Below are 72089 nucleotides of genomic sequence, written 5' to 3' on the forward strand. Positions count from 1 at the left end.
GCCCTAGGCATGCCCAGATTCGGGACGATAGGGTTTGTGTGGTTAATTTTACAATAACACACACACACACACACACACACACACACACACACACACACACACACACACACACACACACACACACACACACACACACCTGGCACATGTTTTGTGGAGGCCGGCGGGCAGGACCCCCTCCAGCAGCAGGGAGCAGCCCCCGTTCCAGGGGTCCTCGGGGCAGCCTCGGCTCCTCAGCCAGCCCCCTCCCTCCAGAGGGTGGTTGTAGTAGAGCGGCTGGAGCTCCTGGGCACTGAGGTTGAACCAGCTCTGCCCTACCTCCCGCTGCAAGACACACACGAGCATGGGGGAATTTTATTCAGTATGTTAAAGGTGATACACCATGCATTTAAAAAGCATTTATGTCATATTGTTTATGTCCCAAAAACGTTTTTTTGAATGACGTCACAATCGGCAGATGACGTCACAATCGGCAGCAAATCTGGACAGCCTGTTTTGAGAACCCGTGGGATACTTTTAACCTTCGCCTTCTCAAAACCAGAGAAAGACACAACGGTCAGAAATGGGACTTTGTGAGGATAGAAGGTGCTAGTGGGACCCCAAAAAAAGGTTTTAAAATAGGAAAAGTGAAATTCCATGGTGTATCACCTTTAAGGGAAATTATCTTTCATATTTGATGGAGGAACCGGGAGTAGGGTAACTGCTTTTTTTTCTCTCTCTCTCTACGGTCGTTTGTCTGGCCTTGTGGCATAGGAGTCTGGATGTTGATGTGTTGTATGTGCTCTCTGTATCATAGTTATTTTATATTCTTATGTGTTGTGTTGATGTCAGGTGTTTTTCTTTTTTGTGTTTTCTTTTTGTATATTGTATGCTTTTTTGTTTTGTCTGAATTTTGATTGTGGTCTTTTATTGTATTGTATATGTGGTTTTGTGTGTCTTTAAAGAAAAAAAAACTAAATAAACATATTATTAAAAAAAAAAAAAACACACACACACACACATGAGCAACAACTAATAGTCTTCAACGTTTTCAGGCCGAGGAGGACCCCTTAGTTGAGAGAGAGATGAAGAAGGGACCCCCACAACCCATAGATACCATGCTGTGGTTTCGTCGTTTGACAGCACAAGCGTCAGTGTGTTTTGGGTTCGTGTAAATTTGTGTTTCCAGATACCGTCAATACTTGATAAACCTGACCTTTCACTCTGTACATAGTCTACTCTTTTTCCCCTCTACACAAAAACTCTTTGCCAAAAATAGCCGATCTAAGCTCACAACGCCTCGCGCTGTGAGGCGTTGTGAGCTTGTAGATCGGCTAGTTTTGGCTAAAGTTCTCCGAATATGGACACTAGGGTTCTAGTGGTTAATAGAGGAAAAGAGGGAAGAAAAGCTTCTATCACACAAAGATTTGGAGGACCCCCTGTGGTAACTCTGAGGACCCCCTAGTTGTTACACGTCGCTCCAATGAACTGCAGCGGCGGATGAGGTATCTAGCGTTTTATATCTACTAGCCCTTACCCGTTCAAAGATATGAGCTCCAAAATGATGTGCAGTGTGTGGGTTATGGGATGTGCACTGTGCATGAGGGATGGAAAGTAACTTTAACTGGTGCTTGCATGATGTACTGTAGGAGCATCAATGTAAGAAACCCGTTTCGTTTAATGGCTACAGAGATACTGTCCCAACCACCCGCCCACGCACACACACACACACACACACACACACACACACACACACACACACACAAACACACACACACACACACACACACACACACACAGAGAGAGAGAGCTGGTTAAACATGTTGCCTCGCCAACATGAAACGCCACTTAACAGCCTCATTAGCATAATTTATGCGAACCACACCCACACACATTTCCAAACCATGCACCGCCCCCAATTTTCATACGTCGACTAAGCTCCTCCCCTTCATTTACATACGGTCGTCTGCATTATTTACGCGCTGGAAAACCCACCTTAACGCCCTCATTAGCATAATGTATGCGAGCATAATGTATGCAAACCACGCCCACACGCATTTCCAAACCATGCCCCGCCCCCAATTTGCATATGTCGACTAAGCTCCTCCCCTTCATTTACATACGGTCGTCTGCATTTTTTACGCGCTGGGAAACGCCACTTAACAGCCTCATTAGCATAATTTATGCGAACCACACCCACACACATTTCCAAACCATGCACCGCCCCCAATTTTCATACGTCGACTAAGCTCCTCCCCTTCATTTACATACGTACGGTCGTCTGCATTTTTTACGCGCTGGAAAACCCACCTTAACGCCCTCATTAGCATAATGTATGCGAGCATAATCTATGCAAACCACGCCCACACGCATTTCCAAACCATGCCCCGCCCCCAATTTGCATATGTCGACTAAGCTCCTCCCCTTCATTTACATACGGTCGTCTGCATTTTTTTACGCGCTGGGAAACGCCACTTAACAGCCTCATTAGCATAATTTATGCGAACCACGCCCACACGCATTTCCAAACCATGCCCCGCCCCCAATTTAAATATGTCGACTAAGCTCCTCCCCTTCATTTACATACGGTCGTCTGCATTTTTTACGCGCTGGGAAACGCCACTTAACAGCCTCATTAGCATAATTTATGCGAACCACACCCACACACATTTCCAAACCATGCACCGCCCCCAATTTTCATACGTCGACTAAGCTCCTCCCCTTCATTTACATACGGTCGTCTGCATTATTTACGCGCTGGAAAACCCACCTTAACGCCCTCATTAGCATAATGTATGCGAGCATAATGTATGCAAACCACGCCCACACGCATTTCCAAACCATGCCCCGCCCCCAATTTGCATATGTCGACTAAGCTCCTCCCCTTCATTTACATACGGTCGTCTGCATTTTTTACGCGCTGGGAAACGCCACTTAACAGCCTCATTAGCATAATTTATGCGAACCACACCCACACACATTTCCAAACCATGCACCGCCCCCAATTTTCATACGTCGACTAAGCTCCTCCCCTTCATTTACATACATACGGTCGTCTGCATTTTTTACGCGCTGGAAAACCCACCTTAACGCCCTCATTAGCATAATGTATGCGAGCATAATCTATGCAAACCACGCCCACACGCATTTCCAAACCATGCCCCGCCCCCAATTTGCATATGTCGACTAAGCTCCTCCCCTTCATTTACATACGGTCGTCTGCATTTTTTACGCGCTGGGAAACGCCACTTAACAGCCTCATTAGCATAATTTATGCGAACCACACCCACACACATTTCCAAACCATGCACCGCCCCCAATTTTCATACGTCGACTAAGCTCCTCCCCTTCATTTACATACGGCCGTCTGCATTTTTTACGCGCTGGAAAACCCACCTTAACGCCCTCATTAGCATAATGTATGCGAGCATAATGTATGCAAACCACGCCCACACGCATTTCCAAACCATGCCCCGCCCCCAATTTGCATATGTCGACTAAGCTCCTCCCCTTCATTTACATACGGTCGTCTGCATTTTTTACGCGCTGGGAAACGCCACTTAACAGCCTCATTAGCATAATTTATGCGAACCACACCCACACACATTTCCAAACCATGCACCGCCCCCAATTTTCATACGTCGACTAAGCTCCTCCCCTTCATTTACATACGGCCGTCTGCATTTTTTACGCGCTGGAAAACCCACCTTAACGCCCTCATTAGCATAATGTATGCGAGCATAATCTATGCAAACCACGCCCACACGCATTTCCAAACCATGCCCCGCCCCCAATTTGCATATGTCGACTAAGCTCCTCCCCTTCATTTACATACGGTCGTCTGCATTTTTTTACGCGCTGGAAAACCCACCTTAACGCCCTCATTAGCATAATGTATGCGAGCATAATCTATGCAAACCACACCCACACACATTTCCAAACCATGCACCGCCCCCAATTTTCATACGTCGACTAAGCTCCTCCCCTTCATTTACATACGGTCGTCTGCATTTTTTACGCGCTGGGGAACCTACCTTAACACCCTCATTAGCATAATGTATGCGAGCATAATGTATGCGAACCACACCCAAACGCATTTCCAAACCATGCCCGCCCCCAATTTGCATACTTCGACTAAGCTCCTCCCCTTCATTTACATACGGCCGTCTGCATTTTTTACGCGCTGGGAAACCTACCTTAACACCCTCATTAGCATAATGTATGCGAGCATAATGTATGCGAACCACACCCAAACGCATTTCCAAACCATGCCCGCCCCCAATTTGCATACTTCGACTAAGCTCCTCCCCTTCATTTACATACGGCCGTCTGCATTTTTTACGCACTGGGAAACGCCACTTAACAGCCTCATTTACATAATTAATGCAGCCTCATTTACATAATTAATGCAGACCACGCCCCAACCTCATTTGCATAATTAATGCAGACCACGCCCCCCAATTTAAATAATTACGCTAATTAGCTCCGCCCCCTGCATTCGCGTGTAATTAGCAACAAGACGCGCGCGTCAAATGCATGTTGTGCAGTCTCATTTACATAATTAATGCAGACCACGCCCCAACCTCATTTGCATAATTAATGCCGACCACGCCCCCCACTTTGAATAATTAGGCTAATTAGCTCCGCCCCCTGCATTCGCGTGTAATTAGCAACAAGACGCGCGCGTCAAATGCATGTTGTGCAGTCTCATTTACATAATTAATGCAGACCACGCCCCAACCTCATTTGCATAATTAATGCCGACCACGCCCCCCACTTTGAATAATTAGGCTAATTAGCTCCGCCCCCTGCATTCGTGTGTAATTAGCAACAAGACGCGCGCGTCAAATGCATGTTGTGCAGTCTCATTAACATAATTAACGCAGACCACTACTTTTCCTTTTTTTGCTCATTAACATAATTAACGCAGACCACGCCCCTCATTAACATAATTAACGCAGACCACGCCCCCAACCTCATTAACATAATTATTTATTTATTTATTGAAGGAAGGAAGGAAGGAAGGAAGGAAGGAAGGAAGGAAGGAAGGAAAGAAAGAAAGAAAGAAAGAAAGAAAGAAAGAAAGAAAGAAAGAAAGAAAGAAAGAAAGAAAGAAAGAAATTGCCTACATTTACGGGGTTCTTAACAAGGAGGCAATTAATTAATTAATTAATGAATGAATGAATGAATGAATGAATTAATTAATTAATTGAGGCACGCACGCACGCACCACGCCCACACGCCCACACGCATTTCCAAACCATGCCCTGCCCCCCCCATTTGCATAAGTCGGCTTAATTTACATAATTAATTTGTGCGACGCCCACAAAACTCATTACGTTAGGCCCACTCGTTAAGTCAGACTCCTCCCTCTTGTTGAAACCACGCCCACTCGTTAATAGCAGATCTACAAGCTCACAATGCGTCTTGATGCGACGCGTTGTGAGCTTGTAGTTGAAACCACGCCCACTTGTTAAGTTCGACTCCACCCCTTGTATTTGCGTGTAATTAGCACGTCAGCGCGGTGACGAGAACGCTTGTCATGCGGCCTCATTTACAGGAAGGAAGGAAGGAAGGAAGGAAGGAAGGAAGGAAGGAAGGAAGGAAAGAAAGAAAGAAAGAAAGAAAGAAAGAAAGAATTTGCCTAAATGTGTGGGGTTCTTAACGAGGAGGCAGTAATTACGCACGCATGCATGCATGCATGCACACACACTTTCTTTTTTTATTTATTTATTTATTTATTTATTTATTTATTCATGTGTTCGTTCATTCATTATTTATTTATTTATTTATTTATTTAAATAAATACTCTGTTGCTAGTATCCACAACTTTCCAACATCCCATAATGCATTGCGCAGAAGTTGGATGGAGCTTCCGTGAGCTTGTATGTGTTATTTAATACCAGTAACACGAGAAGCCAGACAGCGAGTTTGGAGACGGTAGCACGCTGCAAAGCGGAGTTATGGCTCTTTAAAGCCTAGCCGATCGATAGGCAGACGCCTGGGGGGGGGGGGGGGGGGGGGGGTCGGAGTCCAGGGGCGGAAATAAATAAATAATTAATTACATAAATAATCAGTCTCGGAAACAGTCGGGAAATAAATAAATAAATAATCAGTCTCGGAAACATAGTCGGGAAGTAAATAAATAAATAGATAAATAAATAATTAAACCAGTAAGACTCCCTAATATATACTGACTGCGTAGCGATTTGCGTGATTTTAGGGCAAAATCTGTAGGAGTAGTGTCCAAAAATGGGTTTTAAAAAATCGGCCTGAAGGTGGCGCTAAATGGGACAGATCCATGTTGATGACATGAGTGTAGAACAAGTGTGTACCGATTTGTGTGATTTTAGGCCAAGATTTGTAGGAGCAGTGTCCAGAAAGAGTTTCGGCCACATGGTGGCGCTAGAAGAGGAGGGCCATGTGAGAATCGATGGGTGGAGGGCAAGGACTGTCTGTGCAAAATTTGGCACGGATCGGGTCAGCGGTTGCGGAGATATGAGCAGGGCAAAAGTGTGACGGACAGACAGACACCTGGTCGAGGTTTCGATAGTAACTGCGACCTGACGGTCGCAATTTATCAGTCAGTGGCGGCGCAGTTGGGCCTGGTGTGGAGACAGGGAAATAATTCATTCAATAAATGAATAAAGCTCCTTTTAGTTGAGCTTGTACCAGTGAACTGTACTGTCATGAAACTTGTCATAAAGTCTTCAATCAATCACTCGATAAAGGGATCAATACTGCATTAGATAAATAACCCACATTTACCCAAAACAGCTGATCCACAAGCCCACATGCAGCCTTGTAGATCGGCTGTTTTTATTGTTTTAGTTTTTAAATTGTTTCCCCCTTTTTTCCCCCTGACTTAGTCTTTTCTAGGATCACCTTTTAGTTGAGCTTGTACCAGTGAACTGTACTGTCAATGACACTGTATACCTATGACAGTCCTATATCAATAATTAGTTCATTCGTGAATGACTTCCCTGTGGAAATAAGCCAAAAACATTACTAGGATCTCCTTTTAGTTGAGCTTGTACCAAATCATGTTTATTACGTATCTATCTATCTATCTTCCTAAGTCACATGCATTCACATTGCACTGAACGAACGCACGCACACTGCGCAGGTCAGCTCAGCAGCTGGCTTTTTTTTTTCTTTTTTTTTTTTGTAAAGCTCCAGCCAGAGTCAGGCGCCGAGGTGGGGGGACGGCACCAAGCCGGACTTGCGAGCCCAGGCAGCGGCCGAAGGCCGCTGCCCCCCCCAACCCCCTGGAAGTTCGGTAGACTGCATGCCTCTAGAACCTATCAGTAGGTCCCCATCCATAGACGGCGCTGTAGCCAAGGAATTCTCCCCCAGTCACTCACCTGACACACCAGGAAGTGCAGTGCACCAGTCTGTGTTGGAGAAGAACATGCATGTTGCACTGCTGCTGCTGCCTCAAGGTAGAAAGGAATCACTCATCTATATACAGTACGTGTGTTCACAGGGTTAAACTGCTTCACGTTGTCACAGTAATCATTGCTATAGAGTGTTTGTTCAGTAACAGTGTTAAACGGCTCTATATTGTGACAGGAATCGTTCCCACCGAGTCTTTGTTCACTAACAGTGTTACAGTGTGATATGAAAGAATCCACATGAGGGCAGTGTTTCCATTCTCAACTCACTGAGTTGAACAGAGGGCGGAACCCAATGCAATAACAAGTCCTATTATTTAGAAAGGAGTCACGTCAATGTCAGCATTTTTTTTCCCTCTCTTTTTGCCAACATTTTTTAAATCATTTTTTTAAATCATTTCACAATGTAAAAACAAAAATCCTTTTGAGAAAAATGTAATGACCTATACACAGTATCTATAGGCTGTGTCTGTGTATATTCTGAGTGTATTATGTATTTTCAAAGCGAACGTTTGTAACTCAAATTTTGCTTCTGGGTGGTCCCTGGAACTAGATATTTTGAAATGGGGGTCCGTGGCCAAATAAATATCATTTTGGGGGTCCTTCACATGAAATGGTTTGAGCACCACTGACATAGTAGTCTCTCAAGAACAGACTAACTGAGCTCCAGTTAAGTGAAAAGGACCTTTTCTTTGACGATGGCTGGCCAGATTGCTGACATAGAAACATAGGGTTTTTCAAAAGATCTTAGAATGATACAAAAGACACTTATAGAATCGGGTCAAAAAATTCTAATTTTCACGATTTTTCAAAAATAGCAGATCTACAAGCTCACAACGTGTCGTGACGCGATGTAAATCGGCTATTTTTTGGCAAAGACATTTGATAGAGTGAAAAAAAGATGTATCAAGTACATATATTATAAGTACCTTTTACCAATTATAGAGGGTTCAAGTGGTACCGGATATACAGCTCGGCTAATAAAAGGTGAATTGATCCCAGTGCATGACAGAGGAAGATAAATGTAATCGCCACGATACGATTATCGTGAGTGTTTTTGATCACGATAAACGGTGATATCGCGTAACGTACCATCCCTATTACCAAGTATGCTTCTGTGTACTTAAAAGTACTTCAAACTTATGCCACATCCCACTTATGACATTATATAATTGGACCAAAGGCATTGACATGACCATGACTATCACTCTTAATCCAGGGATGCCACAGTCCAAGGGTGCCTCAGAATAATCTGATAACATTTGGAATTCATCAGTATCACTTCACTATGCTTAGTAAAACAGACCTGATTTGCACTGTACTTGATGAGTTATTTTTCCATCTGCGGTCAACACTCTTCATCAAAAATGGCAGATCTACAAGCTCACGATGCCTTGTGAGCTTGTAGACCTACTATTCTTTGGTGAACCTTCCCACCCAGAATAGTGATGCTGGGGTTCAAGTGGTTAAACGTCAAGTCTAAAGTTATTTTCAGTCAGTTTTGAATGGAAACGGATATTTCTCCAATTAAGATTCTAAAAAAAGGGGTTGCCCCGAGTCAAAAAAAAAAGTTTGAAAACCCCTGTTTTAATCAGGATGCAATAGAGTAGAACAGTGGTTCTCAAAATGGATTCCAGGGACTCTGTGGGTTCCTTTTTAAGGGGGGTCTAAATTGACCCATGCAAGTCTTTAACTCTGACGGTGTACAAATGGAACCAAATGAACCCATTAGGGTTCATAACGGGTTCATTTGGTTCCATTTGTACACTGTCAGAGTTAAAGGGGAGACCTTGAAATTTGAATGTTTGAGAAACACCAGAGTATGCGTTGAATGCACTGTGACACTCCCTCTATGCTCTCAGGTCAGGAGCTGTGGGTCAAGCGGCTGAAGTGGGCGGGGCTACCAGCCTTTAGCAAGCTGAGATGGACGGCTCTGGATGACCCCGCCTCCCCGGGCCTGACCGGAGCCTTCTGCAAGACCTACCACAACTTCTCCTTCTACTGGATCCTCAAAGCAGGACACATGGTAAACCATAGATTCTGTACTAGTAAGACTCCTCAGGGCAACATGCCAACAAGCCAAGAATTGGCACAACCTCCTATTACCCCTGTACTTCCCCTAACAGATTAACTTGAACATCATTTTTCAAAGGGCCCTGTGTGCCATTTAGATCAAAAAGATTTTGAAAAGATGTCAAAATGACCTGAGATCAGAGAGATGCTTTTCTCTGTGTGTTGGCTCCCTCGTGTGGCTGCTTGAGAAAATGCTCATTCTAGCTGGTGGACACTTTTCTTTTGTATTCATTCAGCTCTAGCTCTGGAACCATGTCCGATTGACAAAATTATTTTTGAATGAGGGGGGCCTCATTCAACAGTAAAGAAAAACATACAAAATCTTGGCACATGGACCTTGGAGCCATTTTTGCTTCTGGCACGGATAGAGTTAATATAGAAAAAAAGAAACCTTCACATTTTGTTCATGTTGAAAAAATGGCACATTAGATGTGTTTACTGCACCAATCATCCAGATTTGGTTAACGTTTTTTGCTGATTTGCTTTTGACAGATACCGTCAGACCAGGGACCCATGGCTTTACAGATGCTGAGGATGGTGACCCAGCGGGTCTGAGTATCTCACGTCCCCCGGATGGCAGCTGGAATGCCTTGACAATCACAAATGGACACGTTATCAGCACTCCGATCAACCAAATTGTCACGTTTAATCGCATCTTTTTAAATCGTTGCTGTTTGAACAATAAAGTCATTTCTTTTTTGTAAATGCTGCTGGCCTTTTTTGTTTGAGATAAAATGCATATTCGTGCTCATTGTAAAAGAAGTTGACAGGGAATTTTGTCAGGAAATGATGACAATATGGAGCAATATAGTAAGCCTTCATCAATGTCTTCTTTATGGCAGGGGTCCCCCGATGATTAGCTTAATGTGCAATATTGTTTTCTCACTCGACGGTAAACAAACATACAGTATAGGTGTATACTATACAGGGTATCTGCACATTTCTAAAGATCCAATTTGATTTGACTTTTTAATGCCAAATTATCAAATATGTAAATATTAGGCAAATATTGTGAAAATACAAGCTCACAAAGCCTGAGCTTATTTGCCTGTTTTCACTATATCAGTGGAACAAAGTCTGGGGTTCTTCCCAGTTCAAATATGATTCCATTATGGAACCTCACATTCTGTTCTGGTTACAAGTTGTACTGTACAAGTCTGGCTGTTGGTTGTGAGCAGTCTTTCAGTCCATTGTTGTAACATGTGAGCAACAGAGAACACTGCAGGACTTTAAAGCCATGCTATGTGGTGCCATTGAACAGCCAGAGTCTGCAGACTGGGCTTCTTTTCTTTCTCTCTGAGACAACTCATACAGCGCTTCCTCAGGCTGGTACAAACCCTGATTCCGTTGGTAAGATTGCAACACTCTTCTAGAAAGGGAGGAAGGTGTCCTTCAGCTGAATGGCTCCCTGTCGGGCCCAGGCCCACATGGATGGATTATAGACCAGGCTAAAGAGGCCCTTCACCCTTCATCTCCTGGCAGAGATAACAGTTTGATTGGTGGGGACCCCGTACCCTGACACTTACATTTTGTGAAACATGGTTCACAACGCCATGCTCACAACGCCTCGCAACGCTATTTTCACAATTTCTGCCCTCTATGCACTTACATTTTATGTTGGTTTGTTTACTGTTGAGTGAGAAAACAATGTTGCACATTAAGTTAATCATCTGGGGACCCCCCAAAATAATTTCATGTACAGTAAGCGGTGACCACATAAACTGGTTGAACCAACAGGGGCCCCCAAATAGCACCTTTTTTAAATGATTACAAAGTTATGTAAAATGGGATACTAATTAAGAATATTCATAGGTTGCATTTGTAGTCCTACAGCGGCCGTGTTGAGGACCAACACAAGTGTGCTGATTGGTGTAGATTAGAACATTAACCAATCAGACAACTGAAACACCTGTGCTGGTCCTCAACATGGACTGCGTAGGACTCCAAATGCAACCCATGAATACAGAGAACCTCAAATACAAATACACCGGAAAATATGAATACATATTGCATAGTGAATCAGAAACACATTATTGTTAATGTATTTCTGTCTCATGAAGATTTTCCCCAAGCAGACAAACTGAGACCCGAGTCCCTCATGACGACGTCTCCACCCTCTGCTCCTGGGTGTAGCTGAGGCTGCGTCTGCCCCAGTGGCTCTCTGGGACCAGGAAGCCCTCCCGCGTCACCGGCTCCACCAGCAGCTCCACCAGGCCCGGGGGCTCGGCCAGCGGCAGCTCCGTCACCCGGAACAGGGTGGAGTAGGAGCGGCCCACCAGCTCGGGCCGCCCCGGGGGCACCCGGGGGTCCGGCCCCCGCAGGCGTCGCCAGTACACCCTGAAGTGACGCGCCAGCCGCGCCGGGTAGCTCCAGCGCAGCGTGGCGTTGAGGACCAGGCTGCTGGCGTCGCTGCTGCTGCCGACGCTCCGCAGCCACACCACGTCGTAGATGCACACGCCCTGGACCGACTGGAGGGGAGCCGACAGGCTGGCCTCGTCCAGGACCTGACGGGGAGGGCAAAGAGACAGTAGATCAAAGCCCTGAATAGGGAATGAAGGAGGTTTATGTGTTAAATGTTATTAAATTACAGTAAAATAACTACAAATGCAACATTTAACATGGTCACTTTAACAAGGTATTATATTATATTCTCCACACTTGTATTCTCCCCAGCTTGACAAAATGGTATATTACCAGGTTCCGCAGGTCAGCTGCACAGGTGCAATGCATTATTGTTAATTGTGGCACGTTTACTAACATGCTAAGTTTAGCTGCACTTGAAAAACCATTCCAGCCCAAGAAACCATAGAAACCTGTGTAAAAAACTGACAAAAGTCTTCGTCTTTTTTTTTTTTCAGACACATGTAGATCTGCTATTTTCACAATATAACCGTGTTATCCAAAATGTAATGCCTATTTTCCATGAGGACTCCCATCTTTGCCATACCCTAGCTTTTGCTGAACTGACGCCACTGCAGTTTCCTGCACCCTTCCAGCATGTGCTACAGTAAATGGTAAATGGTGCATTTATATTGCGCCTTTATCCAAGGCGCTTTACGTAGATTGTGCATTGCATTCACCCATTCACACACCGATGGCAGGGGAAACCTAGCCTAGCTGAGCTAGACATCCCAGCCATGTTAAAACAAGGAGGGGATAGATACTGCAGTTAGTTAGCTAGATGCATTAGTATCTAGGCTGGCCCCAGGCTAGGGGAAACCATGCAAGGCACCAACCTGCTCACCGGGAGCAACTACGGGTTCAAAGTCTTGCTCAAGGACTCTTCGACACTTAACTCTGGGGGAGCCCGGGATCGAACTGGGAACCCTTCAGGAACCCCCCGTGTTCTAATGACGGGTTCTCTACCCCTGAGTAGTTTAATTGACTACATACAAATGGCCCATCCATTGTCACACTATATTTCAAGACAAAGGTCGGGGAATGTATATCACCTGCCCCCCATATGCATATTGGTATTCAGGTGGAAAGTGCAGTCGTCCTGCATAGAGAATCATCCTCTGTGAACCACCATAATGTATAATACATAACCTGTACATATACAGTATAAACTGTCTTTCCTGGTATTATTAGCTGTGTATATTCTATAAATGGGACTGATCGCTACTGGGAGGTGAGTTGGGACTTGATCGCCCTGGCTGGGTCACCTGAGTGAGGGGTATGTTGTTCTATATTAAATACCAAATTACTTGTGAAAAGGTATTAAACATTGTTTTCAATAGACAAAGTAATTGCATAGCAAACAATACAACAGAGGATAATAGGCTACATTTAATTTTCAGTTGATCCAAAAGAAAAACCTTGTCAACCATGATATGGACAATTCTGTTATTTGTGTCATGTCGATGAGGTTCAGTAACTTGTTGCCCTAAGCAACTGGGAATTGATCATTTGCCCTTAGTGTGGGGATTTAAGGGGAGCAAATGCAAATTTCGTGCAAATTTGTCTTAAAGTGCAACACATTTTGCACAGATGTAGCCTAGGGCTTGCTCTAATGATTTAGCTAGGGCGCCCGAGCCGACGACCTTCGGGGCCGCCACAGCGGCCAAATCAAGTTGGCCTCCCATTGACTTTCTATACAGGAGGAAAATACCCAGAAAAAAAACTTTTTTCTGGGTATTTAAGTAGGATGTGAGGGGTCTAACTAGTGGTCTGTCATCATGTTGAATCCATTGCAAGCATTTGTTTTGCACAAAAAACATTCCTTGGGCTACAAATGGCCCCAGAGAACGATGGTTTAGTGATGAAAAGCAATGAGTCATCACTTTTCAGAGTTTTGTGGGTGTTTTCTGGAGCTGTGGTGCCCCCGAAGGTCGCCGACTCGGGCGCCCTACCTAAATCATTAGAGCATGCCCTGAGCTACATCTGTGCAAAATTTTGCACTTTTAGACTGATTAGCACGAGAGAAAAAAAACCCTAAGGCCTCCGACTAACATGAATGCTCACCCATACATGCATCGTTTTCTGAGGCCATTTCTAGCCCAAGGAATGTTTTTTGTGCAAAACAAATGCCTGCAATGGATTCAGCATCATGACAAACCCCAAGTTATACCCCTCAGATCCTACTTAAATACCCAGAAAAAAAAAGGTTTTCTGGGTATTTTCCTCCTGTATAGAAAGTCAATGGGAGGCCAACTTGATTTGGCCGCTGTGGCGGCCCCGAAGGTCGTTGGCTCGGGCACCCTAGCTAAATCATTAGAGCAAGCTCTGGGCTACATCTGTGCAATTCTTTGCACTTTAAGACAAATTTGCACGAAATTAGCATTTGCTCCCCTTAAATCCCCACACTACCTTGGCTGTTGAGCTCCCTGTGGAAAACTGATAAACAGTGCCATCTTGTGGATAGAATTGAGAACGCATTACAATCACACTACTGGTTCAAATAATAGATAGTGTGGACTGGACTGTGGATGATTAGATCCTCTGCTGTGCATAACAGGAAATTGAATATGTTTTAATTTTTAACATGCATGTGTTCTTTATATTGTCTTTATAACCTGAAGTTTATTCAAAGCCGCAGTATGTGTTTGTTTTTTCAGACGGCTGAACATAAAGTCCTGTAAAATTGCATATAGTTTCGAAGAGGCTGAAATTGAATTGGTACCACATAGTTGGAATGACCCAAATGCATAGTTCTATGCCACCTGAATGGCAGGGATGAGCCATCGGAGTGATTAGCCTCCATCCATTCGTATGGATCTCCTCTTTACATTATTCTAGCATTCATAAATGCTATTCACTTAGCATGGACACAGAAGTTGTCTAGACCAGGGACGTGCTGGCCATTGGGAAAAGCGGGACAACTCCCGAATGGCCGGTTCATTCCCGGCCAGTCCAGGCCGGCCATTAGGAAAAAAATAAAATGTCGGCCTTCGTTCCATTTTGGGGGCTGGGCGGCCAACAAAGTAAATCGTCTCTGTCGGGCAGAAACCTTGTATCTCCAAGTTTCACATTTTTTCGCAAAGCAAAGCCCTGCTTCATCATACAAGGCTGTCGCACAAAAGTAGTGAAAACAGCAGATCTACAAGCACACAACGCCTCGCACTGCTGTTTTCGCTAGTTTAAATCATTTTTAAAATGGTTTTGGACATACAAGGTTTCCACCCGACGAAATATAACTCATGTAATTGGCCCACTGGCTTGTCACTTCTGAATGGCAAATCTTTGAGTAGCAGCAGCAGCGCTATAGAGAGAGATCTCTCTCTATAGCGCACAATGAGGGCCTCTACAACTCATTTTCCCGGGCTGAATCAGGGGCCCAGCATGTCCCTGGTCTAGACTAAACTCAAACATCATATAGCATCAAAACAACCTTTTGATATTTTTCAATAAGCTTCTGAAGACAAAAACCTTTATCAAAAGCACATTTTGTATATAAAACAAATTGTGACTGTGACTGTATATCCCTTGGGCACATTGGTTCCTGTGTGTTGTTTTGTTACAGTTATTTATAGTGGGAGATTAATGTGTTATGCCATACAATGTTATTGTTATATAATTCATTGTATGTGTTCAATGCCCTGAGGCAAAGGAATATCAATGTGGTGAAAGAAATGCAAAATGCCCCCCTTTCCATGCCATACCTGAAGGCAGCATTCAAGAGAATCGTCTTGTCCAAACTCTCCTGAACTTCAATGCACCATCTTATGTTGAAAGAATTTCCCTCCCTGTGTGGAAATACATGCTGTGTGCCACATCTACAGTATTCACTTGATTATGCTTAGTTTAGTGTGTTATCGAACACAGAAAATAGCCGACCTCCAAGCTCACAACGCGTCGCCCTGTGACGCGTTGTGAGCTTGGAGGTCTGCTATTTTCAATATTTTCACCATAAGGCCCTTTTAGAAATGTCAGCCCCTACCTCTCTAACATTCTCTGCACGCCCCTGCCTGAAGGGAACAGTCAAAAGGAAAAGAAGAAGAATATTGTCACGTGACCTCACCATGAACTCTCCCACTCGGCAGCTGAAGGGCGTGTCATGAGGCTCGCCCTCCCGCTCTATGATCACACACACCTCCCTCAGTGCACAGCCGAGCAGCTCCAACTGGGAACACCTGCCCACAGCGCCACCCACAGGAGACACACAGATTAGCTTTCTCAGTATCCTCCACTGATTTCAGTCATTGAATTGGATTCCATATAGAGATGTTGCTCTCGGAAAGGTGGCAAAGGTTACGTCGCATTTTTGAGAAGCTCCATATCTGTAGATTATATTTTGGTGTGATAACCCTTCCAGAGACACAGATAAATTGGTGTTATCAGCTGCTAAAGTTGTTGTCCCGTTAACTTTACAATACAGGAAAAACAAAAATGCAATAAAGTAATCTTCTTTAAAGGGATACTTTCACCTAAAGGGGTTGAGGGGCAGATTACACAGTGACATGAGCTTCTCTGAAAACGGTCTGAAACAGTCTGAAGCTCATGTCACAGTGTAATATGCCCCTCGCCCCCCAACAACAGCTGACCAGTACAGTAAGTAGTCATACAGTCAGGCTATACAGACAATTAATTTGATTGGCTTATAATTGCGCATCCCCACAATGACATCATAAAAATATTAACTTGTTTTTTAAGATGATTCTTAAAGTGACAGTAACCCTTTAGGTGAGTAGCATATGAGGGGTCAAACTAGGGGTTTTTCATGATTCTGAATCCATTGCAAGTATGTGTTTTGCACGAAAAACATTCCTTGGACTAAAATGGCCCCCACTAAACAGTGAAAAGTGATGACTCATCACTACTTTTCATCACTAAACCATTGTATTTATGTGTGGTTCCATTGTTGACAGGGTTCAAGGTTCAAGGTGGACTTTAATGTTACATGTTGCGTACAGGTACATAAGAGTAAAACTTAATTAGTTTGGCTTCCTTCAGACAATGCAGCAGTATGTATAATAACAATATTAAAAGTAATAAGAATGACAAAGAAAGATTTAAGCAAAAGAAAGTGTGCAAAAAACAAGAGCATCATCAAATATACATGTGCATAAAGGTTTGGTATTTTATACACACCAACAGCATTTTGTCTTTAACCTAACTGTGTGTAAACAACTTCACAGTGTATTCTATGAGCAACAGGTTAGTATATTCAACTTCACGTTATAGAGCAACAGGTTAGTATATTCAACTTCACGTTATATTCTATGTACAGAAGGTGCAGTTCAAGCATAATGGTGTAAGAAAGGGATGGAGGGGGGGACAGAGGGGGGCCTCACCTGACAGTCCAGCTGTCTGGATTCCACTGACCACACCTTTCAGAGAGCTGTTTAACCAAGTGGTGGCTGGTATCCAGAACTCTGGGAGACCTACTGGTGGCTGCACACACACACACACGCACGCACGCACGCACGCACGCACGCACGCACGCACGCACGCACGCACGCACACACACACGCACGCACGCACACACACACACACACACACACACACACACACACACACACACACACACACACACACACAGCTATTAGTAAAGTGTACGTGTGATTTGCACAGCAACACAAACTGGATTCCAGCACATATGCATTCGGTGCTCGACGCATAAAGACCGAACAGTGGAGAGTTTCACCTCCATGCTAAAGGCCCTTTCCCACTGGGCGCGATAAAGACAATGATAAAAAAATATATTGTTTTCCATTGAAGTGGATGGCAGTGTCCACACCACAATGATAAAGCAGTCATAATTGATGTGAACGCCGACATATCGTTATTGTTATCGTTATCTTTATCGTGTCCGGTGGGAATGAAGGTTAAATCTGTATTAAGCCTGCCGTCCCTATGTTGGCCATGTCAATATATGACTCAGGTGCTACTGTTCTAATTCAAATGTTGGCTGGCCCTCTTTCAGATGTTGTCATGTAGATCGGTACACAGTATCTCTGTAGCCATTAAACGAAACGGGTATTTCTTACATTGATGCTCCTACATATTATCATGCAAGCACCAGAAAGTTACTTTCCATCCCTCATAAACTGTGTGCACAGTGCACATCCCATAACCCACACACTGCACATCATTTCGGAGCTCATATCTTTGAACGGGTAAGGACTAGTAAACTATAGTTACTGACCATGACAGAGGCGCGCCGTCTCAGGCGACCTTGAGTCGCATAAGCCGACTCAAGTTGTAAACCAGGGGGCAGAATAGTAAATCTTCATTTCCCCGACTTTTGTAAACCCACTGAATGATGACAAAAACGATACAGCGAGTTACAGCTAAACGTAGACAAACTGTTTCAGGTACATTCTGTTCTGATATTATGGACAAAACGTAAAGACATTTTGGGGGAAATGGTCAAGGTTTATGTTGGCCACTTGTCTTGACCCTCTACACTTGACCAGAGTTGGCTCAGTACTTCTTGGACTGCTTTTTTCCTTCTACACTGAATCTCTTAGCCAAAATTTGCAGATCTACAAGCTCACAATGGGTCACCTTGGCACATGTTGGCTTGTATATCTGCTATTTTGGGACCCTCAAATAATATGGATGCTGGGGTAAGTGCTTAAATGCAGTGACTCTAATGCATTTACAGTATATCTCGTCCCTGACAGCTTGCAATGGTATTTAATATCAGGCTTTGTAAACCGTATACGTGAACTGGGTCATTAATCCTCCAGGACAGGTGCCTTCAATGTTTTAAGGCCATGGACCCCTTAGTTGAGAGCGAGAGACGAAGCAGGGACCCCCACAACCTTTTCATAGATTCCATATGGTTTCATTGTTTGAATATTTTGGATTCATGTAAATTCGTGCTTTCAGATACGTATTTAACCACTTGAACCGTCAATACATAACTTGACATTTCACTCTGTATTTAGTCTGCTCTTTTCCCCCTCTACACCAAACATCTGACATCTGACAACAGCGCGAGGCGTTGTGAGCTTGTAGATCTGCTATTTTTGGCTAAAGTTCTCCGAATATGGACACTTTGGTTCAAGTGGTTAATATAAAAAAATCACACCCGTGTGAACTGAGCGGTGGTCGTGGAGGCTGCGCAACAGCAAAACAAATATATATATATATATTGTGTGTGTGTGTGTGTGTGTGTGTGTGTGTGTGTGTGTGTGTGTGTGTGTGTGTGTGTGTGTGTGTGTGTGTGTGTGTGTGTGTGTGTGTGTGGGTGTCTGGCCTGGCCTGAACAACAGCGCCCCTCCCTTAACATGTGTGGTCACAAAAGGTACTGTAGGCTACATACAGACACGCATACAGACAGACAGACCCACACACACGGCCACGTATAGGAGCGTTGTGACCACCGCTCAAAAAGGAGAAAAGAAGTTTCTATATCACATAAAGATTTGGAGGACCCCTCCTGTAGTAACCCTGAGGACCCCCTATAGGGGTCCCGGACCCCCTGTTGTGTAAACGTACTGGAGACGTCCTGCACTGCCTTGTGCGTGCAGAGGCTGGCGTCTGTGGTCTTCAGCTCCAGAGACACCGTGATGCCTGGGGACAGCTTGTAGATGAGAGACACCATGGAGCTGGAAGCCAGCGGCACGTTCAGAGAGAACAGCCTGAGACGGAAACAGAGAGAGGGAGAGAGATATTGTCGTACAATTGAGTACCTGAGACGAATAACAGTCTAATGCTGCATTCACACTGAGAGAAGCCAAGCTAATGGTTTGCTTGGTAATTCAATGTATTCTCTATGCAAACCAGCTTTAAAAAATTCCAAGCTTTTTTTCCAGCTTGGACATTTTAAAAGCTGGTTTGCATAGAGAATACATTGAATTACCAAGCAAACCATTAGCTTGGCTTTTCTGTATGTGAATGAGGCATTAGTCCATATTTTAATTTTCTTTTTAATATAGATATTTTTTGATTTACCAGACTGTAAGCCACAAACTAGTCATTTTTAATCTGTTAAATTGTTAATGCACTCCCCCCTTATTTTGTTCAATTGTCTGTTATAATGTTATCTGCTCCCTTTGTCTGCTGAATATCGCTTGTACGGACTTATACTGTTGTTCCACAAACTTTTGGAGATATACCATTTTTCTTTTTTTTCTCCACTTTCCATAAGTATTATGTCTTATAATTACTAATATATATGAGTTAAGTAAAAAGAATCTTCTAGTTTGTGGTTTACGGTCTGGTAAATTAAAAAGATATCAATTTAAATATGGACTTTTTTTCATCTCAGGTACTCAATTATGAAACAAGAATGAAAAGGTCTGAATAAATGTTGGAATGACGTAGTACAGGGGTCTTCAACGTTTTCAGGCCAAGGACCCCTTAGTTGAGAGAGAGATGAAGCAGGGACCCCCCACAACCAGTTCATATATTCCATATAGTTTCATCGTTTGACAGCACAATCATCAGTGTATTTTGTGTTTTCAGATATTTAACCACTTGAGCCATCATAACCTAATAAATTTGACCTTTCACTCTGTACTTAGTCTGCTCTTTTTCCCCTCTACACCAAAGCTCTTTGCCGAAAATAGCCGATCTACAACGCCTTGCACTGCGAGGCGTTGTGAGCTTGTAGATCGGCTATTTTTGGCTACAGGTCTCAGAATATGAACACTAGGGTTCAAGTTGTTAATATAAAAATTATTGGAAGATTTGGAGGACCCCCTGTAGTAACTCTGAGGACCCCCTAGGTGTCCCGGACCCCCTCTTGAAGACCCCTGATGTAGTACTTTCCCTGGACCAAGCAATGAACACTAAACAATTTGTTTGTTTCAGGTTTTTAGCAGCAACGGTTTTGTATTGTATTGTAATCACACCAGCAAAATAATTCAGTGTTTTAATGGCACCTGTCTTTTTAAACCTGCGATCATGCTGAAGGCTGAATAAACATACCGGTAAACGTACTCTAATCGCTATTATTTGAGTCATGTAAAATGTCATAACATCCTAGGCAGCCCTAGGCATGCCCAGATTCGGGACGATAGGGTTTGTGTGGTTAATTTTACAATAACACACACACACACACACACACACACACACCTGGCACATGTATTGTGGAGGCCTGCAGGCAGGACCCCCTCCAGCAGCAGAGAGCAGCCCCCGTTCCAGGGGTCCTCAGGGCAGCCTCGGCTCCTCAGCCAGCCCCCTCCCTCCAGAGGGTGGTTGTAGTAGAGCGGCTGCAGCTCCTGGGCACTGAGGTTGAACCAGCTCTGCCCTACCTCCCGCTGCAAGACACACACGAGCAACAACTATAATCGTTAGAGCAGGGGTCTTCCACGTTTTCAGGCCGAGGAGGACCCCTTAGTCGAGAGAGAGATGAAGCAGGGACCCCCACAACCCATAGATACCATACTGAGGTTTCGTCGTTTGACAGCAAAAGCGTCAGTGTGTTTTGGGTTCGTGTAAATTTGTGTTTCCAGATATTTAACCACTTGAACCGTCAATACTTGATAAACCTGATCTTTCACTCTGTACATAGTCTACTCTTTTTCCCCTCTACACAAAACCTCTTTGCCGAAAATAGCCGATCTACAAGCTCACAACGCCTCGCAGTGAGCTTGTAGATCTGCTATTTTTGGCTAAAGTTCCCCGAATAATGGACACTAGGGTTCTAGTGGTTAATAGAGGAAAGGAGGGGAAAAAAGCTTCTATCACACAAAGATTTGGAGGACCCCCTGTGGTAACTCTGAGGACCCCCTAGTTGTTACACGTCGCTCCAATGAACTGCAGCGGCGGATGAGGTATCTAGCTTTTTATATCTACCTCCCTCCCTTGCAGTACCTGTCCCCTCCAGTAGAGGGCCTTGCCGAAGCCCTGGCAGAAAGAGGAGATGAAGGGGAGGGGCGAGGAGGGCCGGTGGACGTACAAGAAGTCAGACAGCAGAGCCCAGAACCTGCAGACAGGATGGGACACAAACACAGTGCACTTGTTACTAGTCTCACTTGGCCAGACTGTTGACTCCCGCGATTTGCAAAATGCTCCCGTCATACAGTCTGGGGCGACGGAGGTCTTATAATGCAATGTTTCTCAAACTTTAAAGTGTCCCCTTAACTCTGACAGTGTACAAATGGAACCAAATGAACCCGGTAGGGTTCATTTGGTTCCATTTGTACACTGTCAGAGTTACAGACTTGTATTGGTCAATTTAGACCCTCCTAAAGGAACCCACAGGGTCCCTGGAATCCACTTTGAGAACCACTGTTATAATGAGTATCCGGAAGTGAAGCCTCCTCCCCACTTCCGCTTTGTTTTTAACATTGCACACTTTTATCCTAATATAAATAAAAATCATCTAAGCATATTTAGCTTGCCGCTTACCAGAAGTGACATTTTAAAATATATTTTCACATATTTATATGAACGGAAATGCCAGCTTCCATTACACGCCATTCAGGAGCTGCATTCAGAGATTGCGGAATTGTTGTCTGGCTACGCAAGACTAACTAACTTATTACCGCAGTGTGGAATGAACTAAACAGCTTATTCTCCATCTTTTTTTAGTCTGACAATCTGTGGAGAACACCCGTACAGTCTGAATGTCCTCGCCTCTGAGTGTGTGTACGTCTCCTTTAGATGCTGTTGCCTCCGACCATAATGGTTGAGAAGTGTGGAGCATAATAATTCACATTTGAACCACCAAAAGGAGGAAGTAGAGGGTGGGGGTGGCAGTAGCTCAGTGGGTAGAGCCATCTGGTTCCATCCACGGTTCCTCCTGTGTCAAATTGTCCTTGAACGGATGAGGAGGTTGGTGCCTTGCATAGTTTTGTAGTTTTTGCACGTAAAGCGCTTTGGACAAAGGCGCCACAGACATGCAGATCATTTTAATTAGTATCTTCTAGGAAGTACATGGATATGGTGGTGCCTTCGGAAAATCTAGGTGTTGAGTGAAACCAAGTCAGTGAAGGTACAGGGAATGTTAAGGTGCTTCTAGGGTGCAAGTCTGCTGAGCATTCAAATGCTCATGGGCATTTCTCTCTTGCAGTGTTGTTTTTGACAGCAACTTTTAATTTACTTTTAGTCATAGTCTTTTGAATAAAATGTCATTTCGTTTTAGTCATAATTTAGTCACCTGAAAGGTTTTAGTTTTAGTCCAATTTTAGTCGACTAAATATCGTAAGATTTTAGGCGACGAAAATGTATTTTGGCAGGCCTTGATGATATTGTAATGGCTGATTTTACACTTGGTTGCGTGCTGAAAATAGCCAATCTACAAGCTCACAACGCGTCGCAACGATCCCAGTGATCCCAGTGCATGACGGAGGATAATTTCACAATAAATTAAATCTCAACAATACGATTATCGTGAGAGTTTCTTTTATCACGATAAACGATAATATCGCTTATTGTTCCATCCCTACATTACAATACCTGAAAGGGGGGATAAAGTGAGTGTGGAAATAATGTACAGACGACACAGAGCTGCTGCTGGACCTTAAGGAGCACATGGATGACGTCATGTTCCACTGAGCATCCGTTCTGTCTTTGTCTCAAGCAGCATTATTATTATATAACTTCCAAAGCTGTCGTCGTTGTCATGCTCTGTTCTTTGTATATTCTTTTTGTCCCGATACATTTTTCTTTTCTTTTTTTTGTTTTGTACTGGTATTATTAATAATAGCAGATGTGTTGCCTTTGATATCTTATTTTAAAGGAAATAAAAGTTTAAAGTTGTAAATATTTCTTTTTTTGTGTATTTGTTTTATTGTGTGTGTGTGGGCGCTAGAGAGTGATCAAGTGAATACTTGATGTGTATTGTAAGAGACACAGCTGCTATAATGTATTATGTCCAGTAACATGCAAAACCATTTAATTAAGAGATTGGTTCTGGAATTTAAGATTTTGGTGCACATATTTGGTGGCCGTACCTGGAACCAGGACTTCAATGATCTGTGGGAATTCAATCCAGAGACTTCTCCAGGAAGAAGGTTGAGCCTAAGGGGAAAGAGTCAAAAATAGCAGATTTACAAGTTCATTCATGCTGCGCTATGAACTTGTATATCTGCTATTTTTGAATAGCTAGAGAAATCTGAAATGACACAGACCCTTTCCCGGTTTTAAAGGGATATTTCATTTTTGGGGAAAATGAGAAAAAAGTTATAGAACTAGAAAATATTGTTCCTTCGAAACAATTGTGGGCTCGCTTCAAGCCAGAAAACAATGTCTATAAAAGTACAAAATGTCAAGATCGCAGGCAGTGCTCTCTTTGACGTTACTGAAATTAGCTGCATGCATGATTTGAGGCATTTTGTTCCAAAAATGTGTTATGCAAAAGTTGACCCGCTGGTGGCGCTATAACAGGCCAATGTGAGAAGGGAGGCATCTGTTCCTTGACCTAGTGGGAATGTGCTTGCAAGATTTCACGCATATCGCAGGCTGTATTCATGAATTAATTAAAAAATAAAGTGTGCGTGCGTGCGTGCGTGCGTGCGTGAATGAATGAATGAATAAATAATAAAGTGTGCGTGCGTGCACGGGCGTTCGTTCGTTCGCTCGTTCGTTTGCACTTTATTTATTTATTCATTCATTCATTGAATGAATGCGTTCGTGGAACGAATGCTCACTATGGTCGTCTGTATTTTTTAAGCCCTGGGAAACCTACCTTAACGCCCTCATTAGCATAATGTATGCGAGCATAATGTATGCAAACCACGCCCACACGCATTTCCAAACCATGCCCCGCCCCCCAATTTGCATATGTCGACTAAGCTCCTCCCCTTCATTTACATACGGTCGTCTGTATTTTTTAAGCCCTGGGAAACCTACCTTAACGCCCTCATTAGCATAATGTATGCGAGCATAATGTATGCAAACCACGCCCACACGCATTTCCAAACCATGCCCCGCCCCCAATTTGCATATGTCGACTAAGCTCCTCCCCTTCATTTACATACGGTCGTCTGCATTTTTTACGCGCTGGGAAACGCCACTTAACAGCCTCATTAGCATAATTTATGCGAACCACACCCACACACATTTCCAAACCATGCACCGCCCCCAATTTTCATACGTCGACTAAGCTCCTCCCCTTCATTTACATACGGTCGTCTGCATTTTTTACGCGCTGGAAAACCCACCTTAACGCCCTCATTAGCATAATGTATGCGAGCATAATGTACGGTATGCAAACCACGCCCACACGCATTTCCAAACCATGCCCCGCCCCCAATTTGCATATGTCGACTAAGCTCCTCCCCTTCATTTACATACGGTCGTCTGCATTTTTTACGTGCTGGAAAACCCACCTTAACGCCCTCATTAGCATAATGTGTGCGAGCATAATATATGCAAACCACGCCCACACGCATTTCCAAACCATGCCCCGCCCCCAATTTGCATATGTCGACTAAGCTCCTCCCCTTCATTTACATACGGTCGTCTGCATTTTTTACGCGCTGGGAAACGCCACTTAACAGCCTCATTAGCATAATTTATGCGAACCACACCCACACACATTTCCAAACCATGCACCGCCCCCAATTTTCATACGTCGACTAAGCTCCTCCCCTTCATTTACATACGGCCGTCTGCATTTTTTACGCGCTGGGAAACCTACCTTAACACCCTCATTAGCATAATGTATGCGAGCATAATGTATGCGAACCACACCCAAACGCATTTCCAAACCATGCCCGCCCCCAATTTGCATACTTCGACTAAGCTCCTCCCCTTCATTTACATACGGTCGTCTGCATTTTTTACGCGCTGGGAAACGCCACTTAACAGCCTCATTAGCATAATTTATGCGAACCACACCCACACACATTTCCAAACCATGCACCGCCCCCAATTTTCATACGTCGACTAAGCTCCTCCCCTTCATTTACATACGGTCGTCTGCATTTTTTACGCGCTGGAAAACCCACCTTAACGCCCTCATTAGCATAATGTATGCGAGCATAATCTATGCAAACCACGCCCACACGCATTTCCAAACCATGCCCCGCCCCCAATTTGCATATGTCGACTAAGCTCCTCCCCTTCATTTACATACGGTCGTCTGTATTTTTTAAGCCCTGGGAAACCTACCTTAACGCCCTCATTAGCATAATGTATGCGAGCATAATGTATGCAAACCACGCCCACACGCATTTCCAAACCATGCCCCGCCCCCAATTTGCATATGTCGACTAAGCTCCTCCCCTTCATTTACATACGGTCGTCTGCATTTTTTACGCGCTGGGAAACGCCACTTAACAGCCTCATTAGCATAATTTATGCGAACCACACCCACACACATTTCCAAACCATGCACCGCCCCCAATTTTCATACGTCGACTAAGCTCCTCCCCTTCATTTACATACGGTCGTCTGCATTTTTTACGCGCTGGAAAACCCACCTTAACGCCCTCATTAGCATAATGTATGCGAGCATAATGTATGCAAACCACGCCCACACGCATTTCCAAACCATGCCCCGCCCCCAATTTGCATACGTCGACTAAGCTCCTCCCCTTCATTTACATACGGTCGTCTGCATTTTTTACGCGCTGGGAAACGCCACTTAACAGCCTCATTAGCATAATTTATGCGAACCACACCCACACACATTTCCAAACCATGCACCGCCCCCAATTTTCATACGTCGACTAAGCTCCTCCCCTTCATTTACATACGGTCGTCTGCATTTTTTACGCGCTGGAAAACCCACCTTAACGCCCTCATTAGCATAATGTATGCGAGCATAATGTATGCAAACCACGCCCACACGCATTTCCAAACCATGCCCCGCCCCCAATTTGCATACGTCGACTAAGCTCCTCCCCTTCATTTACATACGGTCGTCTGAATTTTTTACGCGCTGGGGAACCTACCTTAACACCCTCATTAGCATAATGTATGCGAGCATAATGTATGCGAACCACACCCAAACGCATTTCCAAACCATGCCCGCCCCCAATTTGCATACTTCGACTAAGCTCCTCCCCTTCATTTACATACGGCCGTCTGCATTTTTTACGCGCTGGGAAACCTACCTTAACACCCTCATTAGCATAATGTATGCGAGCATAATGTATGCGAACCACACCCAAACGCATTTCCAAACCATGCCCGCCCCCAATTTGAATACTTCGACTAAGCTCCTCCCCTTCATTTACATACGGCCGTCTGCATTTTTTACGCGCTGGGAAACGCCACTTAACAGCCTCATTTACATAATGAATGCAGCCTCATTTACATAATTAATGCAGACCACGCCCCAACCTCATTTGCATAATTAATGCCGACCACGCCCCCAAATTTAAATATTTACGCTAATTAGCTCCGCCCCCTGCATTCGTGTGTAATTAGCAACAAGACGCGCGCGTCAAATGCATGTTGTGCAGTCTCATTAACATAATTAACGCAGACCACTACTTTTCCTTTTTTTTGCTCATTAACATAATTAACGCAGACCACGCCCCTCATTAACATAATTAACGCAGACCACGCCCCCAACCTCATTAACATAATTATTTATTTATTTATTGAAGGAAGGAAGGAAGGAAGGAAGGAAGGAAGGAAGGAAGGAAGGAAAGAAAGAAAGAAAGAAAGAAAGAATTTGCCTAAATTTACGGGGTTCTTAACAAGGAGGCAATTAATTAATTAATTAATTAATTAATTAATGAATGAATGAATGAATGAATTAATTGAGGCACGCACGCACGCACGCACCACGCCCACACGCCCACACGCATTTCCAAACCATGCCCTGCCCCCCCCATTTGCATAAGTCGGCTTAATTTACATAATTAATGCGTGCGACGCCCACAAAACTCATTACGTTAGGCCCACTCGTTAAGTCAGACTCCTCCCTCTTGTTGAAACCACGCCCACTCGTTAATAGCAGATCTACAAGCTCACAACGCGTCTTGATGCGACGCGTTGTGAGCTTGTAGTTGAAACCACGCCCACTCGTTAAGTTCGACTCCACCCCTTGTATTTGCGTGTAATTAGCACGTCAGCGCGGTGACGAGAACGCTCATGTCATGCGGCCTCATTTACAGGAAGGAAGGAAGGAAGGAAGGAAGGAAGGAAGGAAGGAAGGAAGGAAGGAAGGAAGGAAAGAAAGAAAGAAAGAAAGAAAGAAAGAAAGAAAGAAAGAATTTGCCTAAATGTGTGGGGTTCTTAACGAGGAGGCAGTAATTACGCACGCATGCATGCATGCATGCATGCACACACACTTTCTTTTTTTATTTTTTTATTTATTTATTTATTCATGTGTTCGTTCATTCATTATTTATTTATTTATTTAAATAAATACTCTGTTGCTAGTATCCACAACTTTCCAACATCCCATAATGCATTGCGCAGAAGTTGGATGGAGCTTCCGTGAGCTTGTATGTGTTATTTAATACCAGTAACACGAGAAGCCAGACAGCGAGTTTGGAGACGGTAGCACGCTGCAAAGCGGAGTTATGGCTCTTTAAAGCCCAGCCGATCGATAGGCAGACGCCTGGGGGGGGGGCGGAGTCCAGGGGCGGAAATAAATAAATAATTAATTACATAAATAATCAGTCTCGGAAACAGTCGGGAAATAAATAAATAAATAATCAGTCTCGGAAACATAGTCGGGAAGTAAATAAATAAATAGATAAATAAATAATTAAACCAGTAAGACTCCCTAATATATACTGACTGCGTAGCGATTTGCGGGATTTTAGGGCAAAATCTGTAGGAGTAGTGTCCAAAAATGGGTTTTAAAAAATCGGCCTGAAGGTGGCGCTAAATGGGACAGATCCATGTTGATGACATGAGTGTAGAGCAAGTGTGTACCGATTTGTGTGATTTTAGGCCAAGATTTGTAGGAGCAGTGTCCAGAAAGAGTTTCGGCCTCATGGTGGCGCTAGAAGAGGAGGGCCATGTGAGAATCGATGGGTGGAGGGCAAGGACTGTCTGTGCAAAATTTGGCACGGATCGGGTCAGCAGTTGCGGAGATATGAGCAGGGCAAAAGTGTGACGGACAGACAGACACCTGGTCGAGGTTTCGATAGTAACTGCGACCTGACGGTCGCAATTTATCAGTCAGTGGCGGCGCAGTTGGGCCTGGTGTGGAGACAGGGAAATAATTCATTCAATAAATGAATAAAGCTCCTTTTAGTTGAGCTTGTACCAGTGAACTGTACTGTCATGAAACTTGTCATAAAGTCTTCAATCAATCAATCACTCGATAAAGGGATCAATACTGCATTAGATAAATAACCCACATTTACCCAAAACAGCTGATCCACAAGCCCACATGCAGCCTTGTAGATCGGCTGTTTTTATTGTTTTAGTTTTTAAATTGTTTCCCCCTTTTTTCCCCCTGACTTAGTCTTTTCTAGGATCACCTTTTAGTTGAGCTTGTACCAGTGAACTGTACTGTCAATGACACTGTATACCTATGACAGTCCTATATCAATAATTAGTTCATTCGTGAATGACTTCCCTGTGGAAATAAGCCAAAAACATTACTAGGATCTCCTTTTAGTTGAGCTTGTACCAAATCATGTTTATTACGTATCTATCTATCTATCTTCCTAAGTCACATTGCACATTCACATTGCACTGAACGAACGCACGCACGCTGCGCAGGTCAGCTCAGCAGCTGGCTTTTTTTTTTGTTTTTTTTTCTTGCAAAGCTCCAGCCAGAGTCAGGCGCCGAGGTGGGGGGACGGCACCAAGCCGGACTTGCAAGCCCAGGCAGCGGCCGAAGGCCGCTGCCCCCCCCAACACCCTGGAAGTGCGATAGACTGCATGCCTCTAGAACCTATCAGTAGGTCCCCATCCATAGACGGCGCTGTAGCCAAGGAATTCTCCCCCAGTCACTCACCTGACACACCAGGAAGTGCAGTGCACCAGTCTGTGTTGGAGAAGAACATGCATGTTGCACTGCTGCTGCTGCCTCGAGGTAGAAAGGAATCATTCATCTATATACAGTATGTGCTCCACGTTGTCACAGTAATCATTGCTATAGAGTGTTTGTTCAGTAACAGTGTTAAACGGCTCTATATTGTGACAGGAATCGTTCCCACCGAGTCTTTGTTCACTAACAGTGTTACAGTGTGATATGAAAGAATCCACATGAGGGCAGTGTTTCCATTCTCAACTCACTGAGTTGAACAGAGGGCGGAACCCAATGCAATAACAAGTCCTATTATTTAGAAAGGAGTCACGTCAATGTCAGCATTTTTTTCCCCTCTCTTTTTGCCAACATTTTTTAAATCATTTTTTTAAATCATTTCACAATGTAAAAACAAAAATCCTTTTGAGAAAAATGTAATGACCTATACACAGTATCTATAGGCGGTGTCTGTGTATATTCTGAGTGTATTATGTATTTTCAAAGCGAACGTTTGTAACTCAAATTTTGCTTCTGGGTGGTCCCTGGAACTAGATATTTTGAAATGGGGGTCCGTGGCCAAATAAATATCATTTTGGGGGTCCTTCACATGAAATGGTTTGAGCACCACTGACATAGTAGTCTCTCAAGAACAGACTAACTGAGCTCCAGTTAAGTGAAAAGGACCTTTTCTTTGACGATGGCTGGCCAGATTGCTGACATAGAAACATAGGGTTTTTCAAAAAATCTTAGAATGATACAAAAGACACTTATAGAATCGGGTCAAAAAATTCTAATTTTCACGATTTTTCAAAAATAGCAGATCTACAAGCTCACAACGTGTCGCGACGCGATGTAAATCGGCTATTTTTTGGCAAAGACATTTGATAGAGTGAAAAAAAGATGTATCAAGTACATATATTATAAGTACCTTTTACCAATTATAGAGGGTTCAAGTGGTACCGGATATACAGCTCGGCTAATAAAAGGTGAATTGATCCCAGTGCATGACAGAGGAAGATAAATGTAATCGCCACGATACGATTATCGTGAGTGTTTTTGATCACGATAAACGGTGATATCGCGTAACGTACCATCCCTATTACCAAGTATGCTTCTGTGTACTTAAAAGTACTTCAAACTTATGCCACATCCCACTTATGACATTATATAATTGGACCAAAGGCATTGATATGACCATGACTATCACTCTTAATCCAGGGATGCCACAGTCCAAGGGTGCCTCAGAATAATCTGATAACATTTGGAATTCATCAGTATCACTTCACTATGCTTAGTAAAACAGACCTGATTTGCACTGTACTTGATGAGTTATTTTTCCATCTGCGGTCAACACTCTTCATCAAAAATGGCAGATCTACAAGCTCACGATGCCTTGTGAGCTTGTAGACCTACTATTCTTTGGTGAACCTTCCCACCCAGAATAGTGATGCTGGGGTTCAAGTGGTTAAACGTCAAGTCTAAAGTTATTTTCAGTCAGTTTTGAATGGAAACGGATATTTCTCCAATTAAGATTCTAAAAAAAGGGGTTGCCCCGAGTCAAAAAAAAAAGTTTGAAAACCCCTGTTTTAATCAGGATGCAATAGAGTAGAACAGTGGTTCTCAAAATGGATTCCAGGGACTCTGTGGGTTCCTTTTTAAGGGGGGTCTAAATTGACCCATGCAAGTCTTTAACTCTGACGGTGTACAAATGGAACCAAATGAACCCATTAGGGTTCATAACGGGTTCATTTGGTTCCATTTGTACACTGTCAGAGTTAAAGGGGAGACCTTGAAATTTGAATGTTTGAGAAACACCAGAGTATGCGTTGAATGCACTGTGACGCTCCCTCTATCCTCTCAGGTCAGGAGCTGTGGGTCAAGCGGCTGAAGTGGGCGGGGCTACCAGCCTTTAGCAAGCTGAGATGGACGGCTCTGGATGACCCCGCCTCCCCGGGCCTGACCGGAGCCTTCTGCAAGACCTACCACAACTTCTCCTTCTACTGGATCCTCAAAGCAGGACACATGGTAAACCATAGATTCTGTACTAGCCCATTTAGGCCCTGAACACATTATGACGCAATATTTTATGCTTTAAATATAAACAAATAGCAGATTTTTTTTTTTTTTTGCTTTTTTATGCCTTTATTGATAGGACAGTAGACTGACAGGAAATGGGGAGAGAGATGGGGAATGACATGTGGCAAAGGTCGTCCGGATCGGGAATCGAACCGGCGACGCCAGCAGGCATCATAGCCTAGTATGTGGTATGCGCCTTGACCAACAGGCCAGCGGGCGCCCGACAAATAGCAGATCTACAAGCTCACAGCGCGCTGCGAGCTTGTAGATCTGCTATCTTTGAAAAATCGTGAAAATTAGAATTTTGACCCGATTCTATAAGTGTCTTTTGAAAAAGATTTTTGAAAAAAACCTATGTTTCTATGTCAGCAATCTGGCCAGCCATCGTCAAAGAAAAGGTCCTTTTCACTTAACTGGAGCTCAGTCAGTCTGTTCTTGAGAGACTACTATGTCAGTGGTGCTCAAACCTTTTCACGTGAAGGACCCCCAAAATGATATTTATTTGGCCACGGACCCCCATTTCAAAATATCTAGTTCCAGGGACCACCCAGAAGCAAAATTTGAGTTACAAACGTTCGCTTTGAAAATACATTATATTCAAAGATTTGCACACATTTTCACGACTTTTTTCAAAAATGGCAGATCTACAAGCTCGCAGCGCGGCACTCGGTGCCGCGCTGTGAGCTTGTATATCTGCCATTTTTCACTGGTTAAAGCAGTCAATAATTCTAGGCCTAAATGGGCTAGTAAGACTCCTCAGGGCAACATGCCAACAAGCCAAGAATTGGCACAACCTCCTATTACCCCTGTACTTCCCCTAACAGATTAACTTGAACATCATTTTTCAAAGGGCCCTGTGTGCCATTTAGATCAAAAAGATTTTGAAAAGATGTCAAAATGACCTGAGATCAGAGAGATGCTTTTCTCTGTGTGTTGGCTCCCTCGTGTGGCTGCTTGAGAAAATGCTCATTCTAGCTGGTGGACACTTTTTTTTTTGTATTCATTCAGCTCTAGCTCTGGAACCATTTTGTCCGATTGACAAAATATTTTTTGAATGAGGGGGGCCTCATTCAACAGTAAAGAAAAACATACAAAATCTTGGCGCATGGACCTTGGAGCCATTTTTGCCTCTGGCACGGATAGAGTTAATATAGAAAAAAAGAAACCTTCACATTTTGTTCATGTTGAAAAAATGGCACATTAGATGTGTTTACTGCACCACTCATCCAGATTTGGTTAACGTTTTTTGCTGATTTGCTTTTGACAGATACCGTCAGACCAGGGACCCATGGCTTTACAGATGCTGAGGATGGTGACCCAGCGGGCCTGATCTCTCACGTCCCCCGGATGGCAGCTGGAATGCCTTGACAATCACAAATGGACACGTTATCAGCACTCCGATCAACCAAATTGTCGCGTTTAATCGCATTGTTTTAAATTGTTGCCGTTTGAACAATAAAGCCATTTCTTTTTTGTAAATGCCGCTGGCCTTTTTTTGTTTGAGATAATATACATATTCGTGCTCATTGTAAAAGAAGGTGACAGGGAATTTTGTCAGGAGATGACTTTGTTTTTAATGAAATTAAGTCAATGTGGAGCAATATAATAAGCCTTCATCAATGTCTTCTTTATGGCAGGGGTCCCCCGATGATTAGCTTAATGTGCAATATTGTTTTCTCACTCAACAGTAAACAAACATACAGTATAGGTGTATACAAGCCAGGGTATCTGCACATTTCTAAAGATACAATTTAATTTGACTTTTTAATGCCAAATTATCAAATATGTAAATATTAGGCAAATATTGTGAAAATACAAGCTCACAAAGCCTGAGCTTATTTGCCTGTTTTCACTATATCAGTGGAACAAAGTCTGGGGTTCTTCCCAGTTCAAATATGATTCCATTATGGAACCTCACATTCTGTTCTGGTTACAAGTTGTACTGTACAAGTCTGGCTGTTGGTTGTGAGCAGTCTTTCAGTCCATTGTTGTAACATGTGAGCAACAGAGAACACTGCAGGACTTTAAAGCCATGCTATGTGGTGCCATTGAACAGCCAGAGTCTGCAGACTGGGCTTCTTTTCTTTCTCTCTGAGACAACTCATACAGCGCTTCCTCAGGCTGGTACAAACCCTGATTCCGTTGGTAAGATTGCAACACTCTTCTAGAAAGGGAGGAAGGTGAATGGCTCCCTGTCGGGACCAGGCCCACATGGATGGATTATAGACCAGGCTAAAGAGGCCCTTCACCCTTCATCTCCTGGCAGAGATAACAGTTTGATTGGTGGGGACCCCGTACCCTGACACTTACATTTTGTGAAACATGGTTCACAACGCCATGCTCACAACGCCTCGCAACGCTATTTTCACAATTTCTGCCCTCTATGCACTTACATTTTATGTTGGTTTGTTTACTGTTGAGTGAGAAAACAATGTTGCACATTAAGTTAATCATCTGGGGACCCCCCAAAATAATTTCATGTACAGTAAGCGGTGACCACATAAACTGGATGAACCAACAGGGGCCCCCAAATAGCACCTTTTTTAAATGATTACAAAGTTATGTAAAATGGGATACTAATTAAGAATATTCATAGGTTGCATTTGTAGTCCTACAGCGGCCGTGTTGAGGACCAACACAAGTGTGCTGATTGGTGTAGATTAGAACATTAACCAATCAGACAACTGAAACACCTGTGCTGGTCCTCAACATGGACTGCGTAGGACTCCAAATGCAACCCATGAATACAGAGAACCTCAAATACAAATACACCGGAAAATATGAATACATATTGCATAGTGAATCAGAAACACATTATTGTTAATGTATTTCTGTCTCATGAAGATTTTCCCCAAGCAGACAAACTGAGACCCGAGTCCCTCATGATGACGACGTCTCCACCCTCTGCTCCTGGGTGTAGCTGAGGCTGCGTCTGCCCCAGTGGCTCTCTGGGACCAGGAAGCCCTCCCGCGTCACCGGCTCCACCAGCAGCTCCACCAGGCCCGGGGGCTCGGCCAGCGGCAGCTCCGTCACCCGGAACAGGGTGGAGTAGGAGCGGCCCACCAGCTCGGGCCGCCCCGGGGGCACCCGGGGGTCCGGCCCCCGCAGGCGTCGCCAGTACACCCTGAAGTGACGCGCCAGCCGCGCCGGGTAGCTCCAGCGCAGCGTGGCGTTGAGGACCAGGCTGCTGGCGTCGCTGCTGCTGCCGACGCTCCGCAGCCACACCACGTCGTAGATGCACACGCCCTGGACCGACTGGAGGGGAGCCGACAGGCTGGCCTCGTCCAGGACCTGATGGGGAGGGCAAAGAGACAGTAGATCAAAGCCCTGAATAGGGAATGAAGGAGGTTTATGTGTTAAATGTTATTAAATTACAGTAAAATAACTACAAATGCAACATTTAACATGGTCACTTTAACAAGGTATTATATTATATTCTCCACACTTGTATTCTCCCCAGCTTGACAAAATGGTATATTACCAGGTTCCGCAGGTCAGCTGCACAGGTGCAATGCATTATTGTTAATTGTGGCACGTTTACTAACATGCTAAGTTTAGCTGCACTTGAAAAACCATTCCAGCCCAAGAAACCATAGAAACCTGTGTAAAAAACGGACAAAAGTCTTCGTCTTTTTTTTTTTTCAGACATCTGCGAGGCGTTGTGAGCATGTAGATCTGCTATTTTCACAATATAACCGTGTTATCCAAAATGTAATGCCTATTTTCCATGAGGACTCCCATCTTTGCCATACCCTAGCTTTTGCTGAACTGACGCCACTGCAGTTTCCTGCACCCTTCCAGCATGTGCTACAGTAAATGGTAAATGGTGCATTTATATTGCGCCTTTATCCAAGGCGCTTTACGTAGATTGTGCATTGCATTCACCCATTCACACACCGATGGCAGGGGAAACCTAGCCTAGCTGAGCTAGACATCCCAGCCATGTTAAAACAAGGAGGGGATAGATACTGCAGTTAGTTAGCTAGATGCATTAGTATCTAGGCTGGCCCCAGGCTAGGGGAAACCATGCAAGGCACCAACCTGCTCACCGGGAGCAACTACGGGTTCAAAGTCTTGCTCAAGGACTCTTCGACACTTAACTCTGGGGGAGCCCGGGATCCAACTGGGAACCCTTCAGGAACCCCCCGTGTTCTAATGACGGGTTCTCTACCCCTGAGTAGTTTAATTGACTACATACAAATGGCCCATCCATTGTCACACTGTATTTCAAGACAAAGGTCGGGGAATGTATATCACCTGCCCCCCATATGCATATTGGTATTCAGGTGGAAAGTGCAGTCGTCCTGCATAGAGAATCATCCTCTGTGAACCACCATAATGTATAATACATAACCTGTACATATACAGTATAAACTGTCTTTCCTGGTATTATTAGCTGTGTATATTCTATAAATGGGACTGATCGCTACTGGGAGGTGAGTTGGGACTTGATCGCCCTGGCTGGGTCACCTGAGTGAGGGGTATGTTGTTCTATATTAAATACCAAATTACTTGTGAAAAGGTATTAAACATTGTTTTCAATAGACAAAGTAATTGCATAGCAAACAATACAACAGAGGATAATAGGCTACATTTAATTTTCAGTTGATCCAAAAGAAAAACCTTGTCAACCATGATATGGACAATTCTGTTATTTGTGTCATGTCGATGAGGTTCAGTAACTTGTTGCCCTAAGCAACTGGGAATTGATCATTTGCCCTTAGTGTGGGGATTTAAGGGGAGCAAATGCAAATTTCGTGCAAATTTGTCTTAAAGTGCAACACATTTTGCACAGATGTAGCCTAGGGCTTGCTCTAATGATTTAGCTAGGGCGCCCGAGCCGACGACCTTCGGGGCCGCCACAGCGGCCAAATCAAGTTGGCCTCCCATTGACTTTCTATACAGGAGGAAAATACCCAGAAAAAAAACTTTTTTCTGGGTATTTAAGTAGGATGTGAGGGGTCTAACTAGTGGTCTGTCATCATGTTGAATCCATTGCAAGCATTTGTTTTGCACAAAAAACATTCCTTGGGCTACAAATGGCCCCAGAGAACGATGGTTTAGTGATGAAAAGCGATGAGTCATCACTTTTCAGAGTTTTGTGGGTGTTTTCTGGAGCTGTGGTGCCCCCGAAGGTCGCCGACTCGGGCGCCCTACCTAAATCATTAGAGCATGCCCTGAGCTATCTGTGCAAAATTTTGCACTTTTAGACTGATTAGCACGAGAGAAAAAAAACCCTAAGGCCTCCGACTAACATGAATGCTCACCCATACATGCATCGTTTTCTGAGGCCATTTCTAGCCCAAGGAATGTTTTTTGTGCAAAACAAATGCCTGCAATGGATTCAGCATCATGACAAACCCCAAGTTATACCCCTCAGATCCTACTTAAATACCCAGAAAAAAAAAGGTTTTCTGGGTATTTTCCTCCTGTATAGAAAGTCAATGGGAGGCCAACTTGATTTGGCCGCTGTGGCGGCCCCGAAGGTCGTTGGCTCGGGCACCCTAGCTAAATCATTAGAGCAAGCTCTGGGCTACATCTGTGCAATTCTTTGCACTTTAAGACAAATTTGCACGAAATTAGCATTTGCTCCCCTTAAATCCCCACACTACCTTGGCTGTTGAGCTCCCTGTGGAAAACTGATAAACAGTGCCATCTTGTGGATAGAATTGAGAACGCATTACAATCACACTACTGGTTCAAATAATAGTGTGGACTGGACTGTGGATGATTAGATCCTCTGCTGTGCATAACAGGAAATTGAATATGTTTTAATTTTTAACATGCATCTTGTGTTCTTTATATTGTCTTTATAACCTGAAGTTTATTCAAAGCCGCAGTATGTGTTTGTTTTTTCAGACGGCTGAACATAAAGTCCTGTAAAATTGCATATAGTTTCGAAGAGGCTGAAATTGAATTGGTACCACATAGTTGGAATGACCCAAATGCATAGTTCTATGCCACCTGAATGGCAGGGATGAGCCATCGGAGTGATTAGCCTCCATCCATTCGTATGGATCTCCTCTTTACATTATTCTAGCATTCATAAATGCTATTCACTTAGCATGGACACAGAAGTTGTCTAGACCAGGGACGTGCTGGCCATTGGGAAAAGCGGGACAACTCCCGAATGGCCGGTTCATTCCCGGCCAGTCCAGGCCGGCCATTAGGAAAAAAATAAAATGTCGGCCTTCGTTCCATTTTGGGGGCTGGGCGGCCAACAAAGTAAATCGTCTCTGTCGGGCAGAAACCTTGTATCTCCAAGTTTCACATTTTTTCGCAAAGCAAAGCCCTGCTTCATCATACAAGGCTGTCGCACAAAAGTAGTGAAAATAGCAGATCTACAAGCACACAACGCCTCGCACTGCTGTTTTCGCTAGTTTAAATCATTTTTAAAATGGTTTTGGACATACAAGGTTTCCACCCGACGAAATATAACTCATGTAATTGGCCCACTGGCTTGTCACTTCTGAATGGCAAATCTTTGAGTAGCAGCAGCAGCGCTATAGAGAGAGATCTCTCTCTATAGCGCACAATGAGGGCCTCTACAACTCATTTTCCCGGGCTGAATCAGGGGCCCAGCATGTCCCTGGTCTAGACTAAACTCAAACATCATATAGCATCAAAACAACCTTTTGATATTTTTCAATAAGCTTCTGAAGACAAAAACCTTTATCAAAAGCACATTTTGTATATAAAACAAATTGTGACTGTGACTGTATATCCCTTGGGCACATTGGTTCCTGTGTGTTGTTTTGTTACAGTTATTTATAGTGGGAGATTAATGTGTTATGCCATACAATGTTATTGTTATATAATTCATTGTATGTGTTCAATGCCCTGAGGCAAAGGAATATCAATGTGGTGAAAGAAATGCAAAATGCCCCCCTTTCCATGCCATACCTGAAGGCAGCATTCAAGAGAATCGTCTTGTCCAAACTCTCCTGAACTTCAATGCACCATCTTATGTTGAAAGAATTTCCCTCCCTGTGTGGAAATACATGCTGTGTGCCACATCTACAGTATTCACTTGATTATGCTTAGTTTAGTGTGTTATCGAACACAGAAAATAGCCGACCTCCAAGCTCACAACGCGTCGCCCTGTGACGCGTTGTGAGCTTGGAGGTCTGCTATTTTCAATATTTTCACCATAAGGCCCTTTTAGAAATGTCAGCCCCTACCTCTCTAACATTCTCTGCACGCCCCTGCCTGAAGGGAACAGTCAAAAGGAAAAGAAGAAGAATATTGTCACGTGACCTCACCATGAACTCTCCCACTCGGCAGCTGAAGGGCGTGTCATGAGGCTCGCCCTCCCGCTCTATGATCACACACACCTCCCTCAGTGCACAGCCGAGCAGCTCCAACTGGGAACACCTGCCCACAGCGCCACCCACAGGAGACACACAGATTAGCTTTCTCAGTATCCTCCACTGATTTCAGTCATTGAATTGGATTCCATATAGAGATGTTGCTCTCGGAAAGGTGGCAAAGGTTACGTAGCATTTTTGAGAAGCTCCATATCTGTAGATTATATTTTGGTGTGATAACCCTTCCTGAGTCACAGCTAAATTGGTGTTATCAGCTGCTAAAGTTGTTGTCCCATTAACTTTACTATACAGGAAAAACTAAAATGCTAAAAAGTAATTTGCTTTAAGTAGCATATGACGGGTCAAACTAGGGGGTTTTCATGATTCTGAATCCATTGCAAGAATCCATCCAAGTATGTGTTTTGCACAAAAAACATTCCTTGGACTAATATGGCCCCCACAAAGCTGTGAAAAGTGATGACTCATTACTTTTCATCATCCCTTTTCATCACTAAACCATTGTGTTTATATTTATGGTTCCATTGTTGACAGGGTTCAAGGTAGACTTTAATGTTACATCTTGTGTACAGGTACATAAGAGTAAAACGTATTTAGTTGTGGCTTCCTTCAGACAATGCAGCAGTATGTATAATAACAATAACAAGAATAAAGATTTAAGCAAAAGAAAGAGCATCATCAAATGTACATGTGCATAAAGGTTTGGTATATTTTATACAGTTCAGTTCAAGAATAATAGTGTAAGAAAGGTGGAGGGGGGGGGGGGGGGGGGGGGACAGAGGGGGGCCTCACCTGACAGTCCAGCTGTCTGGATTCCACTGACCACACCTTTCAGAGAGCTGTTTAACCAAGTGGTGGCTGCTATCCAGAACTCTGGGAGACATACTGGTGGCTACACACACACACACACACACACACACACACACACACACACACACACACACACACACACACACACACACACACACACACACACACGTAGTCAAGTAAAATGTACGTGTGGGACTTGCACAGCAACACAAACTGGATTCCAACACATATGCATTCGGTGCTCAACACACAGAGAGAGTTTCACCTCCATGCTTAATCTGTGTTAAGCCTGAAGTCCCTATTTTGGCCATGTCAATATGACTCAGGTGCTACTGTTCTAACTCGAATGTTAGCTGGAAGAAGGCCTTTAACGATACAGTTAGGGCTGTCACAATTATTACATTATCGTCTAATCGTGATTATTTGACATTATCGCAATTATTTTGTCATAATCGTCATAATCGTGAATGTTGAAAAATGTCCGAAATAGTGGAAATCGCGACGCGTTGTGAGCTTGTAGATCGGCTATTTCCACTATCAAAGTTATTTTTTAAGTAGTAAGTTGTCAAATATGACAGTAATTTCTTTGTATATTTAGGTTATGTGTCATATCTACCATGTACAACTTCAAAGCCTAAAAGCCAAACAGAAATGTAATTATCAACGACAAAAACACAATTAAATCGTTAATCGCCAATTATTTGAGTGACAATTAATCGTCATGTAAAATGTCATATCGTGACAGCCCTAGATACAGTGAGTTACAGCTAAACGTTGACAGTTTCAGGACAAAATGTAAAAAGACCTTTTGGGGGAAATGGTACAAGCTCACAATGGGTCGCCTTGGCACATGTTGTGGGCTTGTAGATCTGCTATTTTGGGTTAACGTTCTCCTCAAATAATATAGATGCTGGGGTTCAAATGCTTACATGTAGTGACTCTAATTGATGCATTTACTTTGTAAACTGTATATGTGAACTGGGTCATTAATCCTCCAGGACAGGGGTCTTTCAGGCCAAGGACCCCTTAGTTGAGAGAGAGCCGAAGCAGCGACCCCCACAACCTGTTCATAGATTCCATATGGTTTCATTGTTTGACAGCACAATCATCAATGTATTTTGGATTCAAGTCAATTCGTGTTTTCAGTATTTAACCACTTGAACCGTCAATACATAACTTGACATTTAACTCTGTATTTAGTCTGCTCTTTTCCCCCTCTACACCAAACATCTTTGCCGACAATAGCAGATCTACAAGCTCACAACGCGTCGCAACGATCCCAGTGATCCCAGTGCATGACGGAGGATAATTTCACAATAAATTAAATCTCAACAATACGATTATCGTGAGAGTTTCTTTTATCACGATAAACGATAATATCGCTTATTGTTCCATCCCTACATTACAATACCTGAAAGGAGGGATAAAGTGAGTGTGGAAATAATGTACTGACGACACAGAGCTGCTGCTGGACCTTAAGGAGCACATGGATGACGTCATGTTCCACTGAGCATCCGTTCTATGTCTTTGTCTCAAGCAGCATTATTATTATATAACTTCCAAAGCTGTCGTCGTTGTCATGCTCTGTTCTTTGTATATTCTTTTTGTCCCGATCCATTTTTCTTTTCTTTTTTTTGTTTTGTACTGGTATTATTAATAATAGCAGATGTGTTGCCTTTGATATCTTATTTTAAAGGAAATAAAAGTTTAAAGTTGTAAATATTTCTTTTTTTGTGTATTTGTTTTATTGTGTGTGTGTGTGTGTGTGTGTGTGTGTGTGTGTGTGTGTGTGTGTGTGTGTGTGTGTGTGTGTGTGTGTGTGTGTGTGTTGCTCAAGATTTTCTGACTACATTTTTACAGCACCTTGTAAATAGTTTTCTTTGTGTTGTATCTCTTATGTGGACATGAATCAATTATTAACTGTGTGTGTGGGCGCTAGAGAGTGATCAAGTGAATACTTGATGTGTATTGTAAGAGACACAGCTGCTATAATGTATTATGTCCAGTAACATGCAAAACCATTTAATTAAGAGATTGGTTCTGGAATTTAAGATTTTGGTGCACATATTTGGTGGCCGTACCTGGAACCAGGACTTCAATGATCTGTGGGAATTCAATCCAGAGACTTCTCCAGGAAGAAGGTTGAGCCTAAGGGGAAAGAGTCAAAAATAGCAGATTTACAAGTTCATTCATGCTGCGCTATGAACTTGTATATCTGCTATTTTTGAATAGCTAGAGAAATCTGAAATGACACAGACCCTTTCCCGGTTTTAAAGGGATATTTCATTTTTGGGGAAAATGAGAAAAAAGTTATACAACTAGAAAATATTGTTCCTTCGAAACAATTGTGGGCTCGCTTCAAGCCAGAAAACAATGTCTATAAAAGTACAAAATGTCAAGATCGCAGGCAGTGCTCTCTTTGACGTTACTGAAATTAGCTGCATGCATGATTTGAGGCATTTTGTTCCAAAAATGTGTTATGCAAAAGTTGACCCGCTGGTGGCGCTATAACAGGCCAATGTGAGAAGGGAGGCATCTGTTCCTTGACCTAGTGGGAATGTGCTTGCAAGATTTCACGCATATCGCAGGCTGTATTCATGAATTAATTAAAAAATAAAGTGTGCGTGCGTGCGTGCGTGCGTGAATGAATGAATAAATAATAAAGTGTGCGTGCGTGCACGTGCGTTCGTTCGTTCGCTCGTTCGTTTGCACTTTATTTATTTATTCATTCATTCATTGAATGAATGCGTTCGTGGAACGAATGCTCACTACGGTCGTCTGTATTTTTTAAGCCCTGGGAAACCTACCTTAACGCCCTCATTAGCATAATGTATGCGAGCATAATGTATGCAAACCACGCCCACACGCATTTCCAAACCATGCCCCGCCCCCAATTTGCATATGTCGACTAAGCTCCTCCCCTTCATTTACATACGGTCGTCTGTATTTTTTAAGCCCTGGGAAACCTACCTTAACGCCCTCATTAGCATAATGTATGCGAGCATAATGTATGCAAACCACGCCCACACGCATTTCCAAACCATGCCCCGCCCCCAATTTGCATATGTCGACTAAGCTCCTCCCCTTCATTTACATACGGTCGTCTGCATTTTTTACGCGCTGGGAAACGCCACTTAACAGCCTCATTAGCATAATTTATGCGAACCACACCCACACACATTTCCAAACCATGCACCGCCCCCAATTTTCATACGTCGACTAAGCTCCTCCCCTTCATTTACATACGGTCGTCTGCATTTTTTACGCGCTGGAAAACCCACCTTAACGCCCTCATTAGCATAATGTATGCAAGCATAATCTATGCAAACCACGCCCACACGCATTTCCAAACCATGCCCCGCCCCCAATTTGCATATGTCGACTAAGCTCCTCCCCTTCATTTACATACGGTCGTCTGCATTTTTTACGCGCTGGGAAACGCCACTTAACAGCCTCATTAGCATAATTTATGCGAACCACACCCACACACATTTCCAAACCATGCACCGCCCCCAATTTTCATACGTCGACTAAGCTCCTCCCCTTCATTTACATACGGTCGTCTGCATTTTTTACGCGCTGGAAAACCCACCTTAACGCCCTCATTAGCATAATGTATGCGAGCATAATGTATGCAAACCACGCCCACACGCATTTCCAAACCATGCCCCGCCCCCAATTTGCATATGTCGACTAAGCTCCTCCCCTTCATTTACATACGGTCGTCTGTATTTTTTAAGCCCTGGGAAACCTACCTTAACGCCCTCATTAGCATAATGTATGCGAGCATAATGTATGCAAACCACGCCCACACGCATTTCCAAACCATGCCCCGCCCCCAATTTGCATATGTCGACTAAGCTCCTCCCCTTCATTTACATACGGTCGTCTGCATTTTTTACGCGCTGGGAAACGCCACTTAACAGCCTCATTAGCATAATTTATGCGAACCACACCCACACACATTTCCAAACCATGCACCGCCCCCAATTTTCATACGTCGACTAAGCTCCTCCCCTTCATTTACATACGGTCGTCTGCATTTTTTACGCGCTGGAAAACCCACCTTTACGCCCTCATTAGCATAATGTATGCAAGCATAATCTATGCAAACCACGCCCACACGCATTTCCAAACCATGCCCCGCCCCCAATTTGCATATGTCGACTAAGCTCCTCCCCTTCATTTACATACGGTCGTCTGCATTTTTTACGCGCTGGGAAACGCCACTTAACAGCCTCATTAGCATAATTTATGCGAACCACACCCACACACATTTCCAAACCATGCACCGCCCCCAATTTTCATACGTCGACTAAGCTCCTCCCCTTCATTTACATACGGTCGTCTGCATTTTTTACGCGCTGGAAAACCCACCTTAACGCCCTCATTAGCATAATGTATGCGAGCATAATGTATGCAAACCACGCCCACACGCATTTCCAAACCATGCCCCGCCCCCAATTTGCATATGTCGACTAAGCTCCTCCCCTTCATTTACATACGGTCGTCTGCATTTTTTACGCGCTGGGAAACGCCACTTAACAGCCTCATTAGCATAATTTATGCGAACCACACCCACACACATTTCCAAACCATGCACCGCCCCCAATTTTCATACGTCGACTAAGCTCCTCCCCTTCATTTACATACGGTCGTCTGCATTTTTTACGCGCTGGAAAACCCACCTTAACGCCCTCATTAGCATAATGTATGCGAGCATAATGTATGCAAACCACGCCCACACGCATTTCCAAACCATGCCCCGCCCCCAATTTGCATACGTCGACTAAGCTCCTCCCCTTCATTTACATACGGTCGTCTGCATTTTTTACGCGCTGGGAAACGCCACTTAACAGCCTCATTAGCATAATTTATGCGAACCACACCCACACACATTTCCAAACCATGCACCGCCCCCAATTTTCATACGTCGACTAAGCTCCTCCCCTTCATTTACATACGGTCGTCTGAATTTTTTACGCGCTGGGGAACCTACCTTAACACCCTCATTAGCATAATGTATGCGAGCATAATGTATGCGAACCACACCCAAACGCATTTCCAAACCATGCCCGCCCCCAATTTGCATACTTCGACTAAGCTCCTCCCCTTCATTTACATACGGCCGTCTGCATTTTTTACGCGCTGGGAAACGCCACTTAACAGCCTCATTTACATAATTAATGCAGACCACGCCCCAACCTAATTTGCATAATTAATGCAGACCACGCCCCCCAATTTAAATAATTACGCTAATTAGCTTCGCCCCCTGCATTCGTGTGTAATTAGCAACAAGACGTGCGCGTCAAATGCATGTTGTGCAGTCTCATTTACATAATTAATGCAGACCACGCCCCAACCTCATTTGCATAATTAATGCCGACCACGCCCCCCACTTTGAATAATTAGGCTAATTAGCTCCGCCCCCTGCATTCGCGTGTAATTAGCAACAAGACGCGCGCGTCAAATGCATGTTGTGCAGTCTCATTTACATAATTAATGCAGACCACGCCCCAACCTCATTTGCATAATTAATGCCGACCACGCCCCCCACTTTGAATAATTAGGCTAATTAGCTCCGCCCCCTGCATTCGTGTGTAATTAGCAACAAGACGCGCGTGTCAAATGCATGTTGTGCAGTCTCATTAACATAATTAACGCAGACCACTACTTTTCCTTTTTTTTGCTCATTAACATAATTAACGCAGACCACGCCCCTCCTTAACATAATTAACGCAGACCACGCCCCCAACCTCATTAACATAATTATTTATTTATTTATTGAAGTAAGGAAGGAAGGAAGGAAGGAAGGAAGGAAGGAAGGAAGGAAGGAAGGAAAGAAAGAAAGAGAGAAAGAATTTGCCTAAATTTACGGGGTTCTTAACAAGGAGGCAATTAATTAATTAATTAATTAATTAATGAATGAATGAATGAATTAATTAATTAATTGAGGCACGCACGCACGCACGCACCACGCCCACACGCCCACACGCATTTCCAAACCATGCCCTGCCCCCCCCATTTGCATAAGTCGGCTTAATTTACATAATTAATGCGTGCGACGCCCACAAAACTCATTACGTTAGGCCCACTCGTTAAGTCAGACTCCTCCCTCTTGTTGAAACCACGCCCACTCGTTAATAGCAGATCTACAAGCTCACAACGTGTCTTGATGCGACGCGTTGTGAGCTTGTAGTTGAAACCACGCCCACTCGTTAAGTTCGACTCCACCCCTTGTATTTGCGTGTAATTAGCACGTCAGCGCGGTGACGAGAACGCTTGTCATGAGGCCTCATTTACAGGAAGGAAGGAAGGAAGGAAGGAAGGAAGGAAGGAAGGAAGGAAGGAAGGAAGGAAGGAAAGAAAGAAAGAAAGAAAGAATTTGCCTAAATGTGTGGGGTTCTTAACGAGGAGGCAGTAATTACGCACGCATGCATGCATGCATGCATGCATGCATGCATGCATGCACACACACTTTCTTTTTTTATTTATTTTTTTATTTATTTATTCATGTGTTCGTTCATTCATTATTTATTTATTTATTTATTTATTTAAATAAATACTCTGTTGCTAGTATCCACAACTTTCCAACATCCCATAATGCATTGCGCAGAAGTTGGATGGAGCTTCCGTGAGCTTGTATGTGTTATTTAATACCAGTAACACGAGAAGCCAGACAGCGAGTTTGGAGACGGTAGCACGCTGCAAAGCGGAGTTATGGCTCTTTAAAGCCCAGCCGATCGATAGGTAGACGCCTGGGGGGGGGGGGGGCGGAGTCCAGGGGCGGAAATAAATAAATAATTAATTACATAAATAATCAGTCTCGGAAACAGTCGGGAAATAAATAAATAAATAATCAGTCTCGGAAACATAGTCGGGAAGTAAATAAATAAATAGATAAATAAATAATTAAACCAGTAAGACTCCCTAATATATACTGACTGCGTAGCGATTTGCGTGATTTTAGGGCAAAATCTGTAGGAGTAGTGTCCAAAAATGGGTTTTAAAAAATCGGCCTGAAGGTGGCGCTAAATGGGACAGATCCATGTTGATGACATGAGTGTAGAGCAAGTGTGTACCGATTTGTGTGATTTTAGGCCAAGATTTGTAGGAGCAGTGTCCAGAAAGAGTTTCGGCCTCATGGTGGCGCTAGAAGAGGAGGGCCATGTGAGAATCGATGGGTGGAGGGCAAGGACTGTCTGTGCAAAATTTGGCACGGATCGGGTCAGCCGTTGCGGAGATATGAGCAGGGCAAAAGTGTGACGGACAGACAGACACCTGGTCGAGGTTTCGATAGTAACTGCGACCTGACGGTCGCAATTTATCAGTCAGTGGCGGCGCAGTTGGGCCTGGTGTGGAGACAGGGAAATAATTCATTCAATAAATGAATAAAGCTCCTTTTAGTTGAGCTTGTACCAGTGAACTGTACTGTCATGAAACTTGTCATAAAGTCTTCAATCAATCACTCGATAAAGGGATCAATACTGCATTAGATAAATAACCCACATTTACCCAAAACAGCTGATCCACAAGCCCACATGCAGCCTTGTAGATCGGCTGTTTTTATTGTTTTAGTTTTTAAATTGTTTCCCCCTTTTTTCCCCCTGACTTAGTCTTTTCTAGGATCACCTTTTAGTTGAGCTTGTACCAGTGAACTGTACTGTCAATGACACTGTATACCTATGACAGTCCTATATCAATAATTAGTTCATTCGTGAATGACTTCCCTGTGGAAATAAGCCAAAAACATTACTAGGATCTCCTTTTAGTTGAGCTTGTACCAAATCATGTTTATTACGTATCTATCTATCTATCTTCCTAAGTCACATGCATTCACATTGCACTGAACGAACGCACGCACGCTGCGCAGGTCAGCTCAGCAGCTGGCTTTTTTTTTTTTTTTGTAAAGCTCCAGCCAGAGTCAGGCGCCGAGGTGGGGGGACGGCACCAAGCCAGACTTGCGAGCCCAGGCAGCGGCCGAAGGCCGCTGCCCCCCCCAACCCCCTGGAAGTGCGGATGACTGCATGCCTCTAGAACCTATCAGTAGGTCCCCATCCATAGACGGCGCTGTAGCCAAGGAATTCTCCCCCAGTCACTCACCTGACACACCAGGAAGTGCAGTGCACCAGTCTGTGTTGGAGAAGAACTAGCCCTAGAATGTCTCCAATATTCGGTCGAATGATACTCCGTATATTCCCTCAGATCTGGAGCCATAGAACGCTCCCATGGCGCGGCGGTTAGCAACTAATCTGCGCGGCACTAAAGTGCTGCGCGCTACTTGTGTACTCACCCAATAATTAATTCCTCAGCCTGGGAGAAAGACATTGTCCTATAGTGTCATATCCATTTGAAAGTTCTGGCTGAAAACGTGTACTTTGTAAAATATCTCCACTTATCACGAGCCAACACGGACGACTGACACGACCGGGCGAGGGGCCCGGAATGACTGCTGGACTGAATATATCAAAACTTCCTTTTGGAAGCACAAAAGTACGGGGCACGCAATCACGCAGGTGGTGCGATTAGTCACCCCACGTCAATCACAAGCACCTGTCAATTGTGTGCCCCGTACGTTTTGTGCTTCCCAAAGGAAGTTTTGATATATTCAGTCCAGCAGTCATTCCGAGCCCCTCGCCCGGTCGTGTAAGTCGTCCGTGTTGGCTCGAGATAAGTGGAGATATTTTACAAAGTACACGTTTTCAGCCAGAACTTTCAAATGGATATGACACTATAGGACAATGTCTTTCTCCCAGGCTGAGGAATTAATTATTGGGTGAGTACACAAGTAGCGCGCAGCACTTTAGTGCCGCGCAGATTAGTTGCTAACCGCCGCGCCATGGGAGCGTTCTATGGCTCCAGATCTGAGGGATTATACGGAGTATCAATCGACCGAATATTGGAGACATTCTAGGGCTAGAGAAGAACATGCATGTTGCACTGCTGCTGCTGCCTCGAGGTAGAAAGGAATCACTCATCTATATACAGTATGTGTGTTAACTAACAGGGTTAAACTGCTCCACGTTGTCACAGTAATCATTGCTATAGAGTGTTTGTTCAGTAACAGTGTTAAACGGCTCTATATTGTGACAGGAATCGTTCCCACCGAGTCTTTGTTCACTAACAGTGTTACAGTGTGATATGAAAGAATCCACATGAGGGCAGTGTTTCCATTCTCAACTCACTGAGTTGAACAGAGGGCGGAACCCAATGCAATAACAAGTCCTATTATTTAGAAAGGAGTCATGTCAATGTCAGCATTTTTTTCCCTCTCTTTTTGCCAACATTTTTTAAATCATTTTTTTAAATCATTTCACAATGTAAAAACAAAAATCCTTTTGAGAAAAATGTAATGACCTATACACAGTATCTATAGGCTGTGTCTGTGTATATTCTGAGTGTATTATGTATTTTCAAAGCGAACGTTTGTAACTCAAATTTTGCTTCTGGGTGGTCCCTGGAACTAGATATTTTGAAATGGGGGTCCGTGGCCAAATAAATATCATTTTGGGGGTCCTTCACATGAAATGGTTTGAGCACCACTGACATAGTAGTCTCTCAAGAACAGACTAACTGAGCTCCAGTTAAGTGAAAAGGACCTTTTCTTTGACGATGGCTGGCCAGATTGCTGACATAGAAACATAGGGTTTTTCAAAAAATCTTAGAATGATACAAAAGACACTTATAGAATCGGGTCAAAAAATTCTAATTTTCACGATTTTTCAAAAATAGCAGATCTACAAGCTCACAACGTGTCGCGACGCGATGTAAATCGGCTATTTTTTGGCAAAGACATTTGATAGAGTGAAAAAAAGATGTATCAAGTACATATATTATAAGTACCTTTTACCAATTATAGAGGGTTCAAGTGGTACCGGATATACAGCTCGGCTAATAAAAGGTGAATTGATCCCAGTGCATGACAGAGGAAGATAAATGTAATCGCCACGATACGATTATCGTGAGTGTTTTTGATCACGATAAACGGTGATATCGCGTAACGTACCATCCCTATTACCAAGTATGCTTCTGTGTACTTAAAAGTACTTCAAACTTATGCCACATCCCACTTATGACATTATATAATTGGACCAAAGGCATTGACATGACCATGACTATCACTCTTAATCCAGGGATGCCACAGTCCAAGGGTGCCTCAGAATAATCTGATAACATTTGGAATTCATCAGTATCACTTCACTATGCTTAGTAAAACAGACCTGATTTGCACTGTACTTGATGAGTTATTTTTCCATCTGCGGTCAACACTCTTCATCAAAAATGGCAGATCTACAAGCTCACGATGCCTTGTGAGCTTGTAGACCTACTATTCTTTGGTGAACCTTCCCACCCAGAATAGTGATGCTGGGGTTCAAGTGGTTAAACTTAAAGTCTAAAGTTATTTTCAGTCAGTTTTGAATGGAAACGGATATTTCTCCAATTAAGATTCTAAAAAAAGGGGTTGCCCCGAGTCAAAAAAAAAAGTTTGAAAACCCCTGTTTTAATCAGGATGCAATAGAGTAGAACAGTGGTTCTCAAAATGGATTCCAGGGACTCTGTGGGTTCCTTTTTAAGGGGGGTCTAAATTGACCCATGCAAGTCTTTAACTCTGACGGTGTACAAATGGAACCAAATGAACCCATTAGGGTTCATAACGGGTTCATTTGGTTCCATTTGTACACTGTCAGAGTTAAAGGGGAGACCTTGAAATTTGAATGTTTGAGAAACACCAGAGTATGCGTTGAATGCACTGTGACGCTCCCTCTATCCTCTCAGGTCAGGAGCTGTGGGTCAAGCGGCTGAAGTGGGCGGGGCTACCAGCCTTTAGCAAGCTGAGATGGACGGCTCTGGATGACCCCGCCTCCCCGGGCCTGACCGGAGCCTTCTGCAAGACCTACCACAACTTCTCCTTCTACTGGATCCTCAAAGCAGGACACATGGTAAACCATAGATTCTGTACTAGCCCATTTAGGCCCTGAACACATTATGACGCAATATTTTATGCTTTAAATATAAACAAATAGCAGATTTTTTTTTTTTTTTTGGCTTTTTTATGCCTTTATTGATAGGACAGTAGACTGACAGGAAATGGGGAGAGAGATGGGGAATGACATGTGGCAAAGGTCGTCCGGATCGGGAATCGAACCGGCGACGCCAGCAGGCATCATAGCCTAGTATGTGGTATGCGCCTTGACCAACAGGCCAGCGGGCGCCCGACAAATAGCAGATCTACAAGCTCACAGCGCGCTGCGAGCTTGTAGATCTGCTATTTTTGAAAAATCGTGAAAATTAGAATTTTGACCCGATTCTATAAGTGTCTTTTGAAAAAGATTTTTGAAAAAAAACTATGTTTCTATGTCAGCAATCTGGCCAGCCATCGTCAAAGAAAAGGTCCTTTTCACTTAACTGGAGCTCAGTCAGTCTGTTCTTGAGAGACTACTATGTCAGTGGTGCTCAAACCTTTTCACGTGAAGGACCCCCAAAATGATATTTATTTGGCCACGGACCCCCATTTCAAAATATCTAGTTCCAGGGACCACCCAGAAGCAAAATTTGAGTTACAAACGTTCGCTTTGAAAATACATTATATTCAAAGATTTGCACACATTTTCACGACTTTTTTCAAAAATAGCAGATCTACAAGCTCGCAGCGCGGCACTCGGTGCCGCGCTGTGAGCTTGTATATCTGCTATTTTTCACTGGTTAAAGCAGTCAATAATTCTAGGCCTAAATGGGCTAGTAAGACTCCTCAGGGCAACATGCCAACAAGCCAAGAATTGGCACAACCTCCTATTACCCCTGTACTTCCCCTAACAGATTAACTTGAACATCATTTTTCAAAGGGCCCTGTGTGCCATTTAGATCAAAAAGATTTTGAAAAGATGTCAAAATGACCTGAGATCAGAGAGATGCTTTTCTCTGTGTGTTGGCTCCCTCGTGTGGCTGCTTGAGAAAATGCTCATTCTAGCTGGTGGACACTTTTCTTTTGTATTCATTCAGCTCTAGCTCTGGAACCATTTTGTCCGATTGACAAAATATTTTTTGAATGAGGGGGGCCTCATTCAACAGTAAAGAAAAACATACAAAATCTTGGCGCATGGACCTTGGAGCCATTTTTGCCTCTGGCACGGATAGAGTTAATATAGAAAAAAAGAAACCTTCACATTTTGTTCATGTTGAAAAAATGGCACATTAGATGTGTTTACTGCACCAATCATCCAGATTTGGTTAACGTTTTTTGCTGATTTGCTTTTGACAGATTCCGTCAGACCAGGGACCCATGGCTTTACAGATGCTGAGGATGGTGACCCAGCGGGTCTGAGTATCTCACGTCCCCCGGATGGCAGCTGGAATGCCTTGACAATCACAAATGGACACGTTATCAGCACTCCGATCAACCAAATTGTCGCGTTTAATCGCATCGTTTTAAATCGTTGCCGTTTGAACAATAAAGCCATTTCTTTTTTGTAAATGCCGCTGGCCTTTTTTTGTTTGAGATAAAATGCATATTCGTGCTCATTGTAAAAGAAGTTGACAGGGAATTTTGTCAGGAAATGATGACTGTTTTAATTAAATTAAGTCAATATGGAGCAATATAGTAAGCCTTCATCAATGTCTTCTTTATGGCAGGGGTCCCCCGATGATTAGCTTAATGTGCAATATTGTTTTCTCACTCGACGGTAAACAAACATACAGTATAGGTGTATACTATACAGGGTATCTGCACATTTCTAAAGATCCAATTTGATTTGACTTTTTAATGCCAAATTATCAAATATGTAAATATTAGGCAAATATTGTGAAAATACAAGCTCACAAAGCCTCAGCTTATTTGCCTGTTTTCACTATATCAGTGGAACAAAGTCTGGGGTTCTTCCCAGTTCAAATATGATTCCATTATGGAACCTCACATTCTGTTCTGGTTACAAGTTGTACTGTACAAGTCTGGCTGTTGGTTGTGAGCAGTCTTTCAGTCCATTGTTGTAACATGTGAGCAACAGAGAACACTGCAGGACTTTAAAGCCATGCTATGTGGTGCCATTGAACAGCCAGAGTCTGCAGACTGGGCTTCTTTTCTTTCTCTCTGAGACAACTCGTACAGCGCTTCCTCAGGCTGGTGCAAACCCTGATTCCGTTGGTAAGATTGCAACACACTTCTAGAAAGGGAGGAAGGTGTCCTTCAACTGAATGGCTCCCTGTCGGGCCCAGGCCCACATGGATGGATTATGGACCAGGCTAAAGAGGCCCTTCACCCTTCATCTCCTGGCAGAGATAACAGTTTGATTGGTGGGGACCCCGTACCCTGACACTTACATTTTGTGAAACATGGTTCACAACGCCATGCTCACAACGCCTCGCAACGCTATTTTCACAATTTCTGCCCTCTATGCACTTACATTTTATGTTGGTTTGTTTACTGTTGAGTGAGAAAACAATGTTGCACATTAAGTTAATCATCTGGGGACCCCCCAAAATAATTTCATGTACAGTAAGCGGTGATCACATAAACTGGTTGAACCAACAGGGGCCCCCAAATAGCACCTTTTTTAAATGATTACAAAGTTATGTAAAATGGGATACTAATTAAGAATATTCATAGGTTGCATTTGTAGTCCTACAGCGGCCGTGTTGAGGACCAACACAAGTGTGCTGATTGGTGTAGATTAGAACATTAACCAATCAGACAACTGAAACACCTGTGCTGGTCCTCAACATGGACTGCGTAGGACTCCAAATGCAACCCATGAATACAGAGAACCTCAAATACAAATACACCGGAAAATATGAATACATATTGCATAGTGAATCAGAAACACATTATTGTTAATGTATTTCTGTCTCATGAAGATTTTCCCCAAGCAGACAAACTGAGACCCGAGTCCCTCATGATGACGACGTCTCCACCCTCTGCTCCTGGGTGTAGCTGAGGCTGCGTCTGCCCCAGTGGCTCTCTGGGACCAGGAAGCCCTCCCGCGTCACCGGCTCCACCAGCAGCTCCACCAGGCCCGGGGGCTCGGCCAGCGGCAGCTCCGTCACCCGGAACAGGGTGGAGTAGGAGCGGCCCACCAGCTCGGGCCGCCCCGGGGGCACCCGGGGGTCCGGCCCCCGCAGGCGTCGCCAGTACACCCTGAAGTGACGCGCCAGCCGCGCCGGGTAGCTCCAGCGCAGCGTGGCGTTGAGGACCAGGCTGCTGGCGTCGCTGCTGCTGCCGACGCTCCGCAGCCACACCACGTCGTAGATGCACACGCCCTGGACCGACTGGAGGGGAGCCGACAGGCTGGCCTCGTCCAGGACCTGATGGGGAGGGCAAAGAGACAGTAGATCAAAGCCCTGAATAGGGAATGAAGGAGGTTTATGTGTTAAATGTTATTAAATTACAGTAAAATAACTACAAATGCAACATTTAACATGGTCACTTTAACAAGGTATTATATTATATTCTCCACACTTGTATTCTCCCCAGCTTGACAAAATGGTATATTACCAGGTTCCGCAGGTCAGCTGCACAGGTGCAATGCATTATTGTTAATTGTGGCACGTTTACTAACATGCTAAGTTTAGCTGCACTTGAAAAACCATTCCAGCCCAAGAAACCATAGAAACCTGTGTAAAAAACGGACAAAAGTCTTCGTCTTTTTTTTTTTTCAGACATCTGCGAGGCGTTGTGAGCATGTAGATCTGCTATTTTCACAATATAACCGTGTTATCCAAAATGTAATGCCTATTTTCCATGAGGACTCCCATCTTTGCCATACCCTAGCTTTTGCTGAACTGACGCCACTGCAGTTTCCTGCACCCTTCCAGCATGTGCTACAGTAAATGGTAAATGGTGCATTTATATTGCGCCTTTATCCAAGGCGCTTTACGTAGATTGTGCATTGCATTCACCCATTCACACACCGATGGCAGGGGAAACCTAGCCTAGCTGAGCTAGACATCCCAGCCATGTTAAAACAAGGAGGGGATAGATACTGCAGTTAGTTAGCTAGATGCATTAGTATCTAGGCTGGCCCCAGGCTAGGGGAAACCATGCAAGGCACCAACCTGCTCACCGGGAGCAACTACGGGTTCAAAGTCTTGCTCAAGGACTCTTCGACACTTAACTCTGGGGGAGCCCGGGATCGAACTGGGAACCCTTCAGGAACCCCCCGTGTTCTAATGACGGGTTCTCTACCCCTGAGTAGTTTAATTGACTACATACAAATGGCCCATCCATTGTCACACTGTATTTCAAGACAAAGGTCGGGGAATGTATATCACCTGCCCCCCATATGCATATTGGTATTCAGGTGGAAAGTGCAGTCGTCCTGCATAGAGAATCATCCTCTGTGAACCACCATAATGTATAATACATAACCTGTACATATACAGTATAAACTGTCTTTCCTGGTATTATTAGCTGTGTATATTCTATAAATGGGACTGATCGCTACTGGGAGGTGAGTTGGGACTTGATCGCCCTGGCTGGGTCACCTGAGTGAGGGGTATGTTGTTCTATATTAAATACCAAATTACTTGTGAAAAGGTATTAAACATTGTTTTCAATAGACAAAGTAATTGCATAGCAAACAATACAACAGAGGATAATAGGCTACATTTAATTTTCAGTTGATCCAAAAGAAAAACCTTGTCAACCATGATATGGACAATTCTGTTATTTGTGTCATGTCGATGAGGTTCAGTAACTTGTTGCCCTAAGCAACTGGGAATTGATCATTTGCCCTTAGTGTGGGGATTTAAGGGGAGCAAATGCAAATTTCGTGCAAATTTGTCTTAAAGTGCAACACATTTTGCACAGATGTAGCCTAGGGCTTGCTCTAATGATTTAGCTAGGGCGCCCGAGCCGACGACCTTCGGGGCCGCCACAGCGGCCAAATCAAGTTGGCCTCCCATTGACTTTCTATACAGGAGGAAAATACCCAGAAAAAAAACTTTTTTCTGGGTATTTAAGTAGGATGTGAGGGGTCTAACTAGTGGTCTGTCATCATGTTGAATCCATTGCAAGCATTTGTTTTGCACAAAAAACATTCCTTGGGCTACAAATGGCCCCAGAGAACGATGGTTTAGTGATGAAAAGCGATGAGTCATCACTTTTCAGAGTTTTGTGGGTGTTTTCTGGAGCTGTGGTGCCCCCGAAGGTCGCCGACTCGGGCGCCCTACCTAAATCATTAGAGCATGCCCTGAGCTATCTGTGCAAAATTTTGCACTTTTAGACTGATTAGCACGAGAGAAAAAAAACCCTAAGGCCTCCGACTAACATGAATGCTCACCCATACATGCATCGTTTTCTGAGGCCATTTCTAGCCCAAGGAATGTTTTTTGTGCAAAACAAATGCCTGCAATGGATTCAGCATCATGACAAACCCCAAGTTATACCCCTCAGATCCTACTTAAATACCCAGAAAAAAAAAGGTTTTCTGGGTATTTTCCTCCTGTATAGAAAGTCAATGGGAGGCCAACTTGATTTGGCCGCTGTGGCGGCCCCGAAGGTCGTTGGCTCGGGCACCCTAGCTAAATCATTAGAGCAAGCTCTGGGCTACATCTGTGCAATTCTTTGCACTTTAAGACAAATTTGCACGAAATTAGCATTTGCTCCCCTTAAATCCCCACACTACCTTGGCTGTTGAGCTCCCTGTGGAAAACTGATAAACAGTGCCATCTTGTGGATAGAATTGAGAACGCATTACAATCACACTACTGGTTCAAATAATAGTGTGGACTGGACTGTGGATGATTAGATCCTCTGCTGTGCATAACAGGAAATTGAATATGTTTTAATTTTTAACATGCATCTTGTGTTCTTTATATTGTCTTTATAACCTGAAGTTTATTCAAAGCCGCAGTATGTGTTTGTTTTTTCAGACGGCTGAACATAAAGTCCTGTAAAATTGCATATAGTTTCGAAGAGGCTGAAATTGAATTGGTACCACATAGTTGGAATGACCCAAATGCATAGTTCTATGCCACCTGAATGGCAGGGATGAGCCATCGGAGTGATTAGCCTCCATCCATTCGTATGGATCTCCTCTTTACATTATTCTAGCATTCATAAATGCTATTCACTTAGCATGGACACAGAAGTTGTCTAGACCAGGGACGTGCTGGCCATTGGGAAAAGCGGGACAACTCCCGAATGGCCGGTTCATTCCCGGCCAGTCCAGGCCGGCCATTAGGAAAAAAATAAAATGTCGGCCTTCGTTCCATTTTGGGGGCTGGGCGGCCAACAAAGTAAATCGTCTCTGTCGGGCAGAAACCTTGTATCTCCAAGTTTCACATTTTTTCGCAAAGCAAAGCCCTGCTTCATCATACAAGGCTGTCGCACAAAAGTAGTGAAAACAGCAGATCTACAAGCACACAACGCCTCGCACTGCTGTTTTCGCTAGTTTAAATCATTTTTAAAATGGTTTTGGACATACAAGGTTTCCACCCGACGAAATATAACTCATGTAATTGGCCCACTGGCTTGTCACTTCTGAATGGCAAATCTTTGAGTAGCAGCAGCAGCGCTATAGAGAGAGATCTCTCTCTATAGCGCACAATGAGGGCCTCTACAACTCATTTTCCCGGGCTGAATCAGGGGCCCAGCATGTCCCTGGTCTAGACTAAACTCAAACATCATATAGCATCAAAACAACCTTTTGATATTTTTCAATAAGCTTCTGAAGACAAAAACCTTTATCAAAAGCACATTTTGTATATAAAACAAATTGTGACTGTGACTGTATATCCCTTGGGCACATTGGTTCCTGTGTGTTGTTTTGTTACAGTTATTTATAGTGGGAGATTAATGTGTTATGCCATACAATGTTATTGTTATATAATTCATTGTATGTGTTCAATGCCCTGAGGCAAAGGAATATCAATGTGGTGAAAGAAATGCAAAATGCCCCCCTTTCCATGCCATACCTGAAGGCAGCATTCAAGAGAATCGTCTTGTCCAAACTCTCCTGAACTTCAATGCACCATCTTATGTTGAAAGAATTTCCCTCCCTGTGTGGAAATACATGCTGTGTGCCACATCTACAGTATTCACTTGATTATGCTTAGTTTAGTGTGTTATCGAACACAGAAAATAGCCGACCTCCAAGCTCACAACGCGTCGCCCTGTGACGCGTTGTGAGCTTGGAGGTCTGCTATTTTCAATATTTTCACCATAAGGCCCTTTTAGAAATGTCAGCCCCTGCCTCTCTAACATTCTCTGCACACCCCTGCCTGAAGGGAACAGTCAAAAGGAAAAGAAGAAGAATATTGTCACGTGACCTCACCATGAACTCTCCCACTCGGCAGCTGAAGGGCGTGTCATGAGGCTCGCCCTCCCGCTCTATGATCACACACACCTCCCTCAGTGCACAGCCGAGCAGCTCCAACTGGGAACACCTGCCCACAGCGCCACCCACAGGAGACACACAGATTAGCTTTCTCAGTATCCTCCACTGATTTCAGTCATTGAATTGGATTCCATATAGAGATGTTGCTCTCGGAAAGGTGGCAAAGGTTACGTAGCATTTTTGAGAAGCTCCATATCTGTAGATTATATTTTGGTGTGATAACCCTTCCAGAGACACAGATAAATTGGTGTTATCAGCTGCTAAAGTTGTTGTCCCGTTAACTTTACAATACAGGAAAAACAAAAATGCAATAAAGTAATCTTCTTTAAAGGGATACTTTCACCTAAAGGGGTTGAGGGGCAGATTACACAGTGACATGAGCTTCTCTGAAAACGGTCTGAAACAGTCTGAAGCTCATGTCACAGTGTAATATGCCCCTCGCCCCCCAACAACAGCTGACCAGTACAGTAAGTAGTCATACAGTCAGGCTATACAGACAATTAATTTGATTGGCTTATAATTGCGCATCCCCACAATGACATCATAACAATATTAACTTGTTTTTTAAGATGATTCTTAAAGTGACAGTAACCCTTTAGGTGAGTAGCATATGAGGGGTCAAACTAGGGGTTTTTCATGATTCTGAATCCATTGCAAGTATGTGTTTTGCACGAAAAACATTCCTTGGACTAAAATGGCCCCCACTAAACAGTGAAAAGTGATGACTCATCACTACTTTTCATCACTAAACCATTGTATTTATGTGTGGTTCCATTGTTGACAGGGTTCAAGGTTCAAGGTGGACTTTAATGTTACATGTTGCGTACAGGTACATAAGAGTAAAACTTAATTAGTTTGGCTTCCTTCAGACAATGCAGCAGTATGTATAATAACAATATTAAAAGTAATAAGAATGACAAAGAAAGATTTAAGCAAAAGAAAGTGTGCAAAAAACAAGAGCATCATCAAATATACATGTGCATAAAGGTTTGGTATTTTATACACACCAACAGCATTTTGTCTTTAACCTAACTGTGTGTAAACAACTTCACAGTGTATTCTATGAGCAACAGGTTAGTATATTCAACTTCACGTTATAGAGCAACAGGTTAGTATATTCAACTTCACGTTATATTCTATGTACAGAAGGTGCAGTTCAAGCATAATGGTGTAAGAAAGGGATGGAGGGGGGGACAGAGGGGGGCCTCACCTGACAGTCCAGCTGTCTGGATTCCACTGACCACACCTTTCAGAGAGCTGTTTAACCAAGTGGTGGCTGGTATCCAGAACTCTGGGAGACCTACTGGTGGCTGCACACACACGCACGCACGCACGCACGCACGCACGCACGCACGCACGCACACACGCACACACGCACACACACACACACACACACACACACACACACACACACACACAGCTATTAGTAAAGTGTACGTGTGATTTGCACAGCAACACAAACTGGATTCCAGCACATATGCATTCGGTGCTCGACGCATAAAGACCGAACAGTGGAGAGTTTCACCTCCATGCTAAAGGCCCTTTCCCACTGGGCGCGATAAAGACAATGATAAAAAAATATATTGTTTTCCATTGAAGTGGATGGCAGTGTCCACACCACAATGATAAAGCAGTCATAATTGATGTGAACGCCGACATATCGTTATTGTTATCGTTATCTTTATCGTGTCCGGTGGGAATGAAGGTTAAATCTGTATCAAGCCTGCCGTCCCTATGTTGGCCATGTCAATATATGACTCAGGTGCTACTGTTCTAATTCAAATGCACCCCCATTCGAATTATATCAACATACTGAATGATACTTTGTCACGTCAGTAGCGGAGATACTGAGCTACCGGACGGGTTAATCACACCATTGATTGGGAGATAAATGACCTACCAACAGGGCTTAGTAGCTCCGCCATATCTATACTATAATTTTGCGAATGTCTGTCTGTCTGAGTGAGTGTCTGTCTCTCTGTCGGTCTGTCTGTCTGAGTGTCTGTCACAGCGTTTCTCCTCAGTGGCTGGAGCAATTGATCTGAAATCGCATCACCATTAGCATATGAACACACCTGACATAACTGTGAAGCCCGTTTGTCACTTTCACAAATCATATGCTGTATATTAGCATTTTTATGGTGTAACTACTATCTATTCTGCATCTAGCATGAGGCATATCTATTCTGCATCTAGCATGGGGCAACATGTTTAACCAGCTCTGTGTGTGTGTGTGCGTGCGTGTGCGTGCGTGCGTGTGTGTGTGTGGGTGGGCGGGGGGGGGGGGGGGGGGGGGGGGGGGGGTGTTGGCTGGCCCTCTTTCAGATGTTGTCATGTAGATCGGTACACAGTATCTCTGTAGCCATTAAACGAAACGGGTATTTCTTACATTGATGCTCCTACATATTATCATGCAAGCACCAGAAAGTTACTTTCCATCCCTCATAAACTGTGTGCACATCCCATAACCCACACACTGCACATCATTTCGGAGCTCATATCTTTGAACGGGTAAGGACTAGTAAACTATAGTTACTGACCATGACAGAGGCGCGCCGTCTCAGGCGACCTTGAGTCGCATAAGCCGACTCAAGTTGTAAACCAGGGGGCAGAATAGTAAATCTTCATTTCCCCGACTTTTGTAAACCCACTGAATGATGACAAAAACGATACAGCGAGTTACAGCTAAACGTAGACAAACTGTTTCAGGTACATTCTGTTCTGATATTATGGACAAAACGTAAAGACATTTTGGGGGAAATGGTCAAGGTTTATGTTGGCCACTTGTCTTGACCCTCTACACTTGACCAGAGTTGGCTCAGTACTTCTTGGACTGCTTTTTTCCTTCTACACTGAATCTCTTAGCCAAAATTTGCAGATCTACAAGCTCACAATGGGTCACCTTGGCACATGTTGGCTTGTATATCTGCTATTTTGGGACCCTCAAATAATATGGATGCTGGGGTAAGTGCTTAAATGCAGTGACTCTAATGCATTTACAGTATATCTCGTCCCTGACAGCTTGCAATGGTATTTAATATCAGGCTTTGTAAACCGTATACGTGAACTGGGTCATTAATCCTCCAGGACAGGTGCCTTCAATGTTTTAAGGCCATGGACCCCTTAGTTGAGAGCGAGAGACGAAGCAGGGACCCCCACAACCTTTTCATAGATTCCATATGGTTTCATTGTTTGACATCAGTGTATTTTGGATTCATGTAAATTCGTGCTTTCAGATACGTATTTAACCACTTGAACCGTCAATACATAACTTGACATTTCACTCTGTATTTAGTCTGCTCTTTTCCCCCTCTACACCAAACATCTGACATCTGACATCTGACAACAGCGCGAGGCGTTGTGAGCTTGTAGATCTGCTATTTTTGGCTAAAGTTCTCAGAATATGGACGCTTTGGTTCAAGTGGTTAATATAAAAAAAAGAGAAAAGAAGTTTCTATATCACATAAAGATTTGGAGGACCCCTCCTGTAGTAACCCTGAGGACCCCCTATAGGGGTCCCGGACCCCCTGTTGTGTAAACGTACTGGAGACGTCCTGCACTGCCTTGTGCGTGCAGAGGCTGGCGTCTGTGGTCTTCAGCTCCAGAGACACTGTGATGCCTGGGGACAGCTTGTAGATGAGAGACACCATGGAGCTGGAAGCCAGCGGCACGTTCAGAGAGAACAGCCTGAGACGGAAACAGAGAGAGGGAGAGAGATGTTGTCGTACAATTGAGTACCTGAGACGAATAACAGTCTAATGCTGCATTCACACTGAGAGAAGCCAAGCTAATGGTTTGCTTGGTAATTCAATGTATTCTCTATGCAAACCAGCTTTAAAAAATTCCAAGCTTTTTTTCCAGCTTGGACATTTTAAAAGCTGGTTTGCATAGAGAATACATTGAATTACCAAGCAAACCATTAGCTTGGCTTTTCTGTAAGTGAATGAGGCATTAGTCCATATTTTAATTTTCTTTTTAATATAGATATTTTTTGATTTACCAGACTGTAAGCCACAAACTAGTCATTTTTAATCTGTTAAATTGTTAATGCACTCCCCCCTTATTTTGTTCAATTGTCTGTTATAATGTTATCTGCTCCCTTTGTCTGCTGAATATCGCTTGTACGGACTTATACTGTTGTTCCACAAACTTTTGGAGATATACCATTTTTCTTTTTTTTCTCCACTTTCCATAAGTATTATGTCTTATAATTACTAATATATATGAGTTAAGTAAAAGAATCTTCTAGTTTGTGGTTTACGGTCTGGTAAATCAAAAAGATATCAATTTAAATATGGACTTTTTTTCATCTCAGGTACTCAATTATGAAACAAGAATGAAAAGGTCTGAATAAATGTTGGAATGACGTAGTACAGGGGTCTTCAACGTTTTCAGGCCAAGGACCCCTTAGTTGAGAGAGAGATGAAGCAGGGACCCCCCACAACCAGTTCATATATTCCATATAGTTTCATCGTTTGACAGCACAATCATCAGTGTATTTTGTGTTTTCAGATATTTAACCACTTGAGCCATCATAACCTAATAAATTTGACCTTTCACTCTGTACTTAGTCTGCTCTTTTTCCCCTCTACACCAAAGCTCTTTGCCGAAAATAGCCGATCTACAACGCCTTGCACTGCGAGGCGTTGTGAGCTTGTAGATCGGCTATTTTTGGCTACAGGTCTCAGAATACCAGTAAGACTCCCTAATCGGGAGATAAGCGACCGTTGGTCGCTTATCTCCACAAATAGGCCAAAAGTTTGTTTTACCAATTATCAAGACATACGGGCAGTTGACAGTTTGCCATGGTTACTCATTGAAGTTGAATCTCCATATATGGAGATAACCTACGCATCACACTAAGTCTGACCTCACCAGCCCATATTTGGGCATGAGCAACTTATGTCTCCATATATGGAGATATGATGACATCACACAGTCCTCAGCCGATGATGTGGCGTGATGTCATACAATACACAAACGAGCCCTACAGTATAAAGGGGCAATTCTTGCCAGGAAAGAAGCATTTATTCGACTCAGACCTTATCGCCAGGGTTGGCTTATAGCAGCTGTCGGTAGGACCATATATGGATTCTGTTAGTGTGGATCTCCTAACAGGGCATCATCTGGGATACAATCCCTTTTATGCCCATATATGGAGATCCCTAACAGAATCCCTTTCATGCCCATATATGGAGATCCCTAACAGAATCCCTTTTATGCCCATATATGGAGATCCCTAACAGCATCCCTTTTATGCCCATATATGGAGATCACTAACAGCTAACAGAATCCCTTTTATGCCCATATATGGAGATCCCTAACAGAATCCCTTTTATGCCCATATATGGAGATCCCTAACAGAATCCCTTTTATGCCCATATATGGAGATCCCTAACAGAATCCCTTTTATGCCCATATATGGAGATCCCTAACAGAATCCCTTTTATGCCCAGTTGGTTGCTAGGGTAAAAAAACATGGTTGCTATGGTAAACAGTTGGTTGCTAGGGTAAACAGTTGGTTGCTAGGGTAAAACCATGGTTGCTAAGGTGGTTGCTAACGTACACTAACAGACCAGCAACAACAGACTGTTGCCACAGCAACGTACACAAAGGTGTGTTTACACATGTGGTGTGATGTCATACTGAAGATATATGACATCACACCGTACACAAACAAAGGTGTGACGTGACGGACGGACGGACGGACGGACGGACGGACGGACGGACGGCCGGTGGAGGTTTTCATAGTAAACTGCTCCCTGACGGTCGCAATGAACACTAGGGTTCAAGTTGTTAATATAAAAATTATTGGAAGATTTGGAGGACCCCCTGTAGTAACTCTGAGGACCCCCTAGGTGTCCCGGACCCCCTCTTGAAGACCCCTGATGTAGTACTTTCCCTGGACCAAGCAATGAACACTAAACAATTTGTTTGTTTCAGGTTTTTAGCAGCAACGGTTTTGTATTGTATTGTAATCACACCAGCAAAATAATTCAGTGTTTTAATGGCACCTGTCTTTTTAAACCTGCGATCATGCTGAAGGCTGAATAAACATACCGGTAAACGTACTCTAATCGCTATTATTTGAGTCATGTAAAATGTCATAACATCCTAGGCAGCCCTAGGCATGCCCAGATTCGGGACGATAGGGTTTGTGTGGTTAATTTTACAATAACACACACACACACACACACACACACACACACTTGGCACATGTTTTGTGGAGGCCTGCAGGCAGGACCCCCTCCAGCAGCAGAGAGCAGCCCCCGTTCCAGGGGTCCTCGGGGCAGCCTCGGCTCCTCAGCCAGCCCCCTCCCTCCAGAGGGTGGTTGTAGTAGAGCGGCTGCAGCTCCTGGGCACTGAGGTTGAACCAGCTCTGCCCTACCTCCCGCTGCAAGACACACACGAGCAACAACTATAATCGTTAGAGCAGGGGTCTTCCACGTTTTCAGGCCGAGGAGGACCCCTTAGTCGAGAGAGAGATGAAGCAGGGACCCCCACAACCCATAGATACCATACTGAGGTTTCGTCGTTTGACAGCAAAAGCGTCAGTGTGTTTTGGGTTCGTGTAAATTTGTGTTTCCAGATATTTAACCACTTGAACCGTCAATACTTGATAAACCTGATCTTTCACTCTGTACATAGTCTACTCTTTTTCCCCTCTACACAAAACCTCTTTGCCGAAAATAGCCGATCTACAAGCTCACAACGCCTCGCAGTGAGCTTGTAGATCTGCTATTTTTGGCTAAAGTTCCCCGAATAATGGACACTAGGGTTCTAGTGGTTAATAGAGGAAAGGAGGGGAAAAAAGCTTCTATCACACAAAGATTTGGAGGACCCCCTGTGGTAACTCTGAGGACCCCCTAGTTGTTACACGTCGCTCCAATGAACTGCAGCGGCGGATGAGGTATCTAGCTTTTTATATCTACCTCCCTCCCTTGCAGTACCTGTCCCCTCCAGTAGAGGGCCTTGCCGAAGCCCTGGCAGAAAGAGGAGATGAAGGGGAGGGGCGAGGAGGGCCGGTGGACGTACAAGAAGTCAGACAGCAGAGCCCAGAACCTGCAGACAGGATGGGACACAAACACAGTGCACTTGTTACTAGTCTCACTTGGCCAGACTGTTGACTCCCGCGATTTGCAAAATGCTCCCGTCATACAGTCTGGGGCGACGGAGGTCTTATAATGCAATGTTTCTCAAACTTTAAAGTGTCCCCTTAACTCTGACAGTGTACAAATGGAACCAAATGAACCCGGTAGGGTTCATTGCACACTTTTATCCTAATGTAAATAAAAATCATCTAAGCATATTTAGCTTGCTGCTTACCAGAAGTGACATTTTAAAATATATTTTCACGTATTTATATGAACGGAAATGCCAGCTTCCATTACTCGCCATTCAGGAGCTGCATTCAGAGATTGTGGAATAGTTGTCTGGCTACGCAAGACTAACTAACTTGTTACTGCAGTGTGGAATGATCTAAACAGCTTATTCTCCATCTTTTTTTAGTCTGACAATCTGTGGAGAACACCCGTACAGTCTGAATGTCCTCGCCTCTGAGTGTGTGTACGTCTCCTTTAGATGCTGTTGCCTCCGACCATAATGGTTGAGAAGTGTGGAGCATAATAATTCACATTTGAACCACCAAAAGGAGGAAGTAGAGGGTGGGGGTGGCAGTAGCTCAGTGGGTAGAGCCATCTGGTTCCATCCACGGTTCCTCCTGTGTCAAATTGTCCTTGAACGGATGAGGAGGTTGGTGCCTTGCATAGTTTTGTAGTTTTTGCACGTAAAGCGCTTTGGATAAAGGCGCCACAGACATGCAGATGATTTAAATTAGTATTTTCTAGGAAGTACATGGATATGGTGGTGCCTTCGGAAAAATCTAGGTGTTGAGTGAAACCAAGTCAGTGAAGGTACAGGGAATGTTAAGGTGCTTCTAGTGCGCAAGTCTGCTGAGCATTCAAATGCTCATGGGCATTTCTCTCTTGCAGTGCTGTTTTTGACAGCAACTTTTAATTTACTTTTAGTCATGGTCTTTTGAATAAAATGTCATTTCGTTTTAGTCATAATTTAGTCACCTGAAAGGTTTTAGTTTTAGTCTAATTTTAGTCGACTAAATATCGTAAGATTTTAGGCGACGAAAATGTATTTTGGCAGGCCTTGATGATATTGTAATGGCTGATTTTACACTTGGTTGCGTGCTGAAAATAGCCAATCTACAAGCTCACAACGCGTCGCAACGATCCCAGTGATCCCAGTGCATGACGGAGGATAATTTCACAATAAATTAAATCTCAACAATACGATTATCGTGAGAGTTTCTTTTATCACGATAAACGATAATATCGCTTATTGTTCCATCCCTACATTACAATACCTGAAAGGGGGGATAAAGTGAGTGTGGAAATAATGTACTGACGACACAGAGCTGCTGCTGGACCTTAAGGAGCACATGGATGACGTCATGTTCCACTGAGCATCCGTTCTGTCTTTGTCTCAAGCAGCATTATTATTATATAACTTCCAAAGCTGTCGTCGTTGTCATGCTCTGTTCTTTGTATATTCTTTTTGCCCCCATACATTTTTCTTTTCTTTTTTTTGTTTTGTACTGGTATTATTAATAATAGCAGATGTGTTGCCTTTGATATCTTATTTTAAAAGAAATAAAAGTTTAAAGTTGTAAATATTTCTTTTTTTGTGTATTTGTTTTATTGTGTGTGTGTGTGTGTGTGTGTGTGTGTGTGTGTGTGTGTGTGTGTGTGTGTGTGTGTGTGTGTTTGCTCAAGATTTTCTACATTTTTACAGCACCTTGTAAATAGTTTTCTTTGTGTTGTATCTCTTATGTGGACATGAATCAATTATTAACTGTGTGTGTGGGCGCTAGAGAGTGATCAAGTGAATACTTGATGTGTATTGTAAGAGACACAGCTGCTATAATGTATTATGTCCAGTAACATGCAAAACCATTTAATCAAGAGATTGGTTCTGGAATTTAAGATTTTGGTGCACATATTTGGTGGCCGTACCTGGAACCAGGACTTCAATGATCTGTGGGAATTCAATCCAGAGACTTCTCCAGGAAGAAGGTTGAGCCTAAGGGGAAAGAGTCAAAAATAGCAGATTTACAAGTTCATTCATGCTGCGCTATGAACTTGTATATCTGCTATTTTTGAATAGCTAGAGAAATCTGAAATGACACAGACCCTTTCCCGGTTTTAAAGGGATATTTCATTTTTGGGGAAAATGAGAAAAAAGTTATACAACTAGAAAATATTGTTCCTTCGAAACAATTGTGGGCTCGCTCCAAGCCAGAAAACAATGTCTATAAAAGTACAAAATGTCAAGATCGCAGGCAGTGCTCTCTTTGACGTTACTGAAATTAGCTGCATGCATGATTTGAGGCATTTTGTTCCAAAAATGTGTTATGCAAAAGTTGACCCGCTGGTGGCGCTATAACAGGCCAATGTGAGAAGGGAGGCATCTGTTCCTTGACCTAGTGGGAATGTGCTTGCAAGATTTCACGCATATCGCAGGCTGTATTCATGAATTAATTAAAAAATAAAGTGTGCGTGCGTGCGTGCGTGCGTGAATGAATGAATAAATAATAAAGTGTGCGTGCGTGCACGTGCGTTCGTTCGTTCGCTCGTTCGTTTGCACTTTATTTATTTATTCATTCATTCATTGAATGAATGCGTTCGTGGAACGAATGCTCACTACGGTCGTCTGTATTTTTTAAGCCCTGGGAAGCCTACCTTAACGCCCTCATTAGCATAATGTATGCGAGCATAATGTATGCAAACCACGCCCACACGCATTTCCAAACCATGCCCCGCCCCCAATTTGCATATGTCGACTAAGCTCCTCCCCTTCATTTACATACGGTCGTCTGTATTTTTTAAGCCCTGGGAAACCTACCTTAACGCCCTCATTAGCATAATGTATGCGAGCATAATTTATGCAAACCACGCCCACACGCATTTTCAAACCATGCCCCGCCCCCAATTTGCATATGTCGACTAAGCTCCTCCCCTTCATTTACATACGGTCGTCTGCATTTTTTACGCGCTGGGAAACGCCACTTAACAGCCTCATTAGCATAATATATGCAAACCACACCCACACACATTTCCAAACCATGCACCGCCCCCAATTTTCATACGTCGACTAAGCTCCTCCCCTTCATTTACATACGGTCGTCTGCATTTTTTACGCGCTGGAAAACCCACCTTAACGCCCTCATTAGCATAATGTATGCGAGCATAATCTATGCAAACCACGCCCACATGCATTTCCAAACAATGCCCCGCCCCCAATTTGCATATGTCGACTAAGCTCCTCCCCTTCATTTACATACGGTCGTCTGCATTTTTTACGTGCTGGGAAACGCCACTTAACAGCCTCATTAGCATAATTTATGCGAACCACACCCACACACATTTCCAAACCATGCACCGCCCCCAATTTTCATACGTCGACTAAGCTCCTCCCCTTCATTTACATACGGTCGTCTGCATTTTTTACGCGCTGGAAAACCCACCTTAACGCCCTCATTAGCATAATGTATGCGAGCATAATCTATGCAAACCACGCCCACACGCATTTCCAAACCATGCCCCGCCCCCAATTTGCATATGTCGACTAAGCTCCTCCCCTTCATTTACATACGGTCGTCTGCATTTTTTACGCGCTGGGAAACGCCACTTAACAGCCTCATTAGCATAATTTATGCGAACCACACCCACACACATTTCCAAACCATGCACCGCCCCCAATTTTCATACGTCGACTAAGCTCCTCCCCTTCATTTACATACGGTCGTCTGCATTTTTTACGCGCTGGAAAACCCACCTTAACGCCCTCATTAGCATAATGTATGCGAGCATAATGTATGCAAACCACGCACACACGCATTTCCAAACCATGCCCCGCCCCCAATTTGCATACGTCGACTAAGCTCCTCCCCTTCATTTACATACGGTCGTCTGCATTTTTTACGCGCTGGGAAACGCCACTTAACAGCCTCATTAGCATAATTTATGCGAACCACACCCACACACATTTCCAAACCATGCACCGCCCCCAATTTTCATACGTCGACTAAGCTCCTCCCCTTCATTTACATACGGTCGTCTGCATTTTTTACGCGCTGGAAAACCCACCTTAACGCCCTCATTAGCATAATGTATGCGAGCATAATCTATGCAAACCACGCCCACACGCATTTCCAAACCATGCCCCGCCCCCAATTTGCATATGTCGACTAAGCTCCTCCCCTTCATTTACATACGGTCGTCTGCATTTTTTACGCGCTGGGAAACGCCACTTAACAGCCTCATTAGCATAATTTATGCGAACCACACCCACACACATTTCCAAACCATGCACCGCCCCCAATTTTCATACGTCGACTAAGCTCCTCCCCTTCATTTACATACGGTCGTCTGCATTTTTTACGCGCTGGAAAACCCACCTTAACGCCCTCATTAGCATAATGTATGCGAGCATAATGTATGCAAACCACGCCCACACGCATTTCCAAACCATGCCCCGCCCCCAATTTGCATACGTCGACTAAGCTCCTCCCCTTCATTTACATACGGTCGTCTGCATTTTTTACGCGCTGGGAAACGCCACTTAACAGCCTCATTAGCATAATTTATGCGAACCGCACCCACACACATTTCCAAACCATGCACCGCCCCCAATTTTCATACGTCGACTAAGCTCCTCCCCTTCATTTACATACGGTCGTCTGAATTTTTTACGCGCTGGGGAACCTACCTTAACACCCTCATTAGCATAATGTATGCGAGCATAATGTATGCGAACCACACCCAAACGCATTTCCAAACCATGCCCGCCCCCAATTTGCATACTTCGACTAAGCTCCTCCCCTTCATTTACATACGGCCGTCTGCATTTTTTACGCGCTGGAAAACCCACCTTAACGCCCTCATTAGCATAATGTATGCGAGCATAATGTATGCAAACCACGCCCACACGCATTTCCAAACCATGCCCCGCCCCCAATTTGCATACGTCGACTAAGCTCCTCCCCTTCATTTACATACGGTCGTCTGCATTTTTTACGCGCTGGAAAACCCACCTTAACGCCCTCATTAGCATAATGTATGCGAGCATAATGTATGCAAACCACGCCCACACGCATTTCCAAACCATGCCCCGCCCCCAATTTGCATACGTCGACTAAGCTCCTCCCCTTCATTTACATACGGTCGTCTGCATTTTTTACGCGCTGGGAAACGCCACTTAACAGCCTCATTAGCATAATTTATGCGAACCACACCCACACACATTTCCAAACCATGCACCGCCCCCAATTTTCATACGTCGACTAAGCTCCTCCCCTTCATTTACATACGGCCGTCTGCATTTTTTACGCGCTGGAAAACCCACCTTAACGCCCTCATTAGCATAATGTATGCGAGCATAATGTATGCAAACCACGCCCACACGCATTTCCAAACCATGCCCCGCCCCCAATTTGCATACGTCGACTAAGCTCCTCCCCTTCATTTACATACGGTCGTCTGCATTTTTTACGCGCTGGGAAACGCCACTTAACAGCCTCATTAGCATAATTTATGCGAACCACACCCACACACATTTCCAAACCATGCACCGCCCCCAATTTTCATACGTCGACTAAGCTCCTCCCCTTCATTTACATACGGTCGTCTGCATTTTTTACGCGCTGGAAAACCCACCTTAACGCCCTCATTAGCATAATGTATGCGAGCATAATGTATGCAAACCACGCACACACGCATTTCCAAACCATGTCCCGCCCCCAATTTGCATACGTCGACTAAGCTCCTCCCCTTCATTTACATACGGTCGTCTGCATTTTTTACGCGCTGGGAAACGCCACTTAACAGCCTCATTAGCATAATTTATGCGAACCACACCCACACACATTTCCAAACCATGCACCGCCCCCAATTTTCATACGTCGACTAAGCTCCTCCCCTTCATTTACATACGGTCGTCTGCATTTTTTACGCGCTGGAAAACCCACCTTAACGCCCTCATTAGCATAATGTATGCGAGCATAATCTATGCAAACCACGCCCACACGCATTTCCAAACCATGCCCCGCCCCCAATTTGCATACGTCGACTAAGCTCCTCCCCTTCATTTACATACGGTCGTCTGCATTTTTTACGCGCTGGGAAACGCCACTTAACAGCCTCATTAGCATAATTTATGCGAACCACACCCACACACATTTCCAAACCATGCACCGCCCCCAATTTTCATACGTCGACTAAGCTCCTCCCCTTCATTTACATACGGTCGTGTGCATTTTTTACGCGCTGGAAAACCCACCTTAACGCCCTCATTAGCATAATGTATGCGAGCATAATCTATGCAAACCACGCCCACACGCATTTCCAAACCATGCCCCGCCCCCAATTTGCATACGTCGACTAAGCTCCTCCCCTTCATTTACATACGGTCGTCTGCATTTTTTACGCGCTGGGAAACGCCACTTAACAGCCTCATTAGCATAATTTATGCGAACCACACCCACACACATTTCCAAACCATGCACCGCCCCCAATTTTCATACGTCGACTAAGCTCCTCCCCTTCATTTACATACGGTCGTCTGAATTTTTTACGCGCTGGGGAACCTACCTTAACACCCTCATTAGCATAATGTATGCGAGCATAATGTATGCGAACCACACCCAAACGCATTTCCAAACCATGCCCGCCCCCAATTTGCATACTTCGACTAAGCTCCTCCCCTTCATTTACATACGGCCGTCTGCATTTTTTACGCGCTGGAAAACCCACCTTAACGCCCTCATTAGCATAATGTATGCGAGCATAATGTATGCAAACCACGC

The 72089-nt window shown here is 43.8% G+C and overlaps 1 protein-coding gene across 1 annotated transcript; it reads right to left on the reverse strand.

Annotated features, from left to right (window-relative positions):
- Positions 1-34445: 34445 nt before the first annotated feature.
- Positions 34446-39958, reverse strand: LOC308283036 (cytosolic endo-beta-N-acetylglucosaminidase-like; the record flags this gene model as incomplete). Its single annotated transcript, XM_080723421.1, has 3 exons — positions 34446-35040; positions 39012-39123; positions 39867-39958. The coding sequence occupies 3 exons, from the start codon at positions 39956-39958 to the stop codon at positions 34630-34632; spliced, it is 615 nt and encodes a 204-aa protein (XP_080579547.1). The 3' UTR covers positions 34446-34629.
- Between the last annotated feature and the right edge of the window lie 32131 nt (positions 39959-72089).

This window comes from Nannobrachium achirus (genome assembly GCF_963921795.1).
Source record: "Nannobrachium achirus genome assembly, chromosome: 4".
NCBI classification, from domain to species: domain Eukaryota; kingdom Metazoa; phylum Chordata; class Actinopteri; order Myctophiformes; family Myctophidae; genus Nannobrachium; species Nannobrachium achirus.